At 39.1% G+C, this 58,878-nt stretch overlaps 3 protein-coding genes across 16 annotated transcripts; 1 reads left to right on the plus strand and 2 right to left on the minus strand.

Annotated features, from left to right (window-relative positions):
- Nucleotides 1-1,747: 1,747 nt before the first annotated feature.
- Nucleotides 1,748-6,719, plus strand: LOC140890798 (uncharacterized). Of its 12 annotated transcripts, XR_012152304.1 has the most exons (11): nt 1,748-1,974; nt 2,167-2,240; nt 2,331-2,375; nt 2,854-3,112; nt 3,212-3,359; nt 4,433-4,500; nt 4,738-4,910; nt 4,990-5,037; nt 5,824-5,922; nt 6,012-6,098; nt 6,498-6,719. XR_012152304.1 is itself a non-coding variant. In XM_073298856.1 (9 exons), exons 5-9 carry the CDS (start codon nt 3,331-3,333, stop codon nt 6,524-6,526), a joined length of 351 nt encoding a protein of 116 aa, XP_073154957.1. In that variant the 5' UTR covers nt 1,748-1,974; nt 2,167-2,240; nt 2,331-2,375; nt 2,854-3,112; nt 3,212-3,330; the 3' UTR covers nt 6,527-6,719. The 12 variants fall into 12 exon arrangements, 5 of the variants coding, with proteins under 5 accessions (XP_073154957.1, XP_073154958.1, XP_073154959.1 ...); XR_012152301.1 differs by having other exon boundaries at nt 3,212-4,500; XR_012152302.1 differs by having other exon boundaries at nt 4,433-4,910.
- Nucleotides 6,720-17,676: 10,957 nt separating this feature from the next.
- Nucleotides 17,677-18,165, minus strand: LOC140889903 (uncharacterized). The gene has a single exon (XM_073297644.1). It carries the CDS (start codon nt 18,163-18,165, stop codon nt 17,677-17,679), a length of 489 nt encoding a protein of 162 aa, XP_073153745.1.
- A 15,136-nt stretch (nt 18,166-33,301) lies between these two features.
- On the minus strand, nt 33,302-38,616 carry LOC140893505 (uncharacterized). Of its 3 annotated transcripts, XR_012153168.1 has the most exons (3): nt 35,107-35,247; nt 33,878-33,941; nt 33,302-33,549 (listed from the first exon to the last, which is right to left on the minus strand). XR_012153168.1 is itself a non-coding variant. In XM_073302585.1 (2 exons), exons 1-2 carry the CDS (start codon nt 38,455-38,457, stop codon nt 33,532-33,534), a joined length of 735 nt encoding a protein of 244 aa, XP_073158686.1. In that variant the 5' UTR covers nt 38,458-38,616; the 3' UTR covers nt 33,302-33,531. The 3 variants fall into 3 exon arrangements, 2 of the variants coding, with proteins under 2 accessions (XP_073158686.1, XP_073158685.1); XM_073302585.1 differs by lacking the exons at nt 33,878-33,941; nt 35,107-35,247 and adding an exon at nt 37,741-38,616; XM_073302584.1 differs by lacking the exons at nt 33,878-33,941; nt 35,107-35,247 and adding an exon at nt 37,714-38,616.
- Nucleotides 38,617-58,878: the final 20,262 nt, after the last annotated feature.

Consider the following 58,878-nt stretch of genomic DNA (forward strand, 5'->3'; position numbering starts at 1 on the left):
AAATAAATCATAGGCCCTACTGATTTTTCACAAAATTTCGAAATATATACATAGCCCAACCAAGTCTCAACTCCATCTCAACACATAACACATTTTAACATAAAAAAAAGAGGGATTCGAAAATTACACATGCAAACTTACTGATTTATGAAGAAATTTTGAAACCCTAGCTTTTACAACAAAGAAAAATTGAAATGACAATAAAAATAAGGCATACAACATCGCAACTTTTCTTGGTGGCCAAGGAAATTGCTTGAACTTGCCTTAAACCTTCAAGACACAAGAAAAGAGGTTGGAATGAAGGTGGAATTCAAAAAACTCAATATCTTTGGCTTCCTTGGGTCGAGCTCCGGCCGGTGCAAAGGTGGGATGGTGGCGGCGGCATCGTTCCGATGGTGGAGAGGGGCAGCCAACGGCTTGGAGGATAAGAGAGGGGAGGGTGGCGGCTCCTAAGGGTTGGGGGGCTAGGGTTCCAATTTTTTTTTAATGTGTAGGGTTTGAAAGTAAAAATGCTTAAAAGTGCTACTCTATCAACTTGTAAAAGTGCTACTAGTTGTTTTACAACTTTAGCACTACTCACACTTAGCCCTTTAGAATTTTTATGTTTGAAAATTCAAGAATTGAATGAATTAATTAAATTTCTTTTACCCGGGTTAAAAATTGCTAAATTTTGAAATGTTCTAAAATAAACTCAAGAATGCCATAAAAGTGATTTTGGTCTCCCGAAAAATCTTAAAAATCAAATTTTTATTTATTTTCCTCAATTACTCACAAATCTCAAATCTCAAATCTTTCAGAAATTAAGAATTACCACCGAGATCCACCGTCACCTCATGTCGAATCAAAAGCCACTGAACCCAAGAATATCAAGATTAATTAGTTTAAATAATTAAGAAAATAAAAATTTAAAGGAATTTAAAAAAAATTAAATTTTTGAAATTAAAATAATTAATATTTAAGTGAAAATAGGCATGTAATCCAAATTATGAAATTTTAGACGATATAATTCCTCCCTCCCTAATATGAAATTTCGTCCTCGAAATTTGAAACTTACCGAAAAGCTCTAGATAACGAGTCTAGCTTCCTCATCAGAATGGTTCAACCATTTCACCTTGACCATCAAAATCGTCTTGTTGCGGAGTCTCCTCTCCTGTCTCTCCAAGATCCGCACAGGTCTCTCTTCATAAGTCATGTGCAAGGAGAGCTGAAGGGGTTCAAAACTGAGCGCATGAAAAGGATTCGAGACGTACTTTCTCAGCATGGATACGTGGAAGATGTTGTGCACTCCAGCAAGACTAGGCGGCAGCGCCACCCTATAAGCTAATGTCTCCACTCTATCAAGAATCTTAAAAGGTCATATGAACTTCGGAGCCAATTTCCCCTTCTTCCCAAACGTCATCACCCCCTTCATAGGAGCTACTCGCACTACAACAAAAATGCACACACAACACTTAAAAGACAACGCTTTTAGTGAAAAGTGTTGTTATTTTTTAAAAGATAACACTTTTATGTATTTTTTATTCATCAAAGACAACGCTTTTTTTAAAAAACGTTGTCTTTAAGCATTTTTTTTAGGTCAAAGACAACGCTTTTAAAAGTGTTGTGTATTAGCGTTTTTTTTCTTATATATAACATCACTTTTAAAAAAGTATTGTAGAAAAACTATTATTTTTATTTAAAATAAAACTGAAAATAAATAATATTACACTCCCTCATAACGTGAAAAATAAACCCAAAATCCCAAACCCCTTCTCGATTAACTTCTCCCTTTCTCCTTTTTATTTATTTAAATTCCAAATCTGCTTTCCCATGTCCATTTTTGCTCGTCTTGCTCGATTCATCTGACGATTTTTCAAGTGACCTCCGACAAGCTCACCTCGCATCTGCTGTACTCGCTCGGGCCGTCGGGATGATTGGCCGCGGCACCAGCTACGCTCTCGTCGAACATCGTCACTTCCTTGAACTACGCTACAGGTGAATACCGTGAAAATATTTACTTCTTGTAGCTCTTGTAGTTAACGAGATTTCACATACAAATTACCTTTCACGTTTGAAAAAATAAACCCAAAATACCCAAACCCTTTTCGCGATTTCTCCCCTCTTTTTTCTCTCTTTCGATTCCAACTCTGTTTTTCCATAATTTGTTGATTTTTGCTGCTCTTGTAGTTGACGAGCTACAGACTTTCCGGATTACCTTGCTCGGGTACTTGGCAACTCCGGCGACGAGCATTGGCAGTAAGGTCGGTTGTAGAATTCAGTTGGATAAATGTTCCTAGCTGCTATTTTTTATACTTGTTTCATTTAGTTTATTATTGTCACGGTGCCTGCAGATTTGCAATGTAGTGGCAGTGGATAGACTCTTGAATGCAACACCGGTAATTCCTCATTTTGATCTACAAAATATTTGGAAGGATCCTCAAATTTGTTAGAAACGTGTAGGCTGTAAATTGTAATCTTGTTTCCAAATTATTGACAGAACCTCGATTTATTCAAGAAATATTCATTGGTGTAGACTTATGCAACGTAACTGTCACTCCAAATATTTCTTTATTAGTGATAGTGATAGAGATTTATGCTTATGTCTTTTCTTTAGATTGACTTGATCAATGAATGACATAAGTTTTTACCCCTAGCAAAATGTCTTCTATTCTCTTGAGTTGCAAGAATGAGAATGACCGTTGGAAAGTCCAATCTAGTGCACACATCATAAAATGTCAACAAAGTCTCAATCAAAACAGTTCATCAAAATTTTCAGGCCTTCTGATTTATTGTCTTTTATGATTCTTGCACTTCTGTACACCTTTTTTTGAACTACAGATCTCGACCTTCTACTTATGGATGTCGTTTCGACAGGAAACTTGTGCATTTCCACAAGAAAATAGATCCTCATGGGCTTAAGTTCCTCGTCGGGTTCTAACTTAGGATCCCGGATTTCGTACCTTTTCACGGACCCTGATTCAAGCAACACGTAACACGGGGGATAATATTTTCTTGCGCCTCTCATTTTCGTCATCGTTGGAGTCTGAATCCTCATCTTCACACGGGGACTTGAAGGTGAAGAAATAATGTGAATTAATGGTTGAGATTGACGTCCTCGAGGTCCTTAGTTAAGGTAAACCCCAACAAAATATTGATTTGTTATTGCTAACTTTTGATGTTGCTGATATTGTTTTCTTCTCCTCCAATTAATTATTTTTTCTGCTTGTTACAGATGGAGATAGTGCCTGAGCAGTTGATCTGGGAGATCGTGAAAAAAGAAAACTGTTTCTTGGTGAAGGAATTTTGAAATGAAACCGCGGGAGTGAAGTTCAGCAAGGAACCTAACAATCTATGCAACTTCCATTCATACAAGTACTCTGGTAAGTTTCTTGTGCTGGAATTTTTGTTCGGTTTTACTTGAACTTGTCGAAAGGAATCTGCTGCGGAAAATAATGATGAAAAATAGACTTATTTTGTTTTCAAGGTAAATTCTTACATTAGTGTTAAGGGATAGAGATCCGTTGATTGTTTAGCAGTTTGTTTGGGAGTATTTGCTACAATTATTTTTAGGAAACACGATGTCATTCTTTAGGATGTTTTCAACTCCTTTCTCGAATGTAAAATGGATTACTAAGAATTTGGAAATCCTCAAACGAAGTCTTGTTTTGAATATATTCTCAAGTACTCTCCTTTTGATGATATTCCTCAAGGTGTTTGTTGTCCTTGAATGTTCGTCTTGTCCTCATTCAATGATTCCCAGTAATAAAAATTTTAGATTATCATTTCAACAAAAATATAGCTATGCTGTCCGGTGGCGCTCATTTATTTGTTCAGATAGCACTTTTCATAATTTAAGTAAATTCCACCATTCTATAAAATCTAATATGATGTTAAAATCTAATCCACCATACTAAAAGGATAAGGAAAATATGGTCATCACAGTTTCTGAATGCCATGTTTGTTAAGCTCCATTGTTAAAACTTAATGTGGCATAATTTTTTGTCTCTTTATGATACATAAAAATATTTTAGTAAATAGGTGACCTTCAATCCCCCCTGCCAACCCTCTTTAGGCATGCATACTTGACTCTAATAGTACAGTCTTAGCCTCGTTTAAGAAAATTTGGAGAACTCTTTGTTTGGTGTTGTTTCTTTTCCATTATTTATTTGATCTGATAAGATTGAAATTATTTTATATTTTTACTTCTTTATTGTATTCATGGTTTTCAGAGTTCTAATTAATTTCTGTTTCACTTTCGAACCTTTAAAACCCTCCTGGATTTGACGTAGCAAATGGAAACCATTTGATCTTTAATGATCGTAACAAGTATAAGTCTATGTTAATATGGATATATTCATCTGTTTGTATGATAAGAGGGTTTGCTTTAATAATCTATATGGGTCATCTGTACATATGGGCCATGATTGTTGTTATCCAAATTTTTATGGCAAAGGAGCTGTTCAATTTGCTTAGGAGAGCACATGAAGATAAAAGCCTCCCGTCCTTCAGACTCTTGAACTGGTAGCTGGAACAACTTCTTATCCTCTTTATATTTTAAAATTATCAGAGTGCTATTAACATCATTGTACTTTTGTCTTCAATAATTCACATTGGTTTTGTGGAGGAGTTGTGCTGTAAGCTCTATTTTGAGTTTGTTCTGTCGTTTTAGCTGGAAGACATTTGACGTAATTATAATTCACGAGGTTTTATGGTATATCTAACTGTATAGCTGATATTTCTTTTTGTTTTGTTATTCAGGTTTTATGTGGTTCATACTTACATTGAAAAAAAAGATATACAAGTATCAATTTGGCCAATATGCGTGGACACACATGATTTTAATTGTGGTGTTTGCATGGTCATCGTTTACTGTGGCTAATATATATTTGTTAACTTTCATGTACTCACTGGAGATGCTATAGTATCCAAATGTAAGAATTTAAGGAATTTATTGTTGCAGGGTCTTGGTAAAATTCAAAATATGGGAATTTAAGGAATTTATTGTTGCAGGGTCTAGGCAAAATTCAGAATATGGTTCCATTTGTGCTGACTGCAAAGGTATGTGATTGTAAGAATGTATGGACTATGAATCAAATTTTATTATAATGGTTTTCTGAAACTTCGAGGCAGTTTATTTTATTCCACTAATTATTACACCAGTTATTTTCGGTGGCAAACTATCTTTTTTTTTATTATTTCGAGTTTAGGGAAATGCATGTGCTTAGAAATTTGAACTAATTATTCATTGTGTGCGGTATTTCTGTTGTGTCCGGATTAGAGCTTGTCATATCAAAGCATCATCATTATTGTAAGTCTAATGTTTTTCAATTCATCCTTTTTTTACACCCTGCTCTTTTGTTCTTGTCTACCAAATCTTGTGATTGAGCAGGCTCTAAATTCATACAAACATTGGAACTCTTTGTGGTCTAACTGAACACGAATGATTTTGATTCTCTGTTTATTGTCATACACTTTAAGTTGCATTTGTTTGATGTTTCTCGCCCCTAAAATGCAAATGCATCCGTTCCTGAGAAAGCTAATTAATTGAGGTAGAGTCGTGACAGTTAAAGAAAGTGGATTTATCAAGTTGAGGAAGTAATAGCATGTGAAGTGAAAATATATAACATTATTCAAGAAAAAACATGTCTGTTTTCTCTTCACCTTCACCTTCACCTTCACCTTCACCTTCACCTCTCTTACATCTTTGTGTTTCACCTCAAACTTTGACGACTTTCCTGAAGCAGAAGCATCTTAAGTTCAAATATTTGTGATTGCACGTGATGATGTGCATGTAAAACTCATTGTAGAAAAGTTATATAAAATTATTTCTTTTGGTACTTGCAGGAAATCGAGGCACCCCGGTGCGTGTTCCATTTCAAGGTGTCGGAAGAACTCTAAGCAGTAGCTCTCCTACTAAACCAGTTTCTGAGACAACTGGACCTGGTACCCTCTATGGTGCTCCATCCCCTTCATAGATACTTGTGGTGGATATCTTTAAAACAAATATTAATGTCATGTCGTAGTTGTTTCAGTCATTGAAGAAGGTAATTGGATCTATGGCTATTGTTGGGATACAGACCATGCCCAGGATATCTTGATGTATTTTGTGTTTGGATCATGTAAAGTTCTCTCTTTCTTTTCCAGTTTACTTCTCAGATGATAATTTATTTGTTGATGCAAAGATTTACCGTTTTGGAAGTAGTTGTCTTGCTGATGAGTTTGGTGATTTAACACTGAATATCATCTAGTTCATGCTGATAAATTTTCATTATGGATCAGAATTATTTGAGTTGGTTGTGACTTTTTGATTGATATTTTTCTATTCAAACGTGTTCCTTATTCATTGATTGTGTTGATGATGTGATGTCTTGAAATTAATTTGGATGATGAGGAGCACATTTTCAGTATGCGGATTATGTATTTGTTTCCATTTTACTTTTCTTCTTTGATGTTTGATTTATTGTGCTATTCATAACCATGGCTTTGAAATTTTATTCTTGTTTGCTGTTATTGTTCAGCACATTCCCAGTCTTCCAAATGGATTTAGCATTCTGAGAGTTGGTCTGATCGCCGACACCGGTTTGAGGCAGAAAGCATAGCGCACATGGCCGAGATGAACATGAAGAATTCTATTATTTGTTATATTTGAATGTTTTATGTTATATTTGAATGATTTATAATATTGAAATATTGTATATTAGATTTAATTTTCAAAAATTTTGAATATTGAGTGATTTATAATATTGAAAATTTGTGAATTAAATTTTATTTTTTTTGTTTTTTTATTTGAGAAAAGGCAACGTTTTTTAAACGTTGTCGTAGGAAGTTTAAGCATTGTCTTTGCAAAACACAACGCTTTTAAAAACATTGTGAAAAAGCGTTGTAAATGGCCGTGTTGTAAAAAGTCCGCTCAAAGACAATGCATAAAAAGTGTTGTCAACGCTTTTTCCGCGTTGTCTTTGACCGCGGTCTTTCACAACACTGGCTACGACAACGCTTTTTTGTGACAATAACAACGCGGAAAAAGCGTTGTCGTTTGCCGTTTTTCTTGTAGAGTCGGACAAAAACATGATCACCCACTGAGAACTCCAGATCTCTCCTCCAAAGAACTGTGTAGCTCTTTTGTCTACTTTGAGCAGTCTTCATCTTATCTCGGATCTTGACTACAATATCGGCAGTCTGCTAGACAATCTCTGGCCCCAACTCCGATCTCTCACCAACCTCATCTCACAAAACAGGAGACCTGCACTTCCTTCCATAAAGTGCCTCGTAGGGAGCCATACCGATAGTAGACTGAAAATTGTTATTGTACATAAACTCCACCAGTGGTAACCTCGACTCCCAAATATATTGGAAATCAATAGCGCAGGCCCACAATAGGTCTTCCAAAGTCTGAATCACCCTCTCAGATTGCTCAACCATCTACGGGTGAAAGACGGTACAAAACAAAACTTTCGTCCCCAAGACCGAATAAAGACTTTTCTAAAAATACGAAGTAAACCGCGTATCTCTATCAGACACAATGAAAATTGGGATGCCATGTAGTCTGACTATCTCCCGGATATACAACTCTGTGTACCGAGTCATGGTGAAAGTCATCCTCACCGGTAGGAAGTGAGCTGACTTAGTGAGAGTGTAACGCCCCAAAATTAGCCTAATCGAAATTTTAGAAGATTAAGATTGATAATCAAAAATTAAGGAATTTGAGGATTTAATTGATATTCTATAAGGGACTAAATTGCAATTTTTGGGAAAATAAGGGACCAAAGTGCGAATTTGAGAGTTTGACCAAGTATTTTATATTAAAGGGATTTTTGAACGTGAGTCATCACTTCTCCTTCCTTCTCTTCTTCCTCCTTGGCCGAATCCTCCATTTGAACGCCCCTTTGAGCTTTCTGATTTCTTCTCGTGCACGATCCGTCCGATAAAAATTCAATCTGAAGGCTTTTTTGCAGTCACGGCTTAGAAGGCTCTGTTGTACAGTAAGTTTTTCTTCGATCAACTTTACTTCGATTTTTGGATGCCGTTAGAATTGTATTAAATTCGGATATAACGTGCTCGAGCTAGCATAGATCGTATATCCGAAGTCGGATCGGAAAAAGAACGTCATTCGGATTTGTTATGAATTTTTAGGCATTTTTTGAAAATATGATTTTTTGGGATTTGTTGGAATTGGATTGAATTGGTTGAATTGTTTTGATTGATATATTAATGTCTGTGATTTCAGATAGTTGAATTTATAGTCGTTATGCCGTCGGTTTGAGATTTTAGGATTTTAGGAGTTTGAATTAATTCTTTGAATCGACTTGAATCGGATTGATTGATATTGAATGTTTTTATATGTCCGTACAAAGTTGACTGAAGATCGTGGAGTTCAGAATTAACAGAATTCGAATCGTTGAAGATTTGATCGAGAACAATAACGAGTTGACTTTAATCGTTGAATTACGATTGAATGGATTCTGATTGGAATTTTTGTTCTTGTAGCTTGTCCGGATTGCAGCTACGTCGAATTAAAGAAGAGGTAAAAGATGATATCGATTGGAAAGGGAGGAATACTCGAGTTTCGATTTATTCTCGAATCCCTAGATCACATACATGCATGATACCTTTTTCAATTTCTTTAACGTATTACGATTACCATATGCATTCATATTAAGCCGGAAGATTTGATTGCCTTTTGAATTAGAAGTTTTGGGGATTATAGTCGAGTGACATTGGTAGAAAAATTACTACAATGGCCGAACAACTCTCTATAGTTGCTCCGGAGTATAGAGGATTGAAATATACATCATCCACCTCGAGTGGACAGTCGGTGTGATTTTTGTGATATTTTACCTCGGGATCCCAATTAATGAAGAATTTCCCTTTGATTATCGGATTAGATAATCTTGAACTCTGATGACATGCATTGCATTTTATTGCATTTGAATTGAGTTATTGTTATTCATGATTGTTGATATACTTCGTGAAATTGCATGTCTAGATGTTGATATATCATGTTTTGATATATTAGTTGATATTTCTTGTTATGTCTCTTTTACTGAAAATTGTATTATCACCGGATTTATCCGGTTGTTGTCTTGTCTTTGTATGTATGCTTGGCAACAGATGGGACATGTTCGAGTCAGAGGCAGCATGACTAGATTGGGATTTTGACGATAGAAGTGAGGGCTTGGTTTAGAAGTCGAACTTTGTATTAGAACTCTTCTGGGTTGTATCTTGAATTGTAAAACATAGAATTGGTGCATGTTCTACTTGATCGGTTATGTTACAACTTAGAACTATCATGTATTGGATTTATGCATGTTGTATGTTAAGATTTGAGTATTGGAGTTGTTTTTGGATTGCATGAATTGATGTCTATTTTTTTTTTCCCAAAAAAATAGCAGTGCACGGACCCCATGCCTAGGTCCGGGTGAGGGTCCGTGTACCTTTGCATTTTTTGAATGTTCCGGATTTGTTCATGCACGGACCCCGTGCCTTGGTCCGTGCATGGGTCCGTGTGAACATTGGTTGAGGCAGAAACTTGTTGTTTTTGAATTGATGGGCACGGACCCGAGCACGGAGGGTGCACGGGGTCTGTACATAAAACAGAGAGTTGGGTTTTTAGTGCATTAGTTTCGCACGGACCCATGCACGGAGGGTGCATGGGTCCGTGTATTTTGTGGCCTCCGAACCCTTGGATACAGATTAATGCACAGACCCGGGCACGGAGGGTGCACGGGGTCCGTGCATGTCTTTTAAAAAAATTTCTTAACCATTTTGGTCCGAACTCTCTGTCGATTATTGCATGATTTATTTTGATTAGATGATTAGAATCAAGGTCCTCACATTAAGTGGTATGAGAGAGATAAGTTCTTGGACTATATTAGAAGTGAGCGGGGTAGGTCGAGTCCGCATGAATTGATATTTCGCATGTGATTAAATTATTTATTTATTAATTTAATTTTATGCGAGCATGCTTTATTATTCCATGAATTATTTGAATTACATGATTATGTGATTTAAATATTAAAGCATGGTATAGTAGAATTACGGATTTAATTTTTCCTGATATGGAATGAAATTTTTGAACAGAGATTAGGGACACGAGATTGTTGAATTGAGATATTTGTGCCCTTATTCTCTTGAATATGAGATATTTTTCCTCGATGAATTTTGAACAGGAAACATTCAGCATCAAACCTGGTCGAACAGAATTGTTCTGCGACTGAACGAATGGATGTCACTCCGACACCGATGGAAGCTTTACTGATGAGGTTTCAGTCGTTTAACCCGCCGACTCTGAGGAATACTGAGAATGCTAATGGCTATTAAAGCAGGTTGGAAGATATAGATCAGTTGTTTGATTCTCTAGGATACACCGATGACCGACGAATTCGGTTAGTTTTGTACAAACTACAAGGTATTGAGAAAAGTTGGTGGATATTGAAGAAGAAAGCTTTAGAGAATCAAGGTTCGGTCATTTCGTGGAGTCTGTTTAGATCCGAATTTCTTAGACAGATTCCGTTTCAACATTCGAATTGATATAGAGGGTGTAACTTTAGAGAATACCTTCAGCCAAAGGGTAAACATTTCAAGAAGTCTGGAAGCAGTTCTTCTAGCTCCAGTGACTCGAAACAGTTTGGTTCAGGATAGAGTTCTAGATCTTCTGATATATCTTGCAGCAATTGTGGAGGTTGACACCTCAGTGAGCTTTGTCATGGGATCCATGGAAGCTGTCATATCTGCCATCAGACAGGACACTATGTTAGGTGATGTCCTCAACGAGGTGCTGAGCGATCTTTTAATGTTCACTCTTTTCAGCCACAGCAACAACATAATCTAATGGGAGGTAATCAGAACGTGAATCAACCTCCAATTCAACAGACGCTAATATCTGCTCTTAACGAGGATCCACAGACTCGGGCTGCACCTGGTGATGATATAGCAGGTAATATTTGATTTTGATTTTTTGCATTTTGAATGATAGATACTTGTGAGTCCCTTACCTTCTAATTGAGGAATCTAGTTTGATGCTTTCTCTGCTTGTTGAACTTTTTATTACTGTAGTCGTAATTCTTCGATTTGATGGGAATAAGATTGAACTGGGCAGTATGGTACTGAAGTATCAGATCTTGATTTTATTGACTATTTAGCTGCATTAACCGAGTACAAGGCAACCGAGGTTTGCTTTTAGAGAGTTGTTTGATTCAAATCCGAGAAGATAGACGAGTGGGAATCCTTCGGTAAAATTCTCGATTCTAGAATTCTTTGATAATTCTTCTGTCGAATGATCATTTGTTACAGAATGTACGAAGGAATTTTTTGATGTTTGCGGTTGATGTCCTGAATTGTAACCCGGTCTGGTTGATACACCAGTGGTTATATATTTGCTGACGTTGTTCAGGATGAGCTTTCAGTTTTAATTTCGATTCATCAGATTGAATTCAGCATTGTATTGAGATCAGAATATCATCAACTGAGAGTTCAAAAGAAAGAGGTATTGAAGACCGGACTCAGAATGAGGTATAGCTGTTTTGATTTTTTCATGCCTTTTGAATTGACAGACGTTTATGCAGTTTTCATGAATTTTAGAACCGAACCTTTCAGAGGTATTTAGTTGAATTCATAACTATTATTATCGATGATTTCTTATCCTTTCGGAATGAGAATTGTATTGAACATGCGGAGCATTCGAGAATCGTCTTACAAAATTGCGTGCCAAGTAGTTGTATGCTATTCTTTTGACGTCTGAATTCTTATGGGATCGAGTTGTCTTTTCCTCAATCATATTATCTGGAGGTGGAATTTCTATTGATCACCTCAAGACCGGAGCTGATATGAATGATCTAGATTGACATCCTTACCTGAGATTTGAAGATTTATGAGTTCTATTCCTGATTTGTCAAGGGATTCTTATCGTTGTGAAGCCGATTACTCAGCAGAATATGTTATTCTGTCTGGACTTAATCTTATGAGACTGATAAGTGTGTTTAGTATGCATTATTTTATGTCTTTTTATTTTTATTTTGCATGCATTTAAGTTATTTTTGTGAGTTTTATTAGTGTTTTTTGTTATGTGCATGCATTATACTCTCTGGTTGAATTTTGTAGGAAATTAAGCTATTTTTAGGATTTCTGTGCGTACAAGCCGCGCGCGCGCGAGCCTCTTGCTTGCGCGTGCGCAGAAGAAGATTTCAGTGGCAGCCAGGACAAGGCGCGCGTGGGCGAGCTCCAGGCCCGCGCGTGCGTAGAAGAATTCGACAGAGGAGTTGCAGTGAAGACGCGCGCGCGCGAGACGTTCGATGATTCACTGACTTTTAAAGCTGCGCGCGCGCGAGCTATCCTATGCGCGCGCGCGTATCCGTGAGACCTAATTTCCGAGAATTCAAGTTTTACGAGGATTCCAATTGGCGCGACCCTATAAATAGAATATTTATGCTCTTTTTACAGACTTTTTGTCTTTTTGAGTACGGAAAAAGCTTACGGCGGCTGTGGAGCAAATTTCTTCAGATTTTCTTCTACTCTAGTATTTTTATTTTATGAATTTAAACTTGGTTTATTTAATTATGTTTATTAGTGAGTAGTAGTTTTTATTCGATCAAGGCCACGTGATTGGGCCAAACAATTGATGTAGAAAACTCGTTTGTTTATTTGAGATTTTCAGACTTGATTTGAATTTATTGTTTATTGAATTCATATTTGTCTTGTGAATTTCCTGGCCAGTTATTTGCTTGCATGTTAATTGATTCCAATTCGACAGAGGAGGTTTTGATTTTGATCACTTCAATAATCAACATAGTGTAAAACTGACTAGAAATAGAATTCGGTTTCATTATGCGGTTTGGGTGTAAACTGAATTTTCATAGTTATTCATGCATTCAAATTTGATTAGAATTACGAAAGATTAGTTCATCAATATTTGAATAGGTTTGATTGTTCTAGAAATAGTCCCTCGAACAAATTAGGAAAATTCCCGTGAATTAAGATTAAGTCTGATGTCTTAAATCGACTGCTTGTTACATGAATTGTCTGGTACCTACGTAAGTCCTTGATCGAACTTTTCCCATATTTGAATTAATCCAAAGTTTTTTGCTGCGTTTTATTTAATTAAATCTTAATTGCAACTTTTTATTATTAGTTTAAAATCCGAATCACCTTTATTTATTAGTCTAGATTAAGTAGAAATAAATATATTTTGGTATTCATACATATACAGTCCCTGTGGGTTCGACATCTGGACTTTTGTTCACTATATTATAATTTGACCTGGTGCGCTTGCCAGTTGATTTTTAATCACACCGATTTAGCCGGTCAGAGACCAGTTCTTATTTATTTGAAGAAGAGATTGATCAGTGATTCAGTATTCTTTATTCCTTTCTGTACTGATAATCATCAGTGCATTGTATATTCTTATCGAGATTTGGGATATTTTATTCAGAGGATCGTGTAGTATCTTATGCTTCCAGGCTGTTGAAGACGCACAAGACTCAATGTCGGATTTTTGATTTGTGCTCGCAATGATCTTATTGATTGGAAGATCTGGCGACATTTCTTATGATGAGATTTCCAAAAACTTTTCTGATCTGAAAGGTTGTAGTATTTGTCTTCGTAGACTGAACTGATTTGGAGACAGAGAAGAAGATTTGATTGTGAGGGAGTTCTTACTATGAATCTATTCTATCCGAGGGATTTGGATGCTGCAGCTGATGTTTTGAGCCGAAAGATCTGTTCTTATTTTATCTACATTCGGTAATTCTATGTTGATCGATTGTTGCTGCACTCCTGATTTGAGTCTTGAAAAGATAGGAAGTTTATCAGAATTCTTTCGTTCGAGACAAACCAGAATTGTTTGAGAAGTTCGAGAATGCTTAGAAATCTGATTCAATTTTTCAGAATTCAATGAAGAAGAATCAGATCTAGATTCAATCTGAGTTTTAGGTCAGTTCCGATACCTAATCTAGGAATACTCGTTTAGTTGTGCCAGATGTTTCGATTTGAGACATCGTATCTTGAGATTGGCACTCTGGAGTCTATTCAGTTTTCTTCCAGATGACCGGAAGATGTTTGATGATTGGAGAAATCAGATCGGATAGAGGACGATGAAGAATGAGATTCGAAGTATGGCTTTCGATGTTCTGAACTTTCCGCAGTTGATAGATGAGAGAGAGAATGACTCGACTGTCTATGGTACAGTTATCTATTCAGAATGGATAGGGGATTACCTTTCGATGGGTGTTGTTCTGAAGCTATTGTTCAGTCTGAGATTGAGATGTCATCTGAGTATGTTTAACCGATTTATGAATTTGCTACTGTTTTCTGTACAGAATGAATTTTCGACTCGACTAGATGGTTGAATTTTGTCGGAAGGATTGTTAGATTGTTTGATTTGCCGAATTTAGTCTTTTCAGACAGAGATCCTTGAGTAGCCCTTTATTTTGGGCATAGTCTTCGAAGAGACTTTTGATGTTCGATTACATCTGAGTTCATATCCTTAGAACGACGAACAACCATATCAGACGATTTAGATTTTACAGGATATTGCCGAGCTGTAGTGCTTGATTCTGGCACTAGTTGTCGAGTTTCAAAAACTCTTTGAAGTTCTTGTACCATTTAGCTATCAGATGATTATCTTGATGGCATCTTTTGATGAGTTGTACGAGAAGAAATGAAAACCTCGATGGTTGGGGAATGATTTTCAGGGTTCCCTGATTTGGGAACAATTTCGATTTGAGGTTCAAATGGATAGATGAAGAATTATCAGACGAGTTAACGATGGCTCAGGATAGATAGACTAAGTATTCAAATTCCAGATGCATATCTCTGTGTTTTCATCAGGGACACCGAGTAATTCAGAAGATTTCTCCTTTTATAGGCTTTGTCAAACATGAGAAGAGAGATAGGTCGTCTATGACATTGATCGATTCGTACTAGAGTCTGAAAATGATAGGCGATCTTGCCTACAGGCTTGTTTTTATTCCGTTTTTTTTCTGGTTTTCACGATTTACTTTCCATCTCTTGTTGGGGAATATCACCAGATTCTTCTATGTTCTTTGACTGAGGAGACTGAACATAATGAGACGTCGAGTTGCTTCGACCGATTACGATTTTGACCGAACAGAAAAGCAGCTTCGGAGCAAACCGATTCAGTTTGTATCAGTGTAGTTGAGCCGTTACGGATTTGAGGAAGCAGTTGAGAGACAGAAGTCGATTTGGAACAGAAATTTTTCCAGAGTTATTTCTGTGATGAGAATTTTATTTATGGCAGTTTTGATAATATCTCTTTCTTTTGAGATTGAACCGTATTCAATTTCGAGGACGAAATCAGTTCTTAGAGGGGGAGAATTGTAACGCCCCAAAATTAGCCTAATTGAGATTTTAGGAGATTAAGATTGATAATCAGAGAATAAGGAATTTGAGGATTTAATTGATATTCGATAAGGGACTGAATTGAAATTTTTGGGAAATTCAGGGACCAAAGTGCGAATTGGAGAGTTTGACCAAGTCTTTTATATTAAAGGGATGTTTGAACGTGAGTGACTTCTCCTTCATTCTCTTCTTCCTCCTTGAGCGAATCCTCCATTGGAACTCCCCTTTGAGCTTTTTGATTTCTTCTTGTGCACGATCCGTCCGATAGAAATTCAATCTGAAGGCATTTTTGCAGTCACGGCTTAGAAGGCTCCGTTGTACCGTAAGTTTTTCTACGATCAAATTTGCTTCGATTTTTGGATTCCGTTAGAATTGGATGAAATTCGGATATAACGTTCTCGAGCTAGCATAGATCATATATCCGAAGTCGGATCGAAAAAAAAAACGTCGTTCGGATTTGTTATGAATTTTTAGGCATTTTTCAAAAATATGATTTTTGGGATTTTTTGGAATTGGATTGAATTGGTTGAGTTGTTGATTTGAGTTGTTTTGATTGATATATTGCTGTCTGTGATTTCGGATATTTGAATTTATAGCCGTTATGCCATCAGTTTGAGATTTTGGGATTTTAGGAGTTTGAATTAAGTCTTTGAATCGACTTGAATCGAATTGATTGATATTTAATGTTTTTATATGTCCGTACAGAGTTGAATGAAGATCGTGGAGTTCTGAATTAACAGAATTCGAATCGTTGAAGATTTGATCGAGAACGGTAACGAGTTGACTTTAATCGTTGAATTACGATTGAATGGATTCTGATTAGAATTCTTGTTCTTGTACCTTGTCCGAATTGCAGCTACGTCAAATTAAAGAAGAGGTAAAAGATGATATCGATTGGAAAGGGAGATATACTTGAGTTTTGATTTATTCTCGAGTCCCTAAATCACATACATGCATGATACCTGTTTAGGTTGATTGAATGCATTGATTGAATTTCTTTAACGTATTACGATTACCATATGCATTCATATTGAGCCGGAATATTTGATTACCTTTTGAATTAAAAGTTCTGGGGATTATAGTCGAGTGGCATTGGTAGGCGAATTACTACAATGGCCGAACAACTCTCTATAGTTGCTCCAGAGTCTAGATGATTGAAATATACATCATCCACCTCGAGGGGAGAGTCGGTGTGATTGTTGTGATATTTTACCTCGGGATCCTAATTAAAGAAAAATTTCCCTTTGATTATCGGATTATATAATCTTGAACTCTGATGACATGCATTGCATTTTATTGCATTTGAATCGAGTTATTGTTATTCATGATTGTTGATATATTTCGTGAAATTGCATGTCTGGTTGTTGATATATCATGTTTTGATATATTAGTTGATATTTCTTGTTATGTCTCTTTTACTAGAAATTGTATTCTCACCGAATTTATTCGGTTGTTGTCTTGTCTTTGTATGTGTGCTTGGCAACAGGTGGGACAGGTTTGAGTCAGAGGCAGAATGACTAGACTGGGATTTTGACGATATAAGTGAGGGCTTGGTTTAGAAGTCGAACTTTGTATTAGAACTCTTTTGGGTTGTATCTTGAATTGTAAAACTTAGAATTGATGCATGTTCTACTAGATCAGTTATGGTACAACTAAGAACTATCATGTATTAAATTTATGCATGTTGTATGTTGAGATTTGAGTATTGGAGTTGTTTTTGGAATGCATGAACTGCTGTCTTTTATATATTTTTTTTAGAAAAATAGCAGGGCACGGACCCCATGCCTAGGTCCGGGTGAGGGTCCGTCCTTCGCATTTTTTGAATGTTCCGGATTTGTTCATGCACGGACCCCGTGCATGGGTCCGTGTGAACATTGGTTGAGGCAGAAACTTGTTGTTTTTGAATTGATGGGCATGGACCCGGGCACGGAGGGTGCACGAGGTCCGTGCATAAAACAGATAGTTTGGTTTTTAGTGTATTAGTTTCGCACGGACCCATGCACGTAGGGTGCACGGGTCCATGTATTTTGTGACCTCCGAACCCTTGGCTACAGATTAATGCAGGACCCGGGCACGGAGGTTGCACGGGGTCCGTGCATGTCTTTTAAAAACAATTCTTGACCATTTTGGTCCGGACTCTCTGTCCATTATTTCATGATTTATTTTGATTAGATGATTAGAATCCATGGTAACCCAAATAGCATTCGAGCCTCCCACTGTCCTAGGCAAACTGGGGACAAAATCCATGGTAATATTCTCCCATTTCCACTCGGAATAGGAAGTGGTTTAAGCAATCTGATAGGCCTCTGATGCTCCGCTTTGACCTGCTAGCATGTCAAACACTCAGACACAAAATGACCACCAATAAAACTGCTGAAGATCTCGATACATCTTCATACTCCCTGGGTGAATAAAGTATGACGATGCATGAGCCTCTGTCATGATCGCAACTCGCATTGAGTCACCTGCGGGAACCCAAAACCGACCTCTAAATTTCACAATATTATCCACCACTAAATGCATACCACTTCCCTTCGCCTCATCTCTTTGTCTCCACTTCCTCATCTGCTCATCAACTGCCTGCCCGACACGGATACGATCAAATAGAGTGGTCTGCACAGATAATGAAGACAATCTGGGTGCTCTACCCCCTGCATAAAACTCTAGGCCAAACCTCTGAATTTCATCCTGCAACGGTCTAGACACCAACATAGAAGCAATAACTGATGTCTTCCAACTCAAGGCATCTGTAACAACGTTAGCTTTACCCGCGTGGTAACTAACGTCGCAGTCATAATCTTTCACCAACTCTAGCCAACTCCACTGCCTCATATTTTACTCATTCTGAGTGAAGAAGTACTTGAGGCTTTTATGATCGGTGAATATCTTACACTTATCTCCGTAGAGATAGTGGCTCCAAATTTTGAGAGCGAACACCACAGCTGCCAACTCCAAATCATGAGTAGGATAATTCTTCTCATGCTCATTCAGTTTCCTAAAAGCATAAAAAATAACTCTATCCCGCTGCATGAGAACTGCTCCTAGACCCAACTTAGAGGCATCGGTATAAACAACAAAATCACCCTGCCCTAAAGGAATAACCAAAATCGGTTTTGTCATAAGAGCCTTCTTCAACAAATCGAATCTCACTTGACACTCCGGGTTCCACACAAACTTTTCATTCTTCTTAGTCAACACTGTCAAAGGCACAACAATGGATGAAAAACCCTTGATGAACTTCCTATAATAACCGGCCAATCCAAGAAAGCTGCGAACCTCTAAAGAATTTCTGGGTATAGACCATTCCTAACTTCTTGAATCTTGGAGGGGTCTACCTCCACTCCACCCTTAGAGATTATATGACCCAAGAATGCCACTCTCTCTAACCAAAACTTGCACTTGTCAAACTTGGCGAATAACTTTGATCTCAGAGCACTTCTAAAATCGTTCTCAAATGCTGCAAGTTCTCCTCTATGTATTTAGAATAAATTAGAATGTCATCTATGTATACAATGACAAATTGGTCCAAGTACGGCTGAAACACGTGGTTCATAAGATCCATGAAGACTGCGGACGCGTTCTCCAGACTGAACGGCATCACTAGGAACTTTTAGTGGCCATAATGAGTCCTAAAAGCTATCTTGAAAACATTTGATTCCTTCACCTTCAACTGATGATAACCAAAACGGAGATCTATCTTCGAAAATACCGAGGCTCCTTGCAACTGATCGAAGAGATCCTCAATCCTGGGTAAAGGATACTTATTCTTCACTGTCACCCCATTCAACTCTATGTAGTCTTTGCACAATCTTAGAATCCCGTCCTTCTTCATCACAAAAAGGACTGGTGCGCCCCATGGAGAGAAACTAGGGCATATGAACCCCTTATCAAGCAACTCTTGAATCTGCTCTTTCAGTTCCATCATTTCTATAGGAGCTAGTCTGTACGGTGACTTAGAGATCGGCATGGTACCTGGGACTAAGTCAATAGAGAACTCAACTTCTCTATCGGGTGGAATACCTGCAACATCATCAGGAAACACATCTCCAAAATCTCTGACAACATCCAGATCTGAAATAACTGGAGGGGCTGGACACTCTGTCAGAGATACACTGGCTAGGAATGAATTGAACCCATCTAGAATAAGCTGCTTTGCTTGCAAAAAGGATATGATTCGAGTCTTTCTCAAACTCCTAGCAGCTTCAAACCAAAATGGCTCATCTCCCTCATGTCTGACTAACACTGACCTCTGTTGAAAATCAATCACCTCTGCATTATTTATCTTCCAGTCCATCCCAAGAATCAAATAAAACTTAGGCATAGGCAACACTATCAAATTTGCAATCACTGACTGCCCTTTCAAGAATAGCTCAAGATTCCTGAATATGCTCCGAGTGGACAACTCTTCCCCTGGCGGTATAATCCCTACGAATCCCACCGATAGCTCTTCATGCTTAACACTCCACTTATGCATAAACGCCTCGAAAATAAAAGAGTGGGTAGCCCCCGAGTCTAACAAGGCTTTGGTGGCTACACCTGCTACTAATATCTTACCTACAGCAACGTTGATTACAAATACAAAAAAGATTTAAAACTAAGGTTATTTAATGCAGGTCCTTCATAGATTCATTCTAAATCATCTAATCCCAATATTCAATACTTCACATGCTACACAGTCAAACTTCTCAAAATAAGCAACATATTACAAAATCTTACGCCAACCCAAGATTCAAGAAATAACCAATTGATAGCACACTACAACCTCCCAATTAGTAATCTCATAGTCAAATTTTCATCAATAAATCAATTGAATTGCTCTAACTAAAAATTTAAAGTGTTATCTATCATTAGGGTAGTGTCTGGATCGGCCTCCTCGGCATACATCACAAATACTCATCCAGAGACTGGCCTCCACAGCTCTGTGAACTCACTAGTCATGTGTCCTGGCTCTTGCACTTGAAATAAACTCTTGTGCCCACCAGAAATTTCCCAAAATGTGGTCGAAGGCACTCCTTGCGAAATGGCTTCTCCCCAGCCTTGGGAGGAGCGGGTCTCTGGGCCTGGTTCCCTTGTGGTTTTTGCTACTTCTGCGGCCCTGAATATGGATTCTTGCCATGGTGCTACTGCGGGCGGCCCTGCTGAATGAAGGGACTTTTATCATGTGTCTCTGCGTTGATATCCCTCAGAGATTGCTCAGACCTCAAAGCTCGTCTAAGCGCAGTAGCATAATCTGCTGGCTCCACCATCAACACATCATGGTGGATCGTGTGTCGCAGCACATCGATAAAATGCTGAAACTTCTCTGTTTCATCATAGCCAATCAACGGCAAAAAATGGCACCCTCTCTCAGACTTCATCAAGAACTAGGTGTAAGAGTGGGTGCCCAGTGAGCCAACTGTGTGGCTATGGGCTTTGTTGACTCTTTGTATAAACAATCTTTTGTTTAATATTATTTACACTTTTATGGCAATGACTTTATATTACTTCATATTGTTATATTGTGATATACTATTGTTGTTTTGATAAAGACCTTGAATATACTATAGTGTATGTAAGATGTGGTAGAACATGGAGATGTCTATCATGAAATACATCTTATAGTCACTGTATATTCTAAAACCGTTCCTAGTCGATTGAGCCGTCCGATAATAAGGATAAGGATCGCTTGAGTTTGAGACTAGCATTTGCAATGCGAAGTACCACGTTTCATTGGTAGGGAACATGGAGATGTTCGAAGCATGCAAATGGATATTCATAGGATGAATAGTCGAACTACCCTATCCGGACTTTCCAAGTGGTTATCACTTATCGAGTGGATAAAGTTCGCAGTTTTGGTTGTACACCATTAGTCCTTACGACTTGAAACATCATGGAGACTCTATATGCTAGTACTGTGCTTTGACTCGTTTACCGACTCTGAGGGGGTCATCAGGTGTCGAGATTGGGTACAGTTACGACACATATAGGAGTCAATGCATTGTTGTCAAGGATTCACCACATACTTGCGAGTGTGGATATCCTATGCGATCTGAGGAGATATTAGTGTGACAAATCTCTGGCCAGAGTACTTGATGTGATTTAAGAAATGGTTTCTTAGTAGCACATGCGATGTCACTAATTTGATCTTCAAGATGTATTGCATAGTTATCGAATCTTGAGCGACTCTCGATATACCAATGGTTGTTAATTCGATCGGGATATATGGATGAAGGGACCGTACTGTACGCTAACCAAAATCTACTGGTTCTTGTAGGCACTATCAGTGATACCTAGGGAATCATGGGGCGATGTTGCTAGGCGCTTTACCATGATTCGTTGGGCAAGTCGGAAAGTGTTGTTCCGAGTCACAAGGAGTTGTGAGCCCACGGCTAGCTGTATCCCTGAACCATTGAGGGTCACACAGTGTAATGGAGTTTTAATCCCCGTTGAGATAGTTAAATTTAAAGAGTTAAATTTAATGAACTAAGGAGTTGGACTTCTTAAATAAGAGTAAGGGAGTAGGATTTCCTAAAATGACATAGGGATGGACATTTTTGGAAACCACTGAATTCGGATTCAGGAAAATTTATTTTGACTTTAAAACGTGCAGAAATGGTTTCTGTGCACATTGGTGAAATCGTTTCATCAATCGGAGTCACGATGAATTTTATATTAATTTCTGAACGAGCGGGCTTTGCTTGTCGGGCCCCAGCTTATGACTAATGGGCCCTAAGGTGTTAGTGGCCTGCATTATAAATAAGTTATTTCAGTACAAAAATTACACACAACAGGTCATTATTTTTGAGAGCAATTTTCGAAAACCCTACCCTCTCTCTCAAAAACGATTTCGGCCAACCCCTCCCCTCTGCCCGAGAAAATTCCGGTCTGTGATTTTGAATCGCAGTAAGGAATAACGAATCAGATTCGTGTAATCTCTTCGCAGAAACTTCTGATAGATTTTCTAGTGCAATCTATCAGAGGGATTAAACCTCTGTTCGTGGACCTGATTGAAGGCGTTCATCGGTTCCAGGGAGAGACAACAAGAGCAGAATTGTTCTGTTGGTGTCCATTAATCTCGTTGCGAGATTTGAGGTAAAATTTATTTAATAGTTATTTAAATTTTACACACACGTAATTCAATCGATGTATGGTTGATACCCACACCATGGAATCGTTCCATAAAAAAATTTTTAAACTTCCGCTGCACCGGGTATCAATCGTAATTGGTCTGGGAACTCGCCAGTTTTACAACAGTGGTATCAGAGCCAGGTTGCTCAGATCAAACGATTGAATTAATCAATTGTACAAAATTTTTGAGTCTCGGTTTTTGAAACAAAATAAATATTTTTAATAAAAAAAAATTTTTTTTTTTCCGGGGGCGAAACCCGGGCAGCGATTGGATCGCTGCCCGGAAGGGGCAGCGATGGTCGCTGCCCCCAGGGGCGGCGCACGGCGCCGCCCAAAGGGGGCGCACGGCGCCGCCCAGGGCGGTGACCGTCGCCGCCCTGGGCGGCGCACGGCGCTGCCCAGGGCAGCGCTGTGCGCTGCCCAGCGCAGCGCTGGGCGCTGCGCAGGGCAGCGCTCGGCGCCGCCCAGGGCAGCAAGCGTTGCTGCCCTAAGGGGGCAGCCGGGCTGCCCCGGCCCGCGCCCCGGATGCGGGCCAACCCGGGAGTGTCCCGGGTGGCCCGCGGGAAAAATTAATATTTTATTAAAAATTAATTTTAATATGTTAAAATTTTATTTTTGGTCCGGTCAAAAATTGTTTTTGATTGGTTCACGAGATTTCGGATCGAATTGTTCGAGTCCGTAAATTTTAAAATTGATTTTGGATAAATTTGAATTTTTGGAAAATTTTAATATTTTATCCGTAAATTGAATTTTGAAATCAATTATTTTGGTACAATTGATGATAAGATATGATCTTATGATATATTGAGTAAAATATGATTTTATTTGTAAAATTGGATTTTATAGATAAAATATGATTTTATTTGATATGGAGATAAAATATGATTTTATATGTGAAATGTGATTTTATATATAAAATATGATTTTATCTTGTTTAAATTTGAAATGCCACAGCATGTTATCCAATAAATTAATTTTGAATTAAATGTTATTGGATAAGGATGATCGATTGCCATGACCAATTTTGTAGGTGTATGTTAGGAATTTACATTTTGTCTTTATTGTTGTTGGTTTTATTAATGGGCCTGGTTTATGGCCCGATATGAATGTCATATGTAATAAAAGTGGGCTTGGTTTATAGCCCGTTCCCACCCCCTAAAAATGTATCCCCTACTTGTCATTGTTATTTATTGTAAATACATTAGATTTAGTGGGAGATCAAGATTTGAAGATGGTGGGCCCAGCAGACAATGAAGACTGAAGAAATGTAAATTGGAAGCATATGTAATAGGATTGCATTTGCATACTGCATATTACCTAGGATTGGACTAAGACCCGTGATTGGCAACCACGGGTCAATTAGAAATGGAATCGATCATCCTATATAATATGTGATATTATGATTGTATGCATGTTTAGACATAAATTGCGTGAATCCGGCAATGCATGCAATAAATTAAATATGATGAGACAAATATTTTTATAAATAAAATCCCTCATTTTAAATATGATTTAAAATTTATATCAAGATAAATAAAGGAAATTTAAATATTGTTTAAATGTTCCTACCTTCCATCAACGGTCAATGTATGTGATGCTACCCGCGGATACGGTCCGGCTCATATTATTGGGGGGGGGCCCGTCCGTCGGAAAGCTGTACATTGGATCGACAAATGTTGTAAGTTGGGTGGAACTCCCATGGGATCGGCTCATATTATTGGGGGATCCACATGGCGACCGTCCATCACAACTTAAGATTGATGGGTCATCTTGACATGTCACTTTAAACGGCGTCATATTATTGGGCCCTTATTGGACATGAGGTAAACACATGGGGGTTGCTTTGGAAGCAATTGGGCTCTACCTTTTGAGAATTATGGTTGGCTGATATTATTCGGGACCATAAGTTTGTCAATTGGACTCCATGTTCTCACTAAGGAAAAAGTTTCCCGTTTTCACTAGAGGGTGGTGAAATCGTTAAAATAGTGGGAGTGAGATTCATAAAATAAAATTCGCCAATTTTATGTCTTAGTAAATTATTTAAACAATCATCGATAATTGTCTGTTTTATCTCAGTAATCCACATGTTTCTGTTCTCCAACAAAACAAACTTATTGACGCAAACAATACAGAATGATTCCATAAGTTAAGATTGTCCTAAGTTCGGAAAAAGATTTTCTAAGTGTTAGAAAAGGCTTCTCCGAAAACAGCCCCGGCTGATGTAACTGCCGAAAGGTTGGCCGAATTAGAGAAATGGTTGGACCATGATCTCAAGGCCAAATGTTACATGCAAAATTGGACAAGTCTAAACAAGTTTGCCATCACTGCAAGAAACCCGGTAATTGGAAACGTAACTGCAAGGAATACCCCAAGCAGTTGCGAACTGCAAAGGGTATGTTTTACATTGAAATAAATGTTTTTCTTAATACTACTTCTTGGGTATTGGATACCAGATGTAGATCTCATATTTGCAATGAGTTGCAAATGATAACAAGAAGTAAAAGGATAAGGATGGGTGAGACCCAGTCAAGGCTCGGGAATGGTTCCAGAGTTAAATCCATAGCTATGGGAAATATTTATTTTTTTGCAGAACGGTTTTAAGTAACTTTTGATAGATGTTTTATTTGTTCCAGATTTAATTAAAACATTATTTCTGTTTCTATGCTAGATAGAGATGGTTATTCTTGCAATTTTGTGAATGAGATTTGCAATATTTACAAGAATGAATGTTTAATTGGAAATGGACAATTTGAAAACGATCTATACAACTTAAAACTAAAAGACGTTCCAATGAATTATGTTGATAAACCGGCTACAACAAACAAAAGGAAAAACGATAGTCAAAACCCGGCAAACCTATGGCACGCTAGACTAGGTCATATTTCCTCAAGGAGGATGAACAAGCTAGTGGGAGAGGGCATGTTTGATATGTCTGATATTAACTCTCTACCTACTTGTGAATCCTGCCTAAAAGGGAAAATGACTAAATCTCCTTTTAAGGGGAAGCCTGAGCGTAGTCAAAATCTGTTGGATTTGATCCATACAGATGTTTGTGGTCCATTTAGAGTAGGGACTCAACATGGCCACACCTACTTCATTACCTTTACTGATGATTATTCTAGGTATGGGTATTTATATTTAATGAAATATAAGTCTGAAGCATTTGAAAAGTTCAAAGAATTCAAGGCTGAAGTAGAAAACAAGCTAGGTAAAAGTATTAAAGCACTTCGATCGGATCGAGGTGGAGAATACTTGAGTACCGAGTTTTTGGACTATCTAAAAGAGAATGGGATTCTCTCTCAGTGGACTCCTCCTATGACACCACAGCTTAATGGTGTATCGGAGCGTCGTAATCGAACTTTGTTGGACATGGTTCGATCCATGATGAGCTTCACTGAGCTTCCACCTTCGTTTTGGGGCTATGCGCTTGAAACGGCGGTATTGTTGTTGAATAACGTCCACACTAAAGCAGTGGACAAAACACCATACGAGTTATGGAATGGCAAAGCTCCTAAGTATTCGTACTTGAGGATTTGGGGATGTCCTGCTTACGTGAAGCGGACAGTGGGAGATAAGTTGGATAGTCGATCCAGCTTGTGTTATTTTGTGGGGTATCCGAAGAATTCAATCGGATATTATTTCTATTATCCTGCTGAAACAAAGGTGTTTGTTTCACGGAATGCCACCTTCTTGGAGAAGGAGTTCTTATTGGATAAGAAAGGCGAAATGATGGAACTCGAAGAAGTTCGAGAAGAACCCGAAATACAAAATAACGATCCCACACCTCAGGAACCATTGCTGGACACGCCTGCACCTAGAAGATCCGAGAGGACTTCTAGACCTCCAGTTCGATATGGTCTTCTTCTTGAAGAGGGTCAAGATGAACCCGACATTGGATGTGATCCAAGAAGCTTCAAGGAAGCAATTTCTGATGCGGATTCGAATTTATGGCTTGAAGCTATGTAGTCTGAATTGGATTCGATGCATACTAACCAAGTCTGGTCTTTAGTGGATCCTCCCGATGGAATTGTTCCAATAGGGTGTAAATGGATCTACAAAAGAAAGCTTGGGCCTGATGGTAAGATATTGACTTACAAGGCGCGATTGGTGGCGAAAGGTTATACTCAAAGGCAAGGAGTTGACTATGATGAAACCTTTTCACCAGTCGCAATGTTCAAGTCCATAAGAATCCTAATTGCCATAGCTGCATGGTATGACTATGAGATATGGCAAATGGATGTGAAGACTGCTTTTCTTAATGGAGACATTAAGGAGGAAATCTATATGAAGCAGCCTGAGGGGTTCACATCCATGGGAAGCGAGCATAAGGTATGCAAGCTTCAGAGATCAATTTATGGTCTAAAACAAGCATCAAGAAGTTGGAACCAGAAATTTGATGAAACAATAAAAGATTTTGGTTTCATCAAGAACCCGGAGGAACCGTGCGTGTACAAGAAAGTAGTTAAGGATGCTGTGACATTCTTAGTACTTTATGTTGATGACATCCTACTCATTGGGAATGATGTAGGGATGTTGCAGTCAACAAAGATATGGCTATCAGGTAGATTTTCGATGAAGGATTTGGGAGAGGCATCCTACATTCTTGGGATACAGATCTATAGAGATAGGTCTAAGAGAATGATAGGACTCACTCAATCAACCTACATCGATACCATATTGAAACGGTTTTCAATGGATGGGTCCAAAAGAGGACATCTACCCATGTGTCATGGAGTTTCTCTATCCAAGTCTATGTGTCCCAAGACTGATGAAGAGATAGAGAATATGACACATGTACCATATGCGTCAGCTATAGGTAGTATCATGTATGGGATGATATCTACCAGACCGGATGTAGCATTTGCTCTGAGTGTCACGAGCAGATATCAGTCTAATCCTGGTCAGATGCATTGGAAAGCCGTGAAGGACATTCTTAAGTACTTGCGAAGGACTAAGAATATGTTCATGGTTTATGGAGGACGAGAACTCAAACTGGAAGGCTATACCGACTCTAGCTTCCAAAGTGATGTGGATGACTCGAAGTCAACCTCTGGATTTGTGTTCATGCTCAATGGCGGTGCTGTCTCTTGGAAGAGTTCCAAGCAGGACACCACAGCGGATTCCACCACTGAGGCTGAATACATTGCAGCATCAGCTGCTGCTAAAGAGGCCGTTTGGATGAGGAATTTCGTCCAAGAGTTGGGCGTCATTCCTGAATTTGTTGGTCCAGTCCCGGTGTACTGCGACAACACGGGTGCCGTTGCTCAAGCAAAGGAACCAAGGTCTCATCAAAGATCCAAACACGTACTGAGGAAATACCACATAATCCGGGAGATTGTGGAAAGAGGAGACATCAGTGTCGAACGAGTGGCCTCTGCAGACAATATCGCTGATCCACTTACTAAGCCTTTGCCAGGACCATTGTTTGACACACATCGCGAAGCAATGGGTCTACGTAGTATGACTAGTTGGCTATAGGGCAAGTGGGAGATTGTAAGAGTGGGTGCCCAGTGAGCCAACTGTGTGGCTATGGGCTTTGTTGACTCTTTGTATAAACAATCTTTTGTTTAATATTATTTACACTTTTATGGCAATGACTTTATATTACTTCATATTGTTATATTGTGATATACTATTGTTGTTTTGATAAAGACCTTGAATATACTATAGTGTATGTAAGATGTGGTAGAACATGGAGATGTCTATCATGAAATACATCTTATAGTCACTGTATATTCTAAAACCGTTCCTAGTCGATTGAGCCGTCCGATAATAAGGATAAGGATCGCTTGAGTTTGAGACTAGCATTTGCGATGCGGAGTACCACGTTTCATTGGTAGGGAACATGGAGATGTTCGAAGCATGCAAATGGATATTCATAGGATGAATAGTCGAACTACCCTATCCGGACTTTCCAAGTGGTTATCACTTATCGAGTGGATAAAGTCCGCGGTTTTGGTTGTACACCATTAGTCCTTACGACTTGAAACATCATGGAGACTCTATATGCTAGTACTGTGCTTTGACTCGTTTACCGACTCTGAGGGGGTCATCAGGTGTCGAGATTGGGTACAGTTACGACACATATAGGAGTCAATGCATTGTTGTCAAGGATTCACCACATACTTGCGAGTGTGGATATCCTATGCGATCTGAGGAGATATTAGTGTGACAAATCTCTGGCCAGAGTACTTGATGTGATTTAAGAAATGGTTTTTTAGTAGCACATGCGATGTCACTAATTTGATCTTCAAGATGTATTGCATAGTTATCGAATCTTGAGCGACTCTCGATATACCAATGGTTGTTGATTCGATCGGGATATATGGATGAAGGGACCGTACTGTACGCTAACCAAAATCTACTGGTTCTTGTAGGCACTATCAGTGATACCTAGGGAATCATGGGGCGATGTTGCTAGGCGCTTTACCATGATTCGTTGGGCAAGTCGGAAAGTGTTGTTCCGAGTCACAAGGAGTTGTGAGCCCACGGCTAGCTGTATCCCTGAACCATTGAGGGTCACACAGTGTAATGGAGTTTTAATCCCCGTTGAGATAGTTAAATTTAAAGAGTTAAATTTAATGAACTAAGGAGTTGGACTTCTTAAATAAGAGTAAGGGAGTAGGATTTCCTAAAATGACATAGGGATGGACATTTTTGGAAACCACTGAATTCGGATTCAGGAAAATTTATTTTGACTTTAAAACGTGCAGAAATGGTTTCTGTGCACATTGGTGAAATCGTTTCATCAATCGAAGTCACGATGAATTTTATATTAATTTCTGAACGAGCGGGCTTTGCTTGTCGGGCCCCAGCTTATGACTAATGGGCCCTAAGGTGTTAGTGGCCTGCATTATAAATAAGTTATTTCAGTACAGAAATTACACACAACAGGTCATTATTTTTGAGAGCAATTTTCGAAAACCCTACCCTCTCTCTCAAAAACGATTTCGGCCGACCCCTCCCCTCTGCCCGAGAAAATTCCGGTCTGTGATTTTGAATCGCAGTAAGGAATAACGAATCAGATTCGTGTAATCTCTTCGCAGAAACTTCTGATAGATTTTCTAGTGCAATCTATCAGAGGGATTAAACCTCTGTTCGTGGACCTGATTGAAGGCGTTCATCGGTTCCAGGGAGAGACAACAAGAGCAGAATTGTTCTGTTGGTGTCCATTAATCTCGTTGCGAGATTTGAGGTAAAATTTATTTAATAGTTATTTAAATTTACACACACGTAATTCAATCGATGTATGGTTGATACCCACACCATGGAATCGTTCCATAAAAAAATTTTTAAACTTCCGCTGCACCGGGTATCAATCGTAATTGGTCTGGGAACTCGCCAGTTTTACAACACTAGGCCACCGATAAATCCCCCTGCCGAAGACTCATAAACTCCTTCTTCAATTGAGCCCTCACATCCGCACTAAAATAATTCTCAAAGAAGAGTTTCTTGAAATCACTCAAAGTCAAGGTGGTCGGAACCACTGTCTTCTCTACTCCCTCCCACTAGAGGGCAACGTCATCCTTTAGAAGTAAAGTGGCAAAGGCAAAACAAACTCGATCTGCATCTCCCAACTCCATATAGCGAAAGATCACCTATAGGGAACATATCCATCCCTCAGCCATGAACGGATCAGTAGTGCCAGCAAAGTCCTTCGGATCCATCTTCCGAAACTGCTAATAGATTTTCTGTAGCGACCCTACCCGGATCCACTACCTAATCAGAGTTAAGAGGATAATAAAGCATGCATTAAATAAATCGCTGCGGAAGACTTAAATAAAATCAGACCGGCAGAATACAACTGGTTAAACAAATTCTATTATACAACCCAATCAAATAAATAAGCCTAAAAGGAAAAAACCTACAACTAATCCTGCTGTCTTCACTGGTCACTGGCCACTCCAAGCTCCTGGTGCTCAATCCTGCACCTACACCTGCCCCGTCGAATGAGGTGTCCACATACACAGAAAAGACTGGACGTGAGCTCTAAGCTCAATACGAAAGCACAGATAAAACATACAAATATGTGCATGCAAATGACAGGGTATCCATATCTGGGATAACTGTATACAACTGCTCAGTAATGGCGCCTAGGACATGAGTGGTACAACCCGGGGAGCAAACCCTACGTACACTGCTCATTCCTAACGGACGTAGACCATGTCTTCCAGATGCCAGTGCCGGCTAACCCGTCGGTCGCGGGGCGCTCTACATCAACCGTCCGAACAGGGCTGAGCGGCCCTACATGGCTCATTTCAAAAGATGGACAGACACAATATGATATGCACATGCTGCATAATAATACGACATACAAATTCAACATATAAGCATGCAAAACCCGCTGGCTATCTCAGTCAGTACGTACGTACCTTTCTACAAGAAGTCCTGGCAGTCCCTCTCTAGGTTCCAAGCCTATCATCAACTCTACAATGCAATTAACCATGCATCATTAATTAAGCTCTAAAATCCTTAACTAAGCTATTGCATACTCCTAAATATTTTTAGGAAGCCAAAGCTATACATGCGTCCGTCGTTAGCCCTTTGCTATCGCTTGCCTCAAAACTAGGCCACAGCTCCGTTACGACGCCTGGATCGCTATGCCACTTCCGGAATCCCAAAAGGACGCCTAGATCTCCCTAGATCTGAGTTGGAAGGCTAAGGAATTGAGAGACAAAAAGGAGAGGTGCGAGTTGAAAATGAAATTTCGGACCCCTATTTATAGGCGAAGTTCGGGCCGTCCGAACTCGACATCGGATCCTCCGAACTGGTTCAGATCCTTTGTTCCTGACTTCAGAGTCTCCGTTCCTGTTCGGAGCCTCCGATCCTGACTTCGGATCCCCCGAAGTCCCATCAGTGATGTCACCAATGACGCATTATCTTCGGAGCCTCCGATCCGAGTTCGGATCCTCCTAACCCGGTTCGGAGCCTCCGAACCATCCGAACCCTCGGAACCTTCCCGACCATTTTTGAGTGTCCTGAATCCATTTCTGGACTCCGTTCACCCATTTGAAATTTCCTTAATCATGTTTTACTTAATCTAAACATGAACATACGATTAATTACACATTATTCGCTAATTTTGGATACGGGTCACTACATTCTCCGCCTCCCCCCCCCCCCCCTTCTTAAAAGATTTCGTCCTCGAAATCTAGGGTAGAACCTCGAGAACATACTAATTAAAGACCCTTGCTCGAGTGTCTGGTCGAAATAGCTTCCGACGCACTCAGACTCTTGTCGAATTCCCTTTAAGCTCCATTAATGCTGAACAACATTAACATTCTCCCAGCTGAAGATTACTACGCTACTGGTCGACAGTCGAACTCCTCTGGCACTAGCGTATCAAAACACTGATACATCTTTCATTCTGACCACGATCTCCCTGATCACGAAGGATACAAATACCCGCTTGATCGAGATCATCGTCCCAAGGGAAATCTTAGACTGACGAATACCAAGTCATAACCTGACTGGTTTACAGCATCCGTCAAATCACTAATTGAATCTAACCATCTAATGGTTCCAAAAGTTCTCGGTGCTTAACACCTCTAGTTAGGAAACACCATTCCCAACACTGTGCTGTCACAACAAATTCCGAATTTCTCCCTGTGAGAATCTAGTTGACAAAAAGCTATACACCAACGTAACTGCTTAACACGATTCCCTAGACTGGTCATCCTTCCCATGCTCCATCAAAGCAAACGAGCTTTCCAAGCAATACTGGGAATTCAGTCCACCATGTCTAGTACAAATCACAGTTCACGTTTTTTAGTATAACTCAGCACTGTGCCCTGATGAAAACTATCATCGCTCGCCAATAATGACACTAAGTCATCTCCTAGCCATTGGCCTGCGAAGCCACGCGTACTCCAATGGAAATCATTACTCCTCTGCTGATCTACATCATCTCGACCATAGGTTATTCACCTCATGGATTTCCAATCGATGGACATCCTCCTGATAGTTATACATACTCGCAATCACTGTACGCTCATCAAGACTAAGGCAAGCTTCCACCAATATGCCCGACTGGGACATTCCACAGTGCACAGACATATGGAAACGCTTCTTATTCTGTCTTGAAACTCGACAATCATTGCACCTGGTATAACTCACCTCGGAGTCTCTGATGACACCATCATCACTAGCTACTTATCAAGCACCCGACCATTGTCCATTGCTAAAACGCAATATCCTTGACAAACAGTCTGCACTGATGGTGAAATTCTTCGATTCCAAAGGCAACCTGGTTTACTACTAAGTCGATCATCGACTACCTCATTCACCTCAAAGATATCGCACATCACTCGCTGAAAGATTAGTGACACAACCTGCTAGACCTCGTAAACTAGATCCTAGCTAATGTCACATCTCACGATCAGACAACTGATGTCCCCTTGCTAATGTCCATTAGCTTTTTCAACACTCGTCAATACAAGAACACTTCGTCAAAATGTTCTGTTGACATCCTCAATATCTTGTCATTGGACAACTCTCACATGAAGCAGAAATCCTGATCTCATCCATTACTCAACCCGAGTACGCAATTGCTATCACTAAGAAATTTTTGGAATCAATACCAGTTTCCTTCATAACAAGAATGTATAATCCTAGTAAACCACCAACTCACTTGCTTGTTTCCACTGCCAAGTTATCACCTAACTTGACCATACATGTAACGACCCAAAACTCGAGAGGGATTTTTTTATATATATAAAAATTTAAACACCACATATATGCCCATACATATATGCATCTTTACTAAAAATAATCTTTATTCCTTGTGAAATAATATATAACAAATTGATTGAAATCTAGCAAATTTTAAAACGCCTAAATAATTTAAAAGAAATGACAGCGCGCGAAATACGGTATCGCAAAATGCAAAAATACATAGTTTAAGAAATTACCCAAACATAGTCGAATCATAACATGAGTAGTAAAGTGGCAAACATGCAATGTAAATAGTTTAATACAATCCTCAGTCAAATCTCAGAAAATTGCGGAAATAAATACTGCAATGGTCACGGGCAAGCCAGCTAGACGTAGATGCTCAGAGGTCCCCGCCACCAGTCGGGACCACATCATCAGCTACTGAATCAATCTCACCTGCATATTTTAGATCTAGTGAGACTAAAGGCCCAACATTCTCTACAATATACATAACGAGTACTACTAAATAAAACCACATTAAAGCATACATCATATATGAAAATATCCTGAGGGTTCTAATGCATGCATAATCATAAAATCGAATGCATCATACTAAAACGTAAACATAATCATAACATAACTAAATACATAGCATAAATTATGGCATGCAATATATCATAAAATCTTTACTGAGTGGGTCCTATCAGTGAAATGTGACTCTAAACATAAGCGATTGATCAATCTATAAACAGCGTACGTGGCGGCGAGTTTCACCAAACCTTACCACGGGGATTCCCTACGCCTCTTATGCCACCTCGCCCAACATTAACACGGGGATCCGTAGGCTCCTGAACATAATTGCCACAATTCACGTCAACTTCCCAAAAATTATTTTCTTCACGTGCCAAATACTTAACATTAAAATATATGCATGAATCATTAATAAAAAAATATCAGTTTTTCTTAAAAATTTTGCCCGTAAATATATATTTAATTCTTTTTTTATAAAAAATAATATTCATATCAAAATATTACATATACGTCTATTAAATATATATTTACGGACTATTCAGTTTGTCATGGCTGGTTCGAGTTGCTGCTGCTTAACCTAAGACATGAAACTAGATCTGGCCCATTAACCCTTACCAAGGCTCAAACACTTAAATTAGCCCCATTATTCATAAATTAACCCAATTAGATCAAAGTTGGCCCAATTAACTCTAATCTACTCGAGCCCAAGAAACTTGGTCCAATACTAACTTAAGCCTTAACCCAATAAATTTAATTCAAGCCCAAAATATTCACTATTTAAGCCCAATAAATTAAATTCTTAGGCCCAGCACCAACCCAAATAACACAAGCCCAAATAAGTAACCCATACCAAACTCATGGCCCATGAATTAATTGACCCAGACCCAGACCCACTTAAGCTATGACCCGATCCACTAACTCAAACCCGGCCCGACTCGGACCAGCCCACCTGGGCCGAGCCCAAGTCACAACCCCGCCCCACTCCCTTCTCCTCGGCTTCTCCAAACTCTCGACTCCTTCCCTTGTATCGTTCCCCCTGCTCCGACCACCATGGCCGGAGCCCGGCCGGCAGGGCCATCCCAGGGTCCTGCCGAACCATCCTGACCCAGCCCCTGGCTCGGCCAAGGCCCACAACAGCCGAGCAAGAAATCTGCACACACACACGCATATCCCTTCAACCAACAACCATCGGCCAGCCTACACCCTCACCACTTCCAGCCCTCTACCCATCATCCAACTGACTAGAACCCTAAGATCTCCATCTAACCACCGAGCTAAGGCAGCAGCAGCTCATAAGCCCGCCGAGAACAACCAGAGAAATCGGTCCATTCATAAAATGAAAACAAAACAAAACAAAACAAAACGTTGCAATAACCTTAAAATTATGCCCGAGACCACACACAAATGCAAACACAATTCATTTATCAACCAAAATAAGCGTAATAGCGATTCGAATGGTGAGGGGAAGAAATTTGAACATGCCTTAAATACAAAGATAAGGAATGGAAACAAAGGCGGCGACGAGGCGATCGGTATTCCGTAAAAATCTTGAAATTTGGCAAAGATTTCGAGTGAGGTGTGTGCTGGTGAGAGAGACGGCCAAGGGTTCCCGTTTCACAAAAGAAATCGATGAAGAAGACGATGTCTGAATAGGGCCTCTATCGGCTATTAAAAAAAAACAAAACATGGATCTTGGGCGCAATCTTTGGGCTAAAAAAAAAGAATACAATCCTTAGCCCACAACAAATATTTTGGACAATTTAAATGCTAATTTTCGAAATAATAAGGCCCAAAAATTTAAGGTGCCCTTAAAGCCCTAAAAATGGCATTTTTAGATTGAAAATGGGCTTCTAAAATATTTATATATATAATACCTAAATTTTTCGATGAAATAAACCTTAAAATAATTTTTTTAGACTCTTAAAATACTCGGGTTAAAATCCAAATTAAATTTTAAAACACATAATCATGCCAATAAAAGTCATTTGAACCCTAAATTTATTTTATTATTATTATATTCTATTTAATATATAAAAATCCTTAATTATGCATACGGTTTAGCGAAAAAGAAAAAATCTAGGCGTTACAACTCTCCCCTCCTTAACAGAAATTTCGTCCTCGAAATTGAGATAAGTACCGAACAACTCCGGATAAAGAGTGTCTCGTCTTACAATTAGCCACCTCCTCGAGATAATTCAGCCACTGAATTTTGCCTTTAGAGATAGATCGCGTCCTAAACCTCCGCTCCTCTTGCGCCAAGATCTGCACCGGTCGCTCCTCGAACGACAAATCTGACGCCAACTGCAGAGGCTCGAAATCTGACACATGCGATGGATTGGAGATATACTTCCGCAGTTTCGAGACATGGAATACATCGTGAACTGCTGCAAGGCTAGACGGTAGCGCTACATGATAAGCCAAAGTGTCAATCCTCTACAAAATCTCAAATGGACCGATAAACCTCGGACTGAGCGTGCCTCTCTAACGAAATGCTTCACGCCCTTCATGGGCTCGACTCTCACAAATACATGGTTCTCAAAGCTGCAAATAGAATCTTCTATTTCTCTTTCCTAACCATTCGGATCAAGGCATAACTATTTGAATCGACTGCGAATCTGCTTCAAAATCTAACCCAGAATACCATAATTCATCCTCGATATCTTCAGACTCACAATCCTATCCAGTGACCACCAAACACTAAAATCTAAGGGTGTTATTAATTGCTATCGGTTACAAGCCAAAATAATGTCAAGAAAACGCTCAATAAAACACAGCTCAATCAATAACTTGCTGGGTCATAATCAAATCGAAATCAAAGGGATATGGTTCAGAAAAATATCAAAATACAATATTCTTGAAGACATTTTCTTTAAACAAATACAACTTTCTTGCAATTAAATACAAGGGATGAGATGAGTAGATCAAACTCAAGGCTCCATGAACAAAAGATGAGAGCCAATCAATCAATATCTATTCAGGTGATCGATCACCCGTCAACGAGTTTGATGTCATACCCATCATCAAGACAAGTCAAAGTCAGGGATGTCAGCGTGATCTCACACACGAATAAATCCACACGCATTCATCGAAAAGAAAAAGAAATATAATCTCATGGCATAATCCGATGTCAACGAACTAAAATAGAGATCACAATGAAATAGAATAAAAATACTCACCTGAGTCAATATCCATGTCCAGATTTAGAATTCAAGTTTTCAAGAATGTGAATTTTTGAAATTCATAATCGAAATATCAATCGATTTCAGATTGACTGAACCTTTAATGACCAGTGTCATGCGAATCAAGGAATGCATGAACCACAAGAAGGATTCCAATATTTCTAGAAAGAATCGATAAAACAGCTCAAGTAACTGGTTTTCTGCTATCCTTCACAATAAAAACCAAGCTACAAGCGATGCTTAATTACTCAATTAGGACTATCGCCAAATTCCCAAATTTCATATCTGCAGCAAACTAACTCATCTCTATTAAGTACTCTTGTACCGAATAATTAGGCGCAACGATTCCTAAGGAAAGAAAATCTAACTTTCTCAATACTAATCAGTCAAATTTCTAAGATAAATCTCAAAACATTCTCTCCAACCCAAATAAGATCAAAACCCTACATCGGCAAAACCACTAAATTAGCTCGAACCACAGACCCCTCAAACGGCAACTCCCAACCAGTGATAACACTGGTAGAAAAAGAAACTTCACCAGAAGACACGGTAATATCGTACCCTTAACTAGACATCTCGGGTACAATACACACCCGCACAATGAAAGACTGAGAGATAAAAGAGTGTGTCGCTCCAGAATCTAACAACGCAAAAGTTGCAACCCCTCTAATACTAATTTCCCTGCACGCAGAAATGTTCTCAAACAGATATAGACTATACCACCAAGAATAACAATTCATCCCAATCACCAACAACATCCAACCTAAATATGCAAATCCACAAATTCAACAATTCCAAAAAAACTTAAGCACGCAGTTCTAAATCACAAGTACAAACAATAGAGTAACTACTCGTGCAAAGCATTAATTAAACAGCCCAAGAGTAGCGAATAATCATAAATGAGAGTTACCCGAGATAAGAGAAGTTTCGGATCAACCTCCTCAGCGTGCATCACAAATAGGCGTCCCGTCGTCTGCTTCTTTTGCGGACAGTTCCTCGAAATGTGGCCCGGCTCCTTACAGTAATAGCACCTGACCGAACCCACCATGCACTGACCAGAATGGGGCCTCTGACACTGTCTGCAAAAATTCAATCCTCCTGCATTAGGGGCGGCTGCCCCCTTCTGTCGCTGCTGTTGTCTGGGCTGACCCTGCGGCCTCTGCTGCTGCGGTCTCGGAGGATTTGGGCCCTCAGATGACCCAAGGTAAGACCTCTTCGCAGACTGCTGCGAAGACTGCTCTCGTGCTGACTGCTGGAACTGTCTCTTCCTCTGATAATCAACCTGCATCTCTCTCCTCCCTATCTCTGACCGATACGCCCTGTTCACCGCTGCCTTATACGTCACCACATCGGCCATAAAAACGTCATGCTTGATGTTGGTCCTCAAGCCGTCGGTGAAGTGTCGAAGCCTCTCTCTCTCATCCTCGGCTATCATGGGTACAAAGTGGCATCCACGCTCAAACTGCTTCACATACTCGGCCACAGAGCGGTCTCCCTGTCGAAGAGTCAGAAAATCGAGGACCAGCTGGCCTCGAACGTCCTCCATGAAGTAGTTCTCAAAGAACACGGTCCTGAAATCCCTCCAAGTCATCCCCGCCACATCCAGTCCAATCACGGCGCCCTCCCACCAAAGGGCTGTGTCATCTTTCAGCATATAGATGGCGCAACGAACCTGGTCAGCATCCTAAACCCCATGTAAGCAAAGATCGTCTCTAACGATCGGATCCAATCCTCAGCAGCTAACGGATTAGTGGTCCCTGCGAACTCCTTGGGATCCTTCTTGCGGAACCTCTCCGTGATGTCCTCCTCACGAGTCCTCCTAGGCTGATCGGCCTGATGCTCCAGCAATCTAGTGATGCCAGCTAGCATGTCCATGCTAGCCCTCTCAAACACTGTAAGTGGCGGAGCTGGTGGTGCTGGAGGCGGTGGTGGAGATGGTTCCTGCTGGTCTCCACCCTAGTCAGCACCTCTCTGGTCAGCATCCATGGGGTCACCCCGTCTCAAAACGCATCTCGGAGCCATACTGCAATTCCCAAAAACCTCACGTAACCGTATTGCATAACTAAGTATTTAATTTAAGAAAACCTCTTATAAATTAAATTTCAATGAACATTTAACTACTGAGTCTCATTCATAAGCATATACTTAAAACATTTAACCTTACAGACTGGCGATCCGACTTCTGAGCTCCACGTAGCAGGCTAGCTTACCGTCCAAGGACCATGCTTTGATACCAAGCTGTAACGACCCGAAACTCGAGAGGGATTTTTTTTTTATATAAAAATTTAAACACCACATATATGCCCATACATATATGCATCTTTACTAAAAATAATCTTTATTCCTTATGAAATAATATATAATAAATTGATTGAACTCTAGCAAATTTTAAAACGCCTAAATAATTTAAAAGAAATGACAGCGCACGAAATACGGTATCACAAAATGCAAAAATACATAATTTAAGAAATTACCCAAACATAGTCGAATCATAACATGAGTAGTAAAGTGGCAAACATGCACTGTAAATAGTTTAATACAATCCTTAGTCAAATCTCAGAAAATTGCGAAAATAAATACTGCAATGGTCATGGGCAAGCGAGCTAGACGTAGATGCTAAGAGGTTCCCGCCACCAGTCGGGACCACATCATCAGCTACTGAATCAATCTCACCTGCACCATTTAGATCTAGTGAGCCTAAAGGCCCAGCATGCTCTATAATATACATAATGAGTACTACTAAATAAAAACACATGCAAGCATACATCATATATGAAAATATCCTGAGGGTTCTAATGCATGCATGATCATAAAATCGAATGCATCATACTAAAACGTAAACATAATCAAAACATAACTAAATACATAGCATAAATTATGGCATGAAATATATCATAAATCTTTACTGAGTGGGTCCTATCAGTGAAATGTGACTATAAACATAAGCAATTGATCAATCTATAACCAGCGTATGCGGCGGCGAGGTTCACCCAATCTTAACACGGGGATTCCCTACGCCTCTTATGCCACTTCACTCAACCTTAACATGGGGATCCGTAGGCTCCTGAACATAATTGCCACAATTCACGTCAACTTCCCAAAAATTATTTTCTTCACATGCCAAATACTTAACATTAAAATATATGCATGAATCATGAATAAAAAAATATCAGTTTTCCTTAAAAATTTTGCCCGTAAATATATATTTAATTCTTTTTTTATAAAAAATAATATTCATATCAAAATATTACATGTACGTCTATTAAATATATATTTACGGACTATTCAGTTTGTCATGGCTGGTTCGAGTTGCTGCTGCTTAACCTAAGCCCTGAAACTAGATCTGGCCCATTAACCCTTACCAAGGCTCAAACACTTAAATAAGCCCCATTATTCATAAATTAACCCAATTAGATCAAGGTTGGCCCAATTAAATCTAATCTACTCGAGCCCAAGAAACTTGGTCCAATACTAACTTAAGCCTTAACCCAATAAATTTAATTCAAGCCCAAAATATTCACTATTTAAGCCCAATAAATTATATTCTTAGGCCCAACACCAACCCAAATAACACAAGCCCAAATAAGTAACCCATACCCAACTCATGGCCCATGAATTAATTGACCCAGACCCAGACCCAGACCCACTTAAGCTATGACCCGATCCACTAACTCAAACCCGGCCCGACTCGTACCAGCCCACCTGGGCCGAGCCCAAGTCACAACCCCGCCCCACTCCCTTCTCCTCGGCTTCCCCAAACTCCCGACTCCTTCCCTTGTATCGTTCCCCCTGCTCTGACCACCATGGCCGGAGCCCGCCCGGTAAGGCCATCCCAGGGTCCTGTCGGACCATCTTGACCCAGCCCCTGGCTCGGCCAAGGCCCACAACAGCCGAGCAAGAAATCTGCACACACACGCATATCCCTTCAACCAACAACCATCGGCCAGCCTACGCCCTCACCACTTCCAGCCCTCATAACCCTAAGATCTCCATGTAACCACCGAGCTAAGGCAGCAGCAGCTCATAAGCCCGCTGAGAACAACCAGAGAAATCGGTCCATTCATAAAATGAAAAAAAAAAAATAAAACAAAACGTTGCAATAACCTTAAAATTATGCCCGAGACCACACACGAATGCAAACACAATTCTTTTATCAACCAAAATAAGCGTAATAGCGATTCGAATGGTGAGGGGAAGAAATTTGAACATGCCTTAAATACAAAGATAAGGGTATGGAAACGAAGGCAGCGAAGAGGCGATCGGTATTCCATAAAAATCTTGAAATTTGGCAAAGATTTCGAGTGAGGTGTGTGCTAGTGAGAAAGACGGCCAAGGGTTCCCGTTTCACAAAAGAAATCGACGAAGAAGACGATGTCTGAATAGGGCCTCTATCGTATATTCAAAAAAAAACAAAACATGGATCTTGGGCCCAATCTTTGGGCTAAAAAAAAAAGAATACAATCCTTAGCCCACAAAAAATATTTTGGACAATTTAAATGCTAATTTTCGAAATAATAAGGCCCAAAAATTTAAGGTGCCCTTAAAGCCCTAAAAATGGCATTTTTAGATGGAAAATGGGCTTCTAAAATATTTATATATATAATACCTAAATTTTTCGATGAAATAAACCTTAAAATAATTGTTTTAGACTCTTAAAATACTCGGGTTAAAATCCAAATTAAATTTTTAAACACATAATCATGCCAATAAAAGTCATTTAAACCCTAAATTTATTTTATTATTATTATATACTATTTAAAATATAAAAATCCTTAATTATGCATACGATTGAGCGAAAAAGAAAAAAATCTAGGCGTTACAATACAAGTCCAATTGCAATCGTCCCCAATTACAGCAATCCCAAATTATTCATCTCCGGCAATCCTAGAGACTCTAAATCATCCAAATTTTCGAATGCTCAAAGACTGTACCAAGTACTCATCTCCTAAGCACTAATCAAAAAATACTACCCCAAGTATTTCTTAATTGTTACACCTCGATCATAGTTGATTGGCTCAACCAATCGAACTCGTTGATCTACTTAGGCTCACACTCATCAGATCAGACCACCACTGATCACCCATTCCACATGGCTAGATCAAACTTGGCTCCGCTGCCACAACGGACTATTTCCAAACACTTGGAATACCCAAATCGCTCTGGTTTCAACACACCCATACTTGATAACCAGAAAATAGCTATTAGTAGCCTATCGACACAATCTCATGTCTTACTACTGACAGCTACCTCGTATACTGAACTTAATCAACCTAACTCTGACAGAGTTAGCCAATGGTCACTAGTAGTCATTAGCACAATTCCTATGCCACCTTAGCACTACCAATCGTTGTATTGTTCACCCAAGGCGAACATCAAGATGAACTAAGCCCAAGATTCGCTCGCGATCTATCAACCTAGCCCATTTCCATCCCATGGAAAATCCTACGCTCAACCTCTGAAAACATCAGATGGTACTTAGCACCAACACTGGACTCACTATCCTTGCTTCGTTCATTCAGGATGAACATCACGATTCGTCAAGTTCAGAAATCATAACTAACGAATCTCCAATATTTTCACAATCTCCGGACACACTCCTGATTATATCCCTCTCTAAGATTGTGCAACAATTCAAGACTGAGGTAGCTTACCACGATAATCCACCTGGACAATCACAAAGGCTTCAGGGTATAGGCCATGCTTTCCTCACATCTCAAATAATCTTGTACAATATTTAACATCTGATATAATCCATCACAGATGAAGTCAATAATCATGGAGTAGTCCTCGTATTCCAGTTGAAGTCTTAAAACAACATCCCATCTAGATCTTGGATGATTCCTATCAAAGGAAAATTCTAACCATAACCCTGATGACAACCCCTAGCCATCGCTGGTAGAAATCCGTCTACCTACTAGATTCACACGTCTAACAGTAACCTAAAGGTTAAAACCAATCTGCTAAGAGTACACACTCGTCAAGGAAATCCCTCCAAGACTGGTTCCCACATGTTGTGAAATTTCCTCGCAAGTGTACGAGTGTCAAGTTTTAATATAGTGAATAATTCAGATATCGATCTCACAGGAAGTAAAATGAAAATATTTAGTACTTGTAATTAAAATAGTCTAAACTTTATCTAGAAAATCAAACTTTGAGGATTTTGCAATAAAAATAAAATAATTAAGAGATTTAAAAGCACGCACACAACTTTCAGATTAAAAATCAATCAGAGAAAAACGGTCTAGAGGTATAGATTTCACCTGGTTTCAACAACAATCAATCCTAAGTAATTAATCTTCATGAATTCCAATCAATTAATATCCAAGAACACTTACGTTTATTATTTCCCTCTCCCGAGCAACAGATAATGTTTATCAACTACAATTAAATTCCAATATCCCTATTAAGAATTTATCGCAGTGATCTATCACAAAACAATGTTCTTTTTAAAATCTCTGTTAAAATTATACACTCTCCCGAGCTGTATAAATAATTAACAGTGTATTTTCTAATGTCCTATTCAAAATCCCCTCTCCCGAGCAATGATTTCAAATAAATATAACAAATCAATTATTGATCAGATAATTGAAAAGACAATCAATTCTAGAAAAAACAATTAATCTAGAAGAAATTCAATTCAATAAAATCAAAAAATCATGAAAGCGTCTACACCAGGTTCCATCTGACCTCTAGACTATAAAAATTAGTTCATAATAAAATTCTGAAAACAATAAATAATAAATCCAAACATGTTCAGAATTAAATAAAAGATAAGAAACAAATCCGTTGTCGACACCGTGTCCGGACTATCAAACTCCGTCTTCGTTCTTCAGTTAAGCTCCAGATAAATCCTCAGCAAATCACACGATCAAACCGTCTGATATTCTAATATGTGTGTGTGGCGGCTCCTCCCTCCAATTGTCTGACAAAAATCCTTTTATATTGCTCAGCAAAAGCCCACAAAATCAAGCCCAAGAATTAATTACCCGATTTAATAAAATCTTCCCAATTCAGCAACGGAGCGGGCACTCAAGTAAGGGCGCGGGCGCGCCTTCAACTCGAAGTATCAATTCTCAGATTTCTAAACTTTGCGTGTTAGCTCTTGAAGAAGCGCTAAAGATAAGCGCTATCTTTGGCCCAATTGTGAAAAGCCCATTAACATCTGTACGTTGTTTCCTTTTCTTTTCTTCTTTCTTCTTTTCTTTTCCTTTCTCTTCTAAACTTCTTATTTTTCTCCTCAAAATTTCATAATTCACAAAATCTCGATAATTTCCTACAATCACAAAAACAACACAATACCCACATAAATCTGCTCGAAACAAATATTTAACAATTAAAATCATATATAAATTAAGTGTATAAAATACACTTATCAAATACCCCCAAACTTAGACTTTTGCTAGTCCCGAGCAAAACTATTAAATTCCAAAAACTCATTCTCTCAAAAACCAACAAGAATAGTCAAGAAATATTATGGAACAATGGTCTCATCAATGATTTCAAAAAAAAATATCAAATCCAATTCATATCCAACCTACTAACACTTGAAAGTTTTAGCTAATCACAAAATAATAACCGCATAAACTCACAATCTCCGCAACTTAAGTTCAAAACACCATCATCCGAATTCAATTCAAACATTCATAGATCATGAGGACTTTTCAAGGATAGCATAGGATCAAATATAGGATATAAATAAAAAAACACTCACAAATAGGTAAATGCAAAGAATAATAGTGTGTGTGTGTTTAGATTAAAATTCATAATCATTAAAAGCATCAATCAACAGTTCATAGGCTAAATTCTCGCAACTCTTCTCCACTAGTATATTGGGCAACTGAGACTCGGTCACTAGGACTTATTCAGCTTATAATGTAAGGCCTGACTCATGGCTACAAGCGAAAGATAAGAATTCAAAATAAAGAGTAATTTATAATTTTATGCTCAATTTAACTTCAACTCCTTTCATTCACAATTTCACACTTATTTCACTTCACTCAATTTTTCAACTTCTTCACAACTCTCTCACAAATTTTTTCTTTCTTTCACAACTTTTTCAACCACATTTTTCAACTCTTTTTTCTACTACCTTTTTTTTTCATCTTTTCAATTCATCCACCACACCAATCCTTTTTTCACAAATAAAGCAAGGAACATAAATATTTTAGCATTCAAATTACTCCCTTAAAGGTAGGAAATAGTGTATAGGCTATTCAGGTAGTCAATGTAGGACCTTGAAATAATGACGAATGGGGGTTTAATCACACGTTTACACGCATGCCATTCGATTTTCAATAAAGCTCAAACAAGGTACTAGGGATAAAATAGTAATAGGTAGCTTGAAAGGCTCAAACGAATTCAGAAAAATCGCCTAAGTCATCCCTAATCTCAGTATTGCCCGTATTTCGCCTCGAAGAGTGTTCGAACTAGTTCTAGACAAGTCTCAATCCACAATTAAATCATACAAATTCAATCAGTGCAGAAAAAGAATACTCATCAGAAGTTAAAGATGATTTTCACAACAAATTCAGAATTTTCGTACCTCAATGTACTCATATACGTGTAGCTCAAATAGGCAACTAAGGATAAATTCAATGAAAATTAGGCCCAAAAATTTCAAACAATGCCTCAATCATATCTATGTCTGTATGTCTCAAAAATCAGATTCAAGCATTAATCACAAAGTATATAGGAAATTGTTCATCTAATTGGTTCCATATTTTCAAAAATATTTGTCAGATAGGTGGACAATCATGGATTTCAGTTATCACACAAAAATATTTTTCATTGGCCATGCATCCATTTCTTTCTCAACTTCTTTTAAATTCAACTCAACTCAACCAAAAACAACTAAACTCAACAAAAAATTTTATCTATGAAATTCAAAACTCAACTTCCAACCAAACAATCAAACAACTAAATCAAACTAAATCAAACTAAATCAAACATTGATTATCCCCCCAAACTTAATGTAATCATTGTCCCTAATGATTAAAAACAATAAAAAAAAACAAGGGACTCATACCTTCGACACCGAGCATCAGGACTCGGCGTCATCATCATCATCATCTCCATGGAAAGAAGGTGCAGCAGCAGCAGTATCATCAGAAGACCACTGCGGAGGAGCTGGATAAGGCACAACAGTGGGCGGATAATTCTGGGCGAGAGCGGCAGTGAAGTCATGCATATATGTCATGTGTGCTTGCATCATCTTCCATTGCTTCTTCATCTGAGAAAGCACGGCCGTAGAATCATCACGAGTAGAATACTCAGTGGCCGGATGCGTCGGTAGTGACATAGGTCCTTCCAAATGGGAAGGTGCTGGCTCAAAGTGTGGTAGTGGCTCCGAGGGTTGCGGTGGTTCAGCTGCCTGTTCAGAAGTACTGGCTGCTTTCTTCTTCTTGTCCCGTCTCAATGCACCAGTAATTCTTATAGGACCTCGAATTGGAAGAATCTGCTCCGTATCATCCCACACAACACCAGCTAACCGGCAAAGTTGAGTAATCAAAGACGAGTGGGGTAAACTGATAGTCGAGGAACCCCTAACTGCAGCAATAATAGACTCCTGAATCACCCTCCCAGCATCAACAGATTTTCCAGTGACAATGCAGTACACAAGACCAGCTCTAACCTTAGTCACATCAGATGTATGCCCAGATGGCAAAATTCTGGCAGCCACAAACTCATGCCAATTATTCGCTTCTCGTCTCAGAAAGATGGATGGAAATGTAACAGCTTCATCCTTTGAATTTCTCTTCCATTCCGCCCCATCATGACACAAAGTCTGAATTATAATATTCTCTGGATATGACTCATTCTTAAACACCTCATACTCATCATCAGAAATGTCCAAATCCGGCATTTCATAGAGACGGTTAATTGTACTCTTATCAAAAGGCACCAATTTCCCTCGAACTCGAACTTTCAGATTCACGTCTTTGACCATCAAATTTGCATAAAACTCATGAATCAATGATATAACAGCATCTGGTGGACTCCTAACAAATGTCTCCCAACCTCTTCTCTTAGCTTCAATTAACGCCGGTGCACTATGCTCTCTCAAACTCATTCCTCTTTCTTTGTGCATCCCTCGCTCCATTACATCAAAACAATATTCCTCTGCTGTGCCATTCCAAAATCTGTGTCTATCATATGAAGCAGCAGAGGACGAAGAAATTGCTCCTTTCCCTTTGGTTTTCGGTGGCATTGTAACTCAAAAACTCAATAATTCAACTCAAATCAATTACAGATGGAATTCTCACAATCCCAACACTAAACTTCAACCGACTCCAGCAATGTGCAAACACAACTTTAACCCAAACAATTTAACAAACACTTGGCGTACATGAAGACAATAATATAGAAAGTTCACTGCCAAATGTTCTTCACCCCACAATTCAAACACCCAAACAGCTTCAACACACCAACTTATATCACGGCATAAATGTAATAGATAAAATTTTATCTTTGTACCATTCAAGAACGAAAACGTCCCAAACCCCGGTAGATTCCCATGTTCTGTGCGAGGCGTGGATGGAGCAAGATCACATTCTGAGAATCCCAGATTTACAATGGCCTTGTAATGAAGATCAAAATCCCAGAGATGATATTTTGTTGAGTGCAATATTTTCGATGATTGTGCCAAAATGTGAGATTTAGAGCGGGACTCAAAAGAGAGATCGTGACATTTGAAGTCTGGGAGGAGCAAATTAGGATTTTAAATCTCAGATGTTGCGCTTTAAATCTCAGATGTTGCGCGATAGCGCCTCGTGTAGCGCAGACAGATAGAGCGATAACGCTTAGATTAAGCGCGGTTGACGGGCGCGATAGCGCAAGATCTTGCGCTTAGAGGGAGCGCGTTAGCGCTTGTGTAGCGCGGTTCCGGAGAGCGATAGCGCTTAGATTGGAGCGCGTTAGCGCTTGTGTGGTAGAGGATGCGCGTTAGCGCTGTCTTAGGCGCAATTGAGAGGGCGCGATTGCGCTGGTGGATGAGCTATTGTGTATTAGTGCAACGAAGGAAAGGCGCGGGGGCTCGAATGGAGTGGCTCGGACGCGCCTTTAAGTCGCAAAAAAACTCCAATTTCTTCCAGGTAAGGCGTGGGCGCTCTCATAAATGGGGCGGGCGCGCCTCTTGCTCAAATTTGAGATTTCTGGAGCCTGCAAATTTTTGAAGATTAAGAAAAATTAGCTCAAAAATTTAAAATAAAAAACTTAAAACAATTAAATAACAAAAATTAAATAAACTGAAAATAAAAAAAAATAAAATAAAATAAAATAAAATGCTTGGGTTGCCTCCCAAGTAGCGCTTGGTTTAAAGTCGTCAGCCCGACTTTCACGGGATTAATTCTTCCCCTTCTCTTTCACTCGCCAAATAAATTCCACGAACCGCCTTTTAAATTTTGCTTTTTTCGTGGCCTTCTTTGGTGGTTTTGGCGCTCTCGCGTTCGATGAATCAACCGCAATGTCGGCTTTTGAACGACCCTCCAAATTCATAACCGGCTCTATCAAGCATAATTTTTTAATAGGGGTGTTAGATGACTTCATGAATATATTGAAAATTACACTCTCACCGTCCACACCCATTGACAATGCACCTCTCTTCACCTCTATCTTGGCATCGGCAGTGGCCAAGAAAGGTCTCCCCAATATCAGGGGCATGTTTGCATCCTCCTCCATATCTAACACAACAAAATCCGCTGGAAAAATAAATTTATCTACTTTTACCAAAACATCTTCAATGATTCCAAGCGGATATGTGATAGATCGATCAGCCAACTGCAACGCGATCATGGTGGGCTTCACCTCACCAAGTCCTAAGCTTCTGAAAACAGACAAGGGCATGAGATTAATGCTAGCTCCTAAATCGCAAAGTGCATTATTAAAATAAGAAGAGCCAATAGTGCAAGGAATAGTAAAACTCTCTGGATTCTTAAGCTTTTGTGGCATCTTCTTTTGGAGCACCGCACTGCACTCTTCCGTTAAATTCATTACCTCGTTCTCTAGCAGCCTCCTCTTCTTGGACATCACCTCCTTGATGAACTTCGCATAATTCGGCATTTGCTCCAAAGCTTCAGCAAAGGGAATTTTGATGTGAATCTTCTTAAAAATTTCCAAGAACTTGGAAAATTGCTCGTCCAATGCTTTCTTCTTGAACCTTTGCGGGTAGGGAAGTGGAGGCTTGTACATCGGTTTCGGCTCCAGTTCAGGCTCCTCTTTCTCCTCAACTTTTTCCTCAAGTTTCTTATCCGCAACAGTAGGAATTTGGACTCCAATGTATTTGGCACTCCGCACTTCGATGGCATTGCACTGCTCCTTGGGATTCACCTCAGTATTGCTAGGGAACTGGCCGTGATTGTTGTCCTTCAGTGCGTTCGCCAACTGCCCAATACTAGTCTCCATGGATTGCAACACTGCGCCCATGTTGGCCATGTGCGTCTCCAAGCTGTCAAGGCGAGACTCAGTCCTTGCCATCCGCTTACCTGATTCCTGCACAAAGGTACTAACCATATCCTCCAAAGACAACTTACCATCACCCTTATTAGTATTGTTAGTATATGAAAAATTTTCATTATTCCGCAAATTAGGGTGAAAAGTATTGGGAATAGGATTACCTCTATAGCCTCCATATCCTCGATAGCCATTTGGATTTATATAATTGACTTGCTCTATGGCCGGTGATCCTTCAAATCCAGTTGAATCTGCAACATTAATTTTATTCAGAGAAGCTACCTGTGTAGTCAGTGCAGATAACTGAGCAGTAATGGACGTGAGAGGATCCACTGCATACACTCCAGCTGGCTTCTTTACTCCTATACGCTCCGATGGCCATTGGAAACTATTGACCGTCATCTCCTCCAACATATCATAAGCCTGAACATGATCCTTTGCAAATATAGTACCTCCAGCAGCAGAATCGACATTCATCCTTGTAGGCGAATTCAGTCCATTGTAAAACCACTCGATCTGTTCCCAATCTGCAAAATTGTGGTTAGGACAACGTCTTAATAATTCTTTATACCTTTCTTATGCCTCATATAACTGTTCAGTGTCCATCTGCCGGAAGGTGCTGATCTCGATCTTCAGTTGGGTGGTTTTGGCAGGAGGAAAATATTTTGCAAGAAATTTTTCTGCCATCACCTCCCAAGTAGTGATGCTTCCAAGCGGCAGTGATTGCAACCAACTTCTGGCTTGATCCCTGAGAGAAAACGGAAACAAGCGTAAGCGTATAATATCCTCAGACACACCATTAATTTTTACCGTATCAGTAATTTCTAAGAAGGTCCTGAGATGCAGATGAGGATCAGCTGTGGCACTCCCATTAAATTGGTTCGATTGAACCATGTTTATCAATGCAGGCTTCAGCTCAAAATTGTTTGCATTGATAGTTCCTCGAGCGATTCCAGAATAGTGAGCCTGGATTGTCGGTCTGAAGTGATCTCTAATAGGCACTAGGGGAGCTTGGTTTGCTTCTTGTTCAGCCATTCTTTCAATTTCTTCTCTTCTAGCTCTTCTCAAAGCACGTGCAGTGCGCTCGATCTCCGGATCAAAAAGTAGAGAATTAGAACTTTGAGATCGTCGCATAGACTGCAATTAAAAATAAGAAGAAATTAATTAGCAACTTAAAATTAAAATAAAAAACTCTAAATTAAAATCTAGACTAATTGGTAACAAGACTAAAAAATAATCAAATTTACTCCCCGGCAACGGCGCCAAAAACTTGTTGTGAAATTTCCTCGCAAGTATACGAGTGTCAAGTTTTAATATAGTGAATAATTCAGATATCGATCCCACAGGAAGTAAAATGAAAATATTTAGTACTTGTAATTAAAATAGTCTAAACTTTATCTAGAAAATCAAACTTTGAGGATTTTGCAATAAAAATAAAATAATTAAGAGATTTAAAAGCACACACACAACTTTCAGATTAAAAATCAATCAGAGAAAAACGGTCTAGAGGTATAGATTTCACCTGGTTTCAACAACAATCAATCTTAAGTAATTAATCTTCATGAATTCCAATCAATTAATATCCAAGAACACTTACGTTTATTATTTCCCTCTCCCGAGCAACAAATAATGTTTATCAACTACAATTAAATTCCAATATCCCTATTAAGAATTTATCGCAGTGATCTATCACAAAACAATGTTCTTTTTAAAAGCTCTGTTAAAATCATACACTCTCCCGCGCTGTATAAATAATTAACAGTGTATTTTCTAATGTCCTATTCAAAATCCCCTCTCCCGAGCAATGATTTCAAATAAATATAACAAATCAATTATTGATCAGATAATTGAAAAGACAATCAATTCTAGAAAAAACAATTAATCTAGAAGAAATTCAATTCAATAAAATCAAAAATTCATGAAAGCGTCTACACCAGGTTCCATCTGACCTCTAGACTATAAAAATTAGTTCATAATAAAATTTTGAAAACAATAAATAATAAATCCAAACATGTTCAGAATTAAATAAAAGATAAGAAACAAATCCGTCGTCGACGCCGTGTCCGGACTATCAAACTCCGTCTTCATTCTTCAGTTAAGCTCCAGATAAATCCTCAGCAAATCACACGATCAAACCCTCTGATATTCTAATATGTGTGTGTGGCGGCTCCTCCCTCCAATTGTCTGACAAAAATCCTTTTATATTGCTCAGCAAAAGCCCACAAAATCAAGCCCAAGAATTAATTACCCGATTTAATAAAATCTTCCCAATTCAGCAACGGAGCGGGCGCTCAAGTAAGGGCGCGAGCGCGCCTTCAACTCAAAGTATCAATTCTCAGATTTCTAAACTTTGCGCGTTAGCTCTTGAAGAAGCGCTAAAGATAAGCGCTATCTTTGACCCAATTGTGAAAAGCCCATTAACATCTGTACGTTGTTTCCTTTTCTTTTCTTCTTTCTTCTTTTCTTTTCCTTTCTCTTCTAAACTTCTTATTTTTTTCCTCAAAATTTCATAATTCACAAAATCTCGATAATTTCCTACAATCACAAAAACAACACAATACCCACATAAATCTGCTCGAAACAAATATTTAACAATTAAAATCATATATAAATTAAGTGTATAAAATACACTTATCACCACAGCAGAAAACTCAACTTATATCTCTGGCATACCAGACGATATTGAACCATCGATACCAACCCTGATATCTAATCCAAGGTCATACCATGTTGTGACGGCTACCAAATCCCTAGACTGAGTAGCCTTCCCACCGCCATCTCCTGAAGCACAAAGGATCCTAGGTAACGCTGGCATAGGGTCGCGCCCCACCACGTCTAGTCATGGTTATAGTCCACAACTCTTGGCATATATTGGACCTGAAATCCTGATGAAAACCCATCATCACAAGTATAAACCTATCAAAGGTCAGACATCCTACTGTTCTAAGGAAACAACCTAGAACAAAGCCCAATGTTCTAAACCGAACAATACCCTTAATGCCTCTAGATGAGTACACTCATCGCTGGCACTACCTTAGCCTTCTGATTAACTAGGTCAATCCTAGGAAAACGCCTAGACTAACCACAAGTCAAACAGTCACAGTCGGGCCACTCAAATCCCATGAGATACAATAGTTGAACACCAATCAACTAAAACCAAGCCAACCTTCCGCAAAATCATGCAAACATCCACGAATTGCTGGATAAATAAAACATGTATCATTACTTCAAGCAATGTACAATTCTCTTTATTACAATCCCAATGTAATACACACAGTATTCAAAATACAATGAAATGTACAAACAAACTTGGAATGATACAACCAAAGTATGATGATTCATTACAACTGAAATACTGTTTACAACTACAACAATACAGTATTTAAATCATTGTACTAGTCTTTGTTTCTTGAGAATGAAGCTTCTAATATACACACGCATCGATACAAACATACTCCCGCTCAAACCTCTCGGTATCTCGTCCTGCCAAGACTTCCGGAGAAATAACTCGAGCTCGCTAACCAGCTATGCTATGCATCAGTGCCTGTCAATCGACCTCTTCTGCTCACGATCTACTGCCAGCTTTCTTCTTGTAACCAAATCATGATTTTGAACATGAAGTTTCCCGTGTGCCTACCAAAATCATCGATACAAGCATATCGGAAAAACCATGTTCTGCATGAGTTTAAAGACCTTACGCTCGAGACCTGTCATGCCTTAGGCACTCGAGGCATTCCCTGGTGAAGGTCTATCTGACAATCTCTCCAACTACGACTGGAGAATCTTCAAAGTAGTGTCATCATGGTACGAACTGTACAGATGCAAACATCAAGAAAGTCCCCACCAATCCTCTGCCACTGCCTCTGACATCCGGTACCCGATCCAAAGCTAGGATCCACATGAGTAGAAATCTCGAAAGCTTGGACACGATCCATCTCTCCTGTCCGCACTTGCTGTAATCCCATAAGCCAAATCTTTAGAAATCCTGCAGATGATGATCGTCTTAGGGCAACCTAATTGCCACATCATCACCTCTTCCAAGGTCTCATCAATACTATAAGGATAACCCAAAGTCTTAATACTATATCCCAAGTCTCTTGCATGCATTCTCTGATACCAATAAATGTAGTGACCCTACCCGGATCCACTACCTAATCAGAGTTAAGAGCATAATTAAGCATGCATTAAATAAATCGCTGCAGAAGACTTAAATAAAATCAAACCGGCAGAATACAATCGGTTAAACAAATTCGATTATACAACTCAATCGAATAAATAAGCCTAAAAGGCAAAAACCTACAGCTAATCCTGCTGTCTTAACTGGTCACTGGCCACTCCAAGCTCCTAGTGCTCAATCCTGCACTTACACCTGCCCCGTTGAATGGGGTTTCCAGATACACAGAAAAGACTGGACGTGAGCTCTAAGCTCAATACAAAAGCATGGGTAAAACATACAAATATGATGTATGCAAATGACAGGGTATCCATATCTGGGATAACTGTATACAACTTCTCAGTAATGGCGCCTAGGACATGAGTGGTACAATCTGGGGAGCAAACCCTGTGTACACTGCTCATTCCTAATGGTCATAGACCGTGTCTTCCAGATGCCAGTGCCGGCTAACCCGTCGGTCGCGGGGCGCTCGACATCAACCGTCCGAACAGGGCTGAGCGGCCCTACATGGCTCATCTGAAAAGATGGACAGACACAATATGATATGCACATGCTGCATAATAATATGACACACAAATGCAACATATAAGCATGCAAAACCCGCTGGCTATCTCAGTCAGTACTTATGTACCTTTCTACAGGCAGTTCTAGCAGTCCCTCTCTAGGTTCCAAGCCTATCATCAACTCTACAATGCAATTACCCATGCATCATTAATTAAGCTCTAAAAGCCTTAACTAAGCTATTGCATACTCTTAAATATTTTTAGGAAGCCAAAGCTATACCTGCGTCTGTCGTTAGCCCTTTGTTGTCGCTTGCCTCAAAACTAGGCCATAACTCCGCTACGACGCCTGGATCACTATGCCACTTCCGGAATCCCAAAAGGACGCCTGGATCTCCCTAGATCTGAGTTAGAAGGCTAAGGAATTGAGAGAGAAAAAGGAGAGGTGCGAGTTGAATATGAAATTTCGGACCCCTATTTATAGGCGAAGTTTGGACCATCCGAACTCGACTTCGGATCCTCCAAACTGGTTCGGATCCTCCGTTCCTGACTTCGGAGCCTTCGTTCCTGTTCGGAGCCTCTGATCCTGACTTCGGATCCCCCGAAGTCCCATCAGTGATGTCACCAATGACGCTTTATCTTCGGAGCCTCTGATCCGAGTTCGGATCCTCCGATCATAGGTTAGGATCCTCCGATCTAGTCCATCCGAACCCTCGAAACCTTCCCGGCCATTTTTGAGTGTCCTGAATCCATTTCTGGACTCCGTTCACCCATTTAAAAATTTTTTAATCATGTTTTACTTAATCTAAACATGAACATACGATTAATTACGCATTAATCGCTAATTTTGGATACGGGTCACTACATATTCCCTGGTCTAGCCCTAGGAGCAGCCTTTGCATGCTGCTCGAGGATATAAGCTAAACCGGCCAACACCTGTCCTCCTACATCCATCTGCGGAGGAGGTGGAGACGGCGGTTGAGGTGGAGGATGTGGAAGTGCATTAGGATCACGACGGGGAGACATCTGTACGTATGTTCAAAATCCAACACTAAGTTACATTCCCTAAGAAAGGTTTACTTTAAACTTATAGATGATCAAAGAATTTTAAAACTAATGCTACTAAATTTAAACAAGTAGAAATAATGAAAGCTTAAAACACACGGACTTTGAGGCGAGATCCCCTGAGTTTCGGCAATCAGCAGTAGGCACAACCCAAACCAAAACCATGCTCTGATACCAACTGAGACAACCCTAACCTATACCAATTATTTCTTAAATAAAAATGCAGATTTTTAAAAAATTTTGCCATGACCTATTCGCAACTCTTAAAATCCACCTGTCTCAAACACAGAAACCATGAAACCACAAGACACGAATTTGAAACGAGAAATAGGCACAAAACTAATGAAAGAAGTTCAATTACGGAAACAACAAAGTAAAATAGTTAATTAGTTTACATGCCAAAATAAAACAAGTTGCAGGGAAAGCACATTCTGCTAACTAACTCTAAAAATAAACGTAGTGTATCAAGTTCATTATTTCAAACACTCTAGTGCGAGAAAGTAAAAAGCGACGGTCGAGGGTCGGTGCTGCCAGTGCCATCAGCCAAAGGTATCCTGCCCCTCGGTGCTTATGAAATCCTCACATGCATCAAACAAAGGTAGTGAGTCTAAAGACCCAGAAATTATAAACAACGAAATAACGAGGATACATAATACATGCAAGATACTTTAAAATACTTATACTTAAAATACCTTGAGACTTTCACGAAAAAGTTTAAAGATAAAAGGAGGTGAGACTTGAAACTATAAAGGAAAATCGTATGCAAGGAACGCACGCCTGAAACTCCAACTCAGCTCATGTCTTTAAACATAACTTTAACATTAGCTTTAACTTCATTGTGAACTTAGATCCTTTATTGCGACAATCTTTTGTTTGATCGATCAATGGCCACAGTACTATGCTGACAAGGAAGCCAATATTTCTCCCGACCCTACATTGCTCCTCTATGGTAAGGAAACCAAGATTTCTCCCGGCCCCACCTTATACGTCTGGTTGGTAAGAAAACCAAGATTTCTCCCGGCCCCTCCTTACATGTCTGGGTGGTAAGGAAATCAAGATTTCTCTCGGCTCCTCCTTACACGTCTAGGTGGTAAGAAAACCAAGATTTCTCCCGGTCCTTCCTTACTCGTCTAACATCACAATCAACTTTTCTCATTAAAAACTTTTACTTTAACTAAACCTCAAACTTTTACTTTAATCAACATCAACACAAACTTTCACTTGAATCGAAAATGCAAAGGTATTTTCTCAACTTGTTTAAAACTTTACTCCAATCAAAATATGGGAGCAACACACTCGAATATACAACTTTAGAGGATGAAAACATGCTTTAAATCAAGGAAAAATGATGATTAAATGGTTGCCCCTAGACTAGACTAATCAACAAACACTCCCCTTTCCTCCTCAACCAAGACTCGCCACGAGCCCTTCGAACCTTCCTAAACCTCATCCAATACACCATTTGAACTCCATTTCATCTATCCTAGGCAGCACTTAACATCATTCAAACATATTTTTAGAAAATGAGCACAATCGTCACGAGTATAGGGCTGAAATTTTGAAATGCATCAAGCCACTTCAAGAATTGACAAATACACATAACATGGCTCATTTTAACTCCAAAACACATGCATAATTCGAAAAATAAAGCATAGGCCCTACTGATTTTGCACAAAATTTCGAAATATATACATAGCCCAACCAAGTCTCAACTCCAACTCAACACATAACTCATTTTAATATCAAAATCAAGAGGGATTCGAAAATTACACATGCGAACTTACTGAATTTTTAAGAAATTTCGAAACCCTAGCTTACACAACAAAGAAAAATCGATATGACAACAAGAATAAAGCATACAACATAGTAGCTTTGTTTGGTGGCCAAGGAAATGGCTTAAACTTGCCTTAAACTTTCAAGACACAAGAAAAGAGGTTGGAATGAAGCTGGAATTCGAAAAAATCAGTAGCTTTGGCTTCCTTGGGTCGAGCTCCGGCCGGTGAGAAGGTGGAATGGCGGCGGCAGCGGCGACATTCTGGTGGTGGAGAGGGGCACCCGCAGGCTTTGGAGGATAAGAGAGGGGAGGGTGGCGACTCCTAAGGGTTTGGGGGGATAGGGTTCCAATTTTTTTTTTTTTGTAATGTGTAGGGTTTGAAAGAAAAAATGGAGATTTAATTTAAGTGTGGGTGCAAAATGCTTAAAAGTGCTATTCTATCTGTAAAGTCCGAAAAATTCATAAATCCAGTCACGAGTATTAATATGATTTTAAATAAAATTTAATGATTTAATTTATTTATTTATGATTTAAAGGCTATTTCTAAATAAATGTATTTATGTGATTTTTTAATGATTTAAAAGATTGTGTTAAAAAAGTTTCTCATGCTATTTATTCTGCATGAGATTTTATAATTCGAAGTTGAGATTTTAAGTCTTAAAATTTATGTTTTAAATATTGTGTTAAATAATTTGATGTTATGTAATTCTGCAGCCTTTTATTTTTAGAGATGGACTTGACTTTTAATTTTAAAAGTTTATAGAAAGTTGTGAGTATTTATAGTTGTTGGGATTACTTTAAGCCCAAGAGTTTTACACCCAAACATAAACGTCAAACATTTTATTTCTTTTTCTCTCTTCTCACGTCACGCAGCCGCCTCCCTCTCCCTCTCCTCATTCAAGCTCGCCTCCCTCTGCGCAGCTGCTGTATTTTGATCATATCTTCCTTTTCTTGAGTCCAAACTTCAATCCGTTTGATGGGTTTTCTTCCATACATCCGTACCTTCAATTTGAGATATAAATCGCTATTTTTGGTGGATGTTTCAGCCTAGATTGAAGCTTTTTTGTAAGCTATTTCTGCACAGATTTTATTTTCCCTTTCTTCGTAGACTTTGTCTTCGGTTTTTGGTGTCTCCTCACCATGTAAAGGTGTCATTTTGAGCTTAGGAACAACTAAACAATTTCTTGGAGTTCATCTTCCTTCGGCTCCTTTTTAGCATGTTTGAATAAGGCTAGATCTCTGCAAGTCCAAATTGATTCCATTCTTTGAAGAACAAAGGCAAGTGCAAGTTTTTACTGTTTTAAAACTCATTCAAGAGTATAAATATTTTGATATGAAAATTCATGTTGATGTTTTTATTCTCATGATTTTAAGGGTTTAAAGAGCATGTTTGTGATAGTATGAAATCGTGAAGCATAAGTCGTTCTTGTCAAATTCTTGAGTTTGATTCAAGAGAAGTGTTGAGTTAGTTTCAAGATAAAGCTTTGAAATGTTTCATGTGCTGGATTGTTTCGGATTAGCGACACTCATTATAATTTTGAGGATTACGACTAGTGTACTAATCCAAATGATATAAGGTTAATTTTATTTGAAATCTACCTCATATATATACAACTTTTGTGTTTTAAGTTCCGTCCAAATCCGAATGGAAGTTTGGCCAAAATCACCCCGAATTCTGTTGGTTGTTTTGAAATATCTACACTGACCCATCTTGGGAGAATAAGCATAAAGTTTTACTAAAAACTCCAAATGGGGTGAAATTAAATGCATTGTAAAGGCAAGACAAAGATCTACAATGTTTATGTTTACCACTTTTCCAAATTCTGAGCGCAAGAAGTCAAAAAAGCAGTGTCAACGCGCTGCAACTGCAGGGAGTCCGCGAGGTCTTTGCGCAGGGCAGGCGCGCCCGCGCCCGCGCCTAAGCTTCGTATTTTAACATTTTTCAATGTTATTTTAGGGTCCTAAATTCATGGTTATGATCTTTTAAGGTCAAGAACGAAAAGACGACTTACGTGGACCGCTTACTTTATGTGATGCATGTACATGTCTAAGTTTCATTTATGAAACCTATGTTCAATATGAAAGTATGATTCTTATTATCTACGATATGCATGA

This window comes from Henckelia pumila, chromosome 3, assembly GCF_033568475.1.
Source record: "Henckelia pumila isolate YLH828 chromosome 3, ASM3356847v2, whole genome shotgun sequence".
Classification (NCBI taxonomy): domain Eukaryota; kingdom Viridiplantae; phylum Streptophyta; class Magnoliopsida; order Lamiales; family Gesneriaceae; genus Henckelia; species Henckelia pumila.

Excerpts from the sequence above, each read along its gene's own strand:
- LOC140889903 (XM_073297644.1), bottom strand. The coding sequence starts at position 18,165 with ATGAGGCAGTGGAGTTGGCTAGAGTTGGTGAAAGATTATGACTGCGAC.
- LOC140893505 (XM_073302584.1), bottom strand. The coding sequence starts at position 38,457 with ATGCTGAAAGATGACACAGCCCTTTGGTGGGAGGGCGCCGTGATTGGA.
- LOC140890798 (XM_073298854.1), top strand. The coding sequence starts at position 3,331 with ATGCAACTTCCATTCATACAAGTACTCTG. Across the intron at positions 3,360-4,939 it reads CCATTCATACAAGTACTCTG|GGTCTTGGTAAAATTCAAAA; the intron begins GTAAGTTTCTTG and ends TTATTGTTGCAG. Across the intron at positions 5,923-6,002 it reads TTCTGAGACAACTGGACCTG|TTGTTTCAGTCATTGAAGAA; the intron begins GTACCCTCTATG and ends GTCATGTCGTAG.